The sequence below is a fragment of the Rutidosis leptorrhynchoides genome, chromosome 5 (genome assembly GCF_046630445.1).
Source record: "Rutidosis leptorrhynchoides isolate AG116_Rl617_1_P2 chromosome 5, CSIRO_AGI_Rlap_v1, whole genome shotgun sequence".
In the NCBI taxonomy this organism is placed as follows: Eukaryota; Viridiplantae; Streptophyta; class Magnoliopsida; order Asterales; family Asteraceae; genus Rutidosis; species Rutidosis leptorrhynchoides.
Genome location: NC_092337.1, coordinates 54,999,666 through 55,071,754, shown reverse-complemented (window position 1 = coordinate 55,071,754; position 72,089 = coordinate 54,999,666).

The window sequence follows — 72,089 nt, the reverse complement described above, 5'->3', positions numbered from 1 at the left end:
TCGTCGGAATCCGATTCATCGGAGAATTGGTAATTCTCCCAATATTTTGCTTCCTTGGCGGAAACACCATTGACCATAATTAACTTTGGTCGGTTGGTTGAGGATTTTCTTTTACTTAACCGTTTTATTATTTCCCCCACCGGTTCTATTTCTTCATCCGGTTCCGATTCTTCTTCCGGTTCCGATTCTTCTTCCGGTTCCGACACTTCTTCCGGTTCCGACTCTTCTTCCGGTTCCTCTTCGGGAACTTGTGAATCAGTCCACGAATCATTCCAATTTACATTTGACTCTTCATTATTATTAGGTGAGTCAATGGGACTTGTTCTAGAGGTAGACATCTATCACATAATATCAAACACGTTAAGAGATTAATATATCTCATAATATTCACATGTTAAAAATATATAGTTTCCAAAAAATTTGTTAAGCAATCACTTTTCAAGTAAACACGGTCGAAGTCCAGACTCACTAATGCATCCTAACAAACTAGATAAGACACACTAATGCAAAATTCTGGTTCTCTAAGACCAACGCTCGGATACCAACTGAAATGTCCCGTTCTTATTGATTAAAAACGTTCCATATTAATTGATTTCGTTGCGAGGTTTTGACCTCTATATGAGACGTTTTTCAAATACTGCATTCATTTTTAAAATAAACCATAACCTTTATTTCATAAATAAAGGTTTAAAAAGCTTTACGTAGATTATCAAATAATGATAATCTAAAATATCCTGTTTACACACGACCATTACATAATGGTTTACAATACAAATATGTTACATCGAAATCAGTTTCTTGAATGCAGTTTTTACACAATATCATACAAACATGGACTCCAAATCTTGTCCTTATTTTAGTATGCAACAGCGGAAGCTCTTAATATTCACCTGAGAATAAACATGCTTTAAACGTCAACAAAAATGTTGGTGAGTTATAGGTTTAACCTATATATATCAAATCGTAACAATAGACCACAAGATTTCATATTTCAATACACATCCCATACATAGAGATAAAAATCATTCATATGGTGAACACCTGGTAACCGACATTAACAAGATGCATATATAAGAATATCCCCATCATTCCGGGACACCCTTCGGATATGATATAAATTTCGAAGTACTAAAGCATCCGGTACTTTGGATGGGGCTTGTTGGGCCCGATAGATCTATCTTTAGGATTCGCGTCAATTAGGGTGTCTGTTCCCTAATTCTTAGATTACCAGACTTAATAAAAAGGGGCATATTCGATTTCGATAATTCAACCATAGAATGTAGTTTCACGTACTTGTGTCTATTTTGTAAATCATTTATAAAACCTGCATGTATTCTCATCCCAAAAATATTAGATTTTAAAAGTGGGACTATAACTCACTTTCACAGATTTTTACTTCGTCGGGAAGTAAGACTTGACCACTGGTTGATTCACGAACCTATAACAATATATACATATATATCAAAGTATGTTCAAAATATATTTACAACACTTTTTAATATATTTTGATGTTTTAAGTTTATTAAGTCAGCTGTCCTCGTTAGTAACCTACAACTAGTTGTCCACAGTTAGATGTACAGAAATAAATCGATAAATATTATCTTGAATCAATCCACGACCCAGTGTATACGTATCTCAGTATTGATCACAACTCAAACTATATATATTTTGGAATCAACCTCAACCCTGTATAGCTAACTCCAACATTCACATATAGAGTGTCTATGGTTGTTCCGAAATATATATAGATGTGTCGACATGATAGGTCGAAACATTGTATACGTGTATATGGTATCTCAAGATTACATAATATACAATACAAGTTGATTAAGTTATGGTTGGAATAGATTTGTTACCAATTTTCACGTAGCTAAAATGAGAAAAATTATCCAATCTTGTTTTACCCATAACTTCTTCATTTTAAATCCGTTTTGAGTGAATCAAATTGCTATGGTTTCATATTGAACTCTATTTTATGAATCTAAACAGAAAAAGTATAGGTTTATAGTCAGAACAATAAGTTACAAGTCGTTTTTGTAAAGGTAGTCATTTCAGTCGAAAGAACGACGTCTAGATGACCATTTTAGAAAACATACTTCCACTTTGAGTTTAACCATAATTTTTGGATATAGTTTCATGTTCATAATAAAAATCGTTTTCTCAGAATAACAACTTTTAAATCAAAGTTTATCATAGTTTTTAATTAACTAACCCAAAACAGCCCGCGGTGTTACTACGACGGCGTAAATCCGGTTTTACGGTGTTTTTCGTGTTTCCAGGTTTTAAATCATTAAGTTAGCATATCATATAGATATAGAACATGTGTTTAGTTGATTTTAAAAGTCAAGTTAGAAGGATTAACTTTTGTTTGCGAACAAGTTTAGAATTAACTAAACTATGTTCTAGTGATTACAAGTTTAAACCTTCGAATAAGATAGCTTTATATGTATGAATCGAATGATGTTATGAACATCATTACTACCTTAAGTTCCTTGGATAAACCTACTGGAAAAGAGAAAAATGGATCTAGCTTCAACGGATCCTTGGATGGCTCGAAGTTCTTGAAGCAGAATCATGACACGAAAACAAGTTCAAGTAAGATCATCACTTGAAATAAGATTGTTATAGTTATAGAAATTGAACCAAAGTTTGAATATGATTATTACCTTGTATTAGAATGATAACCTACTGTAAGAAACAAATATTTCTTGAGGTTGGATGATCACCTTACAAGATTGGAAGTGAGCTAGCAAACTTGAAAGTATTCTTGATTTTATGTAACTAGAACTTGTAGAATATATGAAGAACACTTAGAACTTGAAGATAGAACTTGAGAGAGATCAATTAGATGAAGAAAATTGTAGAATTAAAGTGTTTGTAGGTGTTTTTGGTCGTTGGTGTATGGATTAGATATAAAGGATATGTAATTTTGTTTTCATGTAAAATAAGTCATGAATGATTACTCATATTTTTGTAATTTTATGAGATATTTCATGCTAGTTGCCAAATGATGGTTCCCACATGTGTTAGGTGACTCAAATGGGCTGCTAAGAGCTGATCATTGGAGTGTATATACCAATAGTACATACATCTAAAAGCTGTGTATTGTACGAGTACGAATACGGGTGCATACGAGTAGAATTGTTGATGAAACTGAACGAGGATGTAATTGTAAGCATTTTTGTTAAGTAGAAGTATTTTGATAAGTGTATTGAAGTCTTTCAAAAGTGTATAAATACATATTAAAACACTACATGTATATACATTTTAACTGAGTCGTTAAGTCATCGTTAGTCGTTACATGTAAGTGTTGTTTTGAAACCTTTAGGTTAACGATCTTGTTAAATGTTGTTAACCCAATGTTTATAATATCAAATGAGATTCTAAATTATTATATTATCATGATATTATCATGTATGAATATCTCTTAATATGATATATATACATTAAATGTCTTTACAACTATAATCGTTACATATATGTCTCGTTTAAAAATCATTAAGTTAGTAGTCTTGTTTTTACATATGTAGTTCATTGTTAATATACTTTATGATATGTTTTCTTATCATAGTATCATGTTAACTATATATATATATCCATATATATGTCATCATATAGTTTTTACAAGTTTTAACGTTCGTGAATCACCGATCAACTTGGGTGGTCAATTGTCTATATGAAACATATTTCAATTAATCAAGTCTTAAAAAGTTTGATTGCTTAACATGTTGGAAACATTTAATCATATAAATATCAATCTCAATTAATATATATAAACATGGAAAAGTTCGGGTCACTACAGTACCTACCCGTTAAATAAATTTCGTCCCGAAATTTTAAGCTGTTGAAGGTGTTGACGAATCTTCTGGAAATAGATGCGGGTATTTCTTCTTCATCTGATCTTCACGCTCCCAGGTGAACTCGGGTCCTCTACGAGCATTCCATCGAACCTTAACAATTGGTATCTTGTTTTGCTTAAGTCTTTTAACCTCACGATCCATTATTTCGACGGGTTCTTCGATGAATTGAAGTTTTTCGTTGATTTGGATTTCATCTAACGGAATAGTGAGATCTTCTTTAGCAAAACATTTCTTTAAATTCGAGACGTGGAAAGTGTTATGTACAGCCGCGAGTTGTTGAGGTAACTCTAGTCGGTAAGCTACTGGTCCGACACGATCAATAATCTTGAATGGTCCAATATACCTTGGATTTAATTTCCCTCGTTTACCAAATCGAACAACGCCTTTCCAAGGTGCAACTTTAAGCATGACCATCTCTCCAATTTCAAATTCTATATCTTTTCTTTTAATGTCAGCGTAGCTCTTTTGTCGACTTTGGGCGGTTTTCAACCGTTGTTGAATTTGGATGATCTTCTCGGTAGTTTCTTGTATAATCTCCGGACCCGTAATCTGTCTATCCCCCACTTCACTCCAACAAATCGGAGACCTGCACTTTCTACCATAAAGTGCTTCAAACGGCACCATCTCAATGCTTGAATGGTAGCTGTTGTTGTAGGAAAATTCTGCTAACGGTAGATGTCGATCCCAACTGTTTCCGAAATCAATAACACATGCTCGTAGCATGTCTTCAAGCGTTTGTATCGTCCTTTCACTCTGCCCATCAGTTTGTGGATGATAGGCAGTACTCATGTCTAGACGAGTTCCTAATGCTTGCTGTAATGTCTGCCAGAATCTTGAAATAAATCTGCCATCCCTATCAGAGATAATAGAGATTGGTATTCCATGTCTGGAGACGACTTCCTTCAAATACAGTCGTGCTAACTTCTCCATCTTGTTATCTTCTCTTATTGGCAGGAAGTGTGCTGATTTGGTGAGACGATCAACTATTACCCAAATAGTATCAAAACCACTTGCAGTCCTTGGCAATTTAGTGATGAAATCCATGGTAATGTTTTCCCATTTCCATTCCGGGATTTCAGGTTGTTGAAGTAGACCTGATGGTTTCTGATGCTCAGCTTTGACCTTAGAACACGTCAAACATTCTCCTACGTATTTAGCAACATCGGCTTTCATACCCGGCCACCAAAAATGTTTCTTGAGATCCTTGTACATCTTCCCCGTTCCAGGATGTATTGAGTATCTGGTTTTATGAGCTTCTCTAAGTACCATTTCTCTCATATCTCCAAATTTTGGTACCCAAATCCTTTCAGCCCTATACCTGGTTCTGTCTTCCCGAATATTAAGATGCTTCTCCGATCCTTTGGGTATTTCATCCTTTAAATTTTCCTCTTTTAAAACTCCTTGTTGCGCCTCCTTTATTTGAGTAGTAAGGTTATTATAAATCATTATATTCATAGATTTTACTCGAATGGGTTCTCTGTCCTTCCTGCTCAAGGCATCGGCTACCACATTTGCCTTCCCCGGGTGGTAACGAATCTCAAAGTCGTAATCATTCAATAATTCAATCCACCTACGCTACCTCATATTCAGTTGTTTCTGATTAAATATGTGTTGAAGACTTTTGTGGTCGGTATATATAATACTTTTGACCCCATATAAGTAGTGCCTCCAAGTCTTTAATGCAAAAACAATCGCGCCTAATTCCAAATCATGCGTCGTATAATTTTGTTCGTGAATCTTCAATTGTCTAGAAGCATAAGCAATCACCTTCGTTCGTTGCATTAATACACAACCGAGACCTTGCTTTGATGCATCACAATAAATCACAAAATCATCATTCCCTTCAAGCAATGACAATATAGGTGCCGTAGTTAGCTTTTTCTTCAATAACTGAAACGCTTTCTCTTGTTCATCATTCCATTCAAATTTCTTCCCTTTATGCATTAATGCAGTCAAGGGTTTTGCTATTCTGGAAAAGTCTTGGATGAACCTTCTGTAGTAACCAGCTAGTCCTAAAAATTGGCGTATGTGTTTCGGAGTTTTCGGGGTTTCCCACTTTTCAACAGTTTCTATCTTTGCCGGATCCACCTTAATACCTTCTTTGTTCACTATGTGACCGAGGAATTGAACTTCTTCCAACCAAAATGCACACTTTGAAAACTTAGCGTACAATTCTTCCTTCCTCAATACTTCTAACACCTTTCTCAAATGTTCACCGTGTTCTTGGTCATTCTTTGAGTAAATAAGTATGTCATCAATGAAAACAATGACAAACTTGTCAAGGTATGGTCCACACACTCGGTTCATAAGGTCCATGAACACAGCTGGTGCATTAGTTAAACCAAACGGCATGACCATAAACTCGTAATGACCGTAACGTGTTCTGAAAGCAGTCTTTGGAATATCATCTTCTTTCACCCGCATTTGATGATACCCGGAACGTAAGTCAATCTTTGAATAAACAGACGAGCCTTGTAGTTGATCAAATAAGTCGTTGATTCTCGGTAGTGGGTAGCGGTTCTTGATGGTAAGTTTGTTCAACTCTCGGTAGTCGATACACAACCTGAATGTACCATCTTTCTTCTTGACAAACAAAACAGGAGCTCCCCACGGTGATGTGCTTGGTCGAATGAAACCACGTTCTAATAGTTCTTGCAGATGGCTTTGCAGTTCTTTCATCTCGCTGGGTGCGAGTCTATAAGGAGCACGAGCTATTGGTGCAGCTCCTGGTACAAGATCTATTTGAAATTCAACAGATCGATGTGGAGGTAGTCCCGGTAATTCTTTCGGAAATACATCGGGAAATTCTTTTGCAATGGGAACATCATTGATGCTCTTTTCTTCAGTTTGTACTTTCTCGACGTGTGCTAGAACAGCATAGCAACCTTTTCTTATTAGTTTTTGTGCCTTCAAATTACTAATAAGATGTAGCTTCGTGTTGCCCTTTTCTCCGTACACCATTAAGGGTTTTCCTTTTTCTCGTATAATGCGAATTGAATTTTTGTAACAAACGATCTCTGCTTTCACTTCTTTCAACCATATAGAGGTCAAATACCTCGCGATGTAATCAACTATTGTGAATCGTTTATAATGTATATGAACGGGTCCTTTCAACTTATTCCCGAATCCCATGCATCTCATTACTTCCATCAAGAAGTCCCAATTTAAGCAATCGAATGCTTTTTCAAAATCAACCTTAAACATTATTCCTTTAGATTTTGAAGATTTGAGAAAGTCGAGTGTTTCATTTGCAATTAACGCACCATCAAGAATAAATCTCCCCTTTAAGAAAGCCGATTGTTCAGTACCCACAAGATTAGGAATGACCCTTCGAAGTCTATTAGAAAGACTTTTTGCTATTATTTTATAAAAGCTACTAATAAGACTAATGGGTCTATAATCACTAAGGTCCATGGGGTCTTTCTTCTCAGGGACTAAGGTTATAAAAGATGCATTACAACCCTTAGAAATTTCTCCTTTTTTCCAAAACCATGATATGGCATTCACCAGGTCAACTTTGATTACATCCCAATAATTCTTAAAGAAAAACATGTTAAAGCCATCCGGACCGGACGCTTTTAAACTACCACAACTTTTAATAGCTTCAAGAATTTTGGGAATAATATTATTTATAGTATGTATGAGTTATAAAAAAATAATTATATTATTTATGATATGCTTACCATATTTATGGTATGCTTAAAGGGAATTATATTATTTATCATTTTCCTAATAATAATTATAATATAATCAATAATTAATAATTTTAATTTATAATATAATATAATAATATAATATAATATATAATATTAATAATAATAATAATAAAATCATAAATAATATGCATACACATACACATAATTTTGATGTTGTTAGTTTAATTCGTTACGGAGTACTCGTACGTATTTGTTAATTATAATTATATTAAGGACCGAACAATGTAGCAAATAATCGTTTTACTAATAATAATTAGCGATTCCATGACGATATAATAATAAAATTAAAAATCGTGAAAAAACAAAATAAAAATCGCCATGTAATTAAACTAGAGTCAGTCAAACCCCTATTCCACTCTCTCTTATATATACCACAAATCTTCATTCCTAAATTTACAATTAATAAAATCACTCCTTCCTTCAATTCCAACATGAAAACCATAACCTTACGTCACTCTTCCGGCGACGACTCCACCGGCGCCAAAACCAAACGTATCGCCACCGGCGTTATACAATCAATCACAACTTTATGGTTTCTTTGCGCCAAACAAGCTGTTATAACTACAAGAAAACTAAAAGATAGCTCCAAAATCTCACCTGATTCACCCATGATTCGAAAACCCAAAAAATTGATTACTAACATAAGCAATAAAGCGATCAAGATGGGTCACCGGAAAAAGAAGGTCGGGAATTTGAAAGACGACGGCGGTGGTGAATTTGGAGATGACGGATTATGGAAAAGGGAGATTTTGATGGGAGATAAATGTCAGCCGTTGGATTTTTCAGGTGTGATTTATTACGATAGAGATGGAAAGCGTACGGATGAGTTTCCGATGAGGTCGCCACGAGCTAGCCCTCTTCCTGGTTACGTGTCGAAGTTTGATTGGGTCCCACCTCTTGGACGGTGATTTTCTAAAGTATTTTTTATCTAAGACAATCGTTGCGATTGTTTTTTAACACGCATAAACGTATCATACACTGGTGATTATTGAATTGTACTCCACTTTATTTATGCGTGTTAAAAAAAGCTCTACAAATTATTGAATTGTTGTTTTTGATGATCAGGAGTTACTGTTTTTAATGATTAGGAGAATTAATGTTCTGGTATCAATGGTTTTGGATGTTCTTATATGGAATTTAAGTTGTATTTGTCAATTAATTAATTGTCATTTTTTTTTGTTAGGAGATTGTGTGTAGTAAAAATAGGTTTGTTAGACTTTTTGGTAATAAAATATTTGTTTGATATTTTGCAATTTAAATCATAGTTTATGTGAGCTTCCATTAATTAAGCAAGATTGTGTTTCGGTTCGTATTCGGTTTGATATGCGCAACGTTTATTTGAACCTCGATGTAACTCGACTAAACACGAGTTGAGTTATAAAATTGATTGATTGGTACTTCTATATAAAAAAGATATATATATATATACCGTACTAACATAGTCCTATTTGCTAGGAAGAATTGAACAAAAGATCTGGTTTCTAAAAATAAAACAAAAAAGTAATTTGTAATAAGAATAAAAATTGAAGTCAAATAAAACTATGAGAAGATTATGTGTGGCCATAATAAATATTCCAAGTAGGACATGACTTGTTCAATCCGAACGCAAAAGCAAAAAATAATGTAATTGTTTACAAATAAACGGGAGTGACATTTAAGTACGCTTTTCGGGTTAGTCAAAAAACTTGTATATGATTGTAAAAATATTGTTATTCTTGTAAATGATAAATATATAAATATATGTCACATATTTAATTAGTGTAGATGTATATTTGAATGCAAACACATCCATTATACGAAATTTTATTGCATATTTCAAATGAAAACACAACCTTGATATAAACACATTCATTATATAAAATTTGGTTACATATTATATTGAGACGTATAATTATTTTTATCATATCTTAAGAATATTCTTACTAGTGTTACTCATGTTAAATGTTTACAACTAGTTGTCGAACCCTCGCTTCGCGCCGGAGGTTCGGTTTTCAATGTATTTTATTGCGTTTGGTTTTGTAAAATTATTTCGTGGCTAACGATGATGTCGTTGAAGCGCAACTCGAGTCGAATTAAAAGATATAACCCATCAAAGATTTAAATGTTATTTTAAATTAACAATATACGTGCATCTCCACGTTTCGCTATGGAATTGTTGACTTTTAAAAATTTAACGCAATTAAGTCGTTATTTTGTGGAGAAAAATATAAAGGAAACCAAAAAAGATAAAACAAAAAAAATTTGTTATCACAAGTAGAAAAAAATATAAAAGAAACTTAAAAAAATAAAAATAAAAAATGTTACAGTACCATTGCTACAGTGATTCCGTTGCTACAGTGTTAACGGGTTACAGTGGTTCCGTTGCTACAGTAAAATAGGTAAAAAGATGAAACTGCCCCTGATACTATTCTTAATTTTTGTCTAATAGTTAATATGATAATGATAATGTCACAATATGCAATTAACATAAATTAAGTTTTTAGTACGTGCGTGGTGATGACAAGTAGTAGATGGATACCAGGCCACTGCTCATCTAATCTCTGACTTAGATAAACTCGACACTGTTTTTAACAAAAGCATTATACAATCGATTATTGTTGGTGACGGTTCAACCATACATGTATTAACATCTTGTAACGCCACATTACCCAACCCTTATCGACCGTTACACCTACATATAATCTTGTTACACCCAAAACACTGTGAAAAACCTAATCTATGTCAAAAAATTTAACAAATATAACAAATCCACTATTGAATTTGAAGAATTTGATTCTCAGTAAAGGATGCTCGGACCATACATACTGATGTAATAGTGATAGTGACCTTTACCCCGTCACCACAAATAACATATCCAACATTGCTTTACTTATATCGAGTCAACCTCTTTGGCACAATCGCTTGGGACAACCAGGCGATCATATCTTACGTACTTTAGTTTCTCGCGGTTTCCTTAATTGTAACAAACCTCCGGTTAAAACTTCATGTCGTGTGTGTCAGTTAGGAAAACACGTTAAATTACCGTTTCTCGTTCTACTTCTGTTGTTTCTAAACCATTTAAAATAATACATTTTGATCTATGGACATCTCCCATTGTTGCTGTAGGTGGTTTTAGATATTACATGTTATTGTTAGACCACTTTACACAGTTTTTTGGGGATATACCCTCTTCGCAAGAAATCTGACGCCTTCTCCAAATTTTTAAATTTTCACGCATATGTTAAAAATCAATTCAATACCACAACCAAAGCCTTTCAATGTGACAATGAGGGTGAATACAATAACACCTCCTTCCTTGATCTCTTTGCTACTCATGGCATTGAGTTTCGTTTCTCATGTCCGCATACCTCCCAACATAATGGTATGGCGGAACGAATGATCCAGACTATTAATTATAGTATTCGCTATCTTTTCTTGCATGCTCGACTCCTACCTGAATACTGGGTCGAGGCACTTCGCATGGCCACACACCTTTTTAACATTCTTTCTTCCAATCCTATCTCAAATGATATAACATTTACTAAACTTTTCAACAAGAACCCAAAATTTCTCATCTCTGGGTCTTCTGCTGCTTGTGTTACCCACATCTTCCACTCATAAACTTGCCAAATGTTTCAACCCATGCATCTTTCTTGGCTACCAATCTAATCATCGTTGATATCTTTGTATTGATCTTGAAACCAAAACGATCTTCATCTCCCGTCCTGTCACCTTCGATGAAACTATATTTGTATTTGGTTCTGTATAATTAAACTTCTCTCGCTCTTACTGATTTTTCGATATTCCCGGTAAGATTCAACCTCACCCACACCACCACCACACCGATAACCCTAGCTTCCCACCTATGACTACTTCAGTTCTTGCTTCTGCCAACCCTAATCGTTCTTCTACTTCTACTGACGCTTCAGTCACTACTGTTGTTTCGACCTCTGTTCACCCTTCCTCTTCTGTTCTACCACCCCCACTCCAGCAACCTACAATCAACACCTAATGCTCACCCGTGCCAAAATCGAAATCCATAAACCTAAATCTCTTTTAAACTTAAAATGTTAACACCCGACCTAATATTCCAAAATATCACATCCAAGCCCTTTCTAACCCTAACTGGAAACAAGCAACGCTTGATGAATATAATGCTTTAATTAAAAATGGTACTTCGGTTCTGATTTTGAGACCTTCAGGTGTTAATATTGTGAGATCTATGTGGTTTTATAAACGTAAGCTACATTATGATGGCACTTTAGACAGGTACAAAACTCGTTTGGGATTAATGACAAAAGCCAATGACCTGGTACCGATTGTGGTGAGACTTTTAGTCAAGTGGTAGCACCAGAAACTATTCGGGTTTTGCTTAGTTTATCTGTTTCTCGACATTGGCCGATTCATCAGCTAGATGTCAAGGACACATTTTTACACTGTAATCTTACAGATACCATATACATGTACCAGCCTCCAAGGTTTCATGATCCAACGAAATTGGGTTATGTATGTCATCTTAGCAAGTCATTTCTCAAACAAGCTCCTCGTGCTTGGTTTCATATATTTGCAAAGTATGCTCTTCGGGTTGGTTTTCAACATAGCCGTTGTGATTCATCTATGTTTATTTACCGACATGGGACTCATACTGCTTATTTATTGCTATATGTGGATGATATTGTCCTTACTGCTTCTTCCACCTCTCTTTTACAGAAGATTATAACCTCTCTTGGCAAGGAATTTGCCATAACTGATCCTGGACCGATTAATTATTTTTTGAGAATGTCTGCTACTACTACACAGGACATGTTTCTGTCTTAACGGAAATATGTACTTGATATTTTGGATAGGGCTGATATGTCTAATTGTAAGCCATGCAACACTCCTGTTGATACACAGTCTAAACTTGAACCTAAACGGCCTCCAATCACGATTCACGAATCCCATTTATATTGCAGCTTGGCTGGTGCACTTCAATATTTGACATTTACGTGACATGACATTATGTATGCTGTTCAGCAGTTGTATTTGTTCATGCATGACCCAAGAGAACCTCACTTTGGTGCTCTTGAACGCATGTTGCGTTATATTCGTGGGACAATTGATAATGAGCTTCAGATATTTTCGTCCTCCGCTACAAAATTCATTGCCTACTCCGATGCAGATTGGGGAGGTTAACCTGATACTCGCCGCTCTACATCTTGGTATTGCGTATTCCTTGGTGATAATATTCTATCATGGTCTTCAAAAAGACAAGCAACCATATCTCGTTCGAGTACTGACGCTGAATATCGAGCGGTTACTAATGCTGTTGCTGAGACATATTGGATACGCAACTTACTTCGTGAGCTTCACTCACCGCTCGCTCTCTCATGCTACATTGGTTTATTGTGATAACGTGAGTGCGGTTTACCTCTATACCAACCCAGTACAACATCAACACACAAAACATATTGAGATCGACATACATTTCGCGTGTGATAAGGTTGCTACAAGCGATGTTCACCTTCTTAACGTCCTACTACTTCTCAGTATGCTGGTATTTTTATTATGGGAGTTCATGCACAATTATTTACAGATTTAAAAACTAGCTTGAACGTTCGTTCTCTAAATCCCGTTCCAAATGCGGGGACGTATTAGATTGTATGTATATATGTATTTGAATTAGCCAATCTGTATAACGGCTCGGCCCGTTAGGTTTTAGCATTAGGGTTTTAGTATTGTATTCTATAAATAGTGTATCATTTGTGAAATAAATTATTGAGAAATATTTGTCTTTATATTATTTATAAATTTATAGCTAGAACATTTAGTTCTCTAGTCTAGTTAACAATGTTTATGTTTATTTATGTTTAATTATTCTGATAAAGTGATAACATAAAACTATAAGTGACGGTTCGTGCTTTTAATCTTTCACCAAGAGTTGTCTTGTAAACCTTAAAACATGGTACTTAATAGATACGAAATACGATATTACTCAATTCTAGTACTAAGATACTTAATTTCAAGTAACATGTGTTACATTATGTCATTATGTGGACTTCCAACTAAGTAATTTAGAATCCATGCTCCAACTTTAATTTGCGTACTTCTTAATTTAACGTCCAGACTGATCGAATTAGTTAACAATGTTTATTTATATTCTATTAGTCTGAAAAAGTGATAACATAAAACTATAGGTGATGGTTTGTGCTTTTAATCTTTCACCAAGAGTTGTATTGTAAACCTTAAAACATGGTACTTAATAATAGCTACTATATTACTCAATTCTAGTAGACTAGTACTATGATACTTAAATTCAAGTAACATGTGTTACATTATGTGGACGTCCAAAGGGCATTTGGCCCGGCGGTATGGTGGTGACCTTCCAACCAAGAGGTTGAGGGCTCAAGTCTTACTTAGGACATATTCGTAGTTGTAAAATATTCGTGTTAATAGTGTGTGAGTTTGACTTTCAAAAAAAAAAAAAAAAAAAAAAAAAAACCATGCCCCAACTATAATTGGGTACTTCTTAATTTAACGTCTAGACTGATCGAATTAGATACAATAGAATGTGTCATTTTGAGGGTAGTTGTAAGTCTATCTACCTATAAATAAAAAAAAAGTTATTTATTTTATCGTTCTTCACCAATAAAATAGATAATATAAATGAGCTAATAGTTCACTGGTATTCGTTAACGCATTATGTGGAAAAATTTAAAATTATAGATACAAGATTGAGCCGTACTCGCAACAAAAATTTACATATATTGTCGGAGTGAGATTCGATCCTCTCCTTGCCACAAATGGGGTATTCAGTGGAGATATTTCACGGACATCCAACTCATGAACTCATAAAGAGTGAGAACTTTCCATATAAAACACATGGTTTAGGTGTTTGTGTCGATCTCCTTTTAAATATAAAATAGATAAATGTAATTTACAAAGGTTGATTGGTCAGAAGAACTGTGAAGAAGTGCCAAGACGGTGAAAAGGAAAACCAATCAACCATAGCCAAACCTACCACGAGAAGGATTGTGGAGAAGTGCCACAGTCGCCAGATCCACCCTCAACCACCAGTGAGAGAAGAAAACAACTTTCGGCGAGAATAGAGGAGGGGAGAGGAGGGAGAAAACACAGGGGAGAGTGAGAACCGGACCTCCGACGAGATATTGATCGGTGACGGGGCCAAATGTTGCTAGGGTTCCTACAGTAGGGTATGAAGTTTAAGAGTGAAATGAGAGGAAATAATTCTACACGGAGGTTTTTGTCCTTTCATAATATGTACACATATTTTTACTTAAAACTTAATAAACTCTTCTTTAAGATATATAATGGTAAATGTGGAATCCTTTATCATTTATAGATGTGTATGTCAAACTATTTCCATGTCAATCACATAGTTAAGATTGTGGTTAACAAAATTATTATTATTAAATCATACTGTGTTAAAGTACAAGACCAACAAAAAATAAATAGAATCGACGAAAAATATATGGTCAATATTCTAATTTGACTTGGAAGTTGCGGAACTAATTGCCATACGTATCAATGTTTAACCGAAAGATCATAGAGAATACAACACTAATGTTTGTATTTAAGAAGGTAAATTAACACGTTAAGAGGTGAATTAACACGAAAGATCGTTAGTTGTATTGTATTGGACGTAAATCTTGTGTGTTTTACAACTAATTAAAGTTCAGAAGAAAATTCGTAAATATGTACATAACTCTTATGGGGCTAGCTTACATAATATATAAAAAAACGTATCACATAAAAAAAGATGTTTAAATACACACGTAATAAAATAGTTAAGTGTCAAATATATGGCCCGAAAAATCACAAACATATTTTGCAAGGTTGTATGTGATGACCCGGAAAATTTTGACTTATTCTGAACTAAATTCTCAATATGGTTTAATATTTCTGACACGATAAGCAAAGTCTATGAAGTTAAATCTCAAAATTTTGAACTATTCAATTACCCTTCGATTGTTCTCAATGATTCGTGAACAATTATATGTAAATAGATACATATACTATAACTTGAAAACGTAACAAAGTGTTGAGTATATGATACTGTGAATTAAAATTTATTGGTTTGATTACCTGATCGATATATTTAACTACGGAGATAAAAGATTATGCAAAACGATTGAATTAAAAGATATTTATTGAATCCCTTAAGGATTATAATATTATTACGAGTCTCTGTTGTGGGGTCCACGTTGATTTAAGAAATCGTTCATTTTTAACGATATTCGAAATAAATATTAAAGTGTTTGTTTAAATAACGTAATTTGAACACATACAATAATAAGGAATATTAACTGTTGGAATTAGATATGAATAAACTTGCGATATGTATTTTAAAACGTGTTTATTAATATTGAAAATATATATTTAACAATACGATAAAATATAATATTAACTTGGTCATAAAACGAATTGTTATTATATATATATTAACAAATAACGAGAAGATGATTTATAGAAGTAAATGACCAAAACACTCAAAAGTATAAGTTATATCTCGAGTGGTATAGTTTATGGACAATTTAAGACTATATTTTGACAAAGGTACGAGTCGCGAAACGTAATGTACAAGTTTTCTCAGCGTACGAAAGGACGTTCGAAAAACCGGAACCGGGACATAAGTCGAGTGATGATGTACGACTTATCGGAACAAAAAGTACAAGTCAACTATGCATGTGAATTTAATATAATATATATTAATTATATAAATTAAATATATTATATATATAATTAAATAATATGTCGACAAGCAAGAAAACAAACGAAAGTGAGCTGTCCAGACAGGCCATGCGATCGCATGGCATTTGCACTGAAAGCCCATGCGATTGCATGGGCATCAGATTCAGCAAACATGTATAAAAGCTCGATCGTTTCTGATTTTTGATGCATTCCATCCATCTCTCTCTCACACTCTTATATTTATTATTATTATTATTATTATTATTATTATTATTATTATTATTATTATTATTATTAATCTTATTATTATTATTATTATTATCAGTAGTATAATAATTATTAGTATTATACATAAAATACTACGACGCGGTTATGTCTAAACGATTTTAAAAATGGTTTACGAGCAAGCTAGAACTAAGGAAATTATGGGTTATTGCCAAGGAGGTTATGGGTAATGTTCGGGGGTATATATATGAATCAAACCTAGTGTTTATCATCTCCGTTGCGTCTACGTACTTTTCTACAATATTGAATCTCAATATTGATACGTAAGCACTTATATTTTATCTTTTATATATTAATTGTGTATCCATGTCTAGTGCTCGAGTATATATATTTATACATGCTTGTATGCTAAATTTTATCGCTAAACAGTTTATAATGAATCATGAATTAAATACATATATTACTGGTAAAAGGTATATGATATACATGTTTTTGGAAAGCTAGCGAAAAATCAATAACTTTTCATTTAGATATCGAATAGTTTCGAAGAACGAATCAAAAGATATGGTCAACTAAATTATAATTGACGATAATTAGAATTGCTTTTGAATCTGCAATTAATATTTAAACAACTTGTTTGTAAGGTTGATAAACTGGATTTTTGAATATTACCAGCCGAGTAAATGAATCCTTATATAAAACACGTCTCGTTTGGTTAAGCAACTGTCAAAATTGACTTTTTGAAACGACTTTGGATAACTTTTGTATGTCGATCTCGAGCATTAGGATTGTGATACACTATGACCTGACCTAGCTTGATAGACATTTATTGACCAGCATATGTTCTCTAGGTTGAAATCTACGATTATTTGATTTCCGAGTTTCGGTCACATTACGATGAACAACTTTATGTGCTGCTAAGGTGAGTTTCATATGATCCCTTTTACCCTTTACATTTTTGGGCTGAGAATACATGCAAATGCTTTAATAACTGTTTTACAATAATTATAAAGTGTGAGTTTCATTGATCCCTTTTTAATTGCTTTTGCAATCTATATTTTTGGGCTGAGAATACATGCACTTTATTTTAAACGCAATGGATACAAGTACATACTAAATTCTACAGTGAGTTTGAACCGAAAATCACTTAGCTTTGGTAACTGTTAACTGCCAGTTATAAGAACTGGTGGGCGCGAGTAGTAGTATATGGATCCATAGGGCTTGATATCCCCGTCCGAGCTAGAACACTAGCCTTTTAACGGACGTATGCTATTTGAGAAGCGTACACGTTGGTTTACGTGTATTATTAAGATGATTATACAAAGGGTATAAATTATATATACGTTAAGTTTAGTTACCAGGGTGCTCAATTTCATAGAATATTTTGATAAACGTTTCTGGATGAAACAACTGAAGTCTTGTGATCCACTTTTATATACAGATTATGCGAAACACTAAAACTATGAACTCACCAACCTTTGTGTTGACACTTGTTAGCATGTTTATTCTCAGGTTCCCTAGAAGTCTTCCGCTGTTTGCTTATATGTGATACAAGCTATGTGCATGGAGTCTTGCATGATTTATTCAAGAAAACGTTGCATTCACAAAACCATCATCATGTATCCATTTTGACTGCATTTTCAACGGAAGTATTATTGTAAACTATTATTTACGGTGATTGTCTATATGTAGAAATCATCAGATGTCGAAAACCTTAGAATTAAATATTCATTTATGGTATGCCTTTTCAAAAGAATGCAACGTTTACAAAACGTATCATATAGAGGTCAAATACCTCGCAATAGAATCAATGAATGACGTGTTCGTCCATATGGATTTGGAGCGATCGTCACATTGTATCTCGATCAACCTAAATACACGCTAATTCTATCCGAGCTCAAATAATATCGAAACATGCACAAAAACAAACATACATAGCACAAATAAGAAACAAACTATAACAAACACATACAAAACAAATAATTAAAAGAAATAAAAAAGGTTGACGGGTCAAGTTAATGTTCGAGTAAACCGAAGGGGTGTCAATATATGTAGTAATTAAACGTCTGAAAGACACCAAGAAGTCTCAAAATATCAATCTCTGTTAGAGTCAGAGTCAAGGTCTCAAGGTCAAAAATATCATGTTGAATATTTTTTAAAGTGTAAGCTAATATTGAAGAGATCTTTATTTTATTTTATTTTATTTTTTCAGAACGACGATATCGACATCAAATGCTTTCATTTGTCACTCAAACACGTGTTAGAGAAAACTCAATTCGCATTAATGTTGGCAGTAGCATCAAAGGTTGTAAACTCTCTGTTTGAAGTGAGAATCGAACATGGGTTGTCAGTACCCCAAATTGAATTTCACTCCGTACCACTCAAGCCAAGCTTCGGTGATTTTATTTTATTTTATTTTGGATATGTTAAAATATGTTAACGTCCATAATCAATACGGTCATACGGAGTATCGGAATATGTGCAATTATGTTGGCTAATTACATCATCAAAAAGAAAAAAATTGTTGATTAATGAAACACCTACCGGACATCATATTTGATAACCGTAAAACTACCTAAAAGAAACTTTCGGTAGACGGTAAACGCAACACGGTCAATGGATGTTAACGTCACATACCTATTTAGCTAGAAGACAAGATCCATCAAATAATTGAGAACCGATTTAACGTTCATGCTATTCGACCGAGTTTACACGTAAGTCTAGTACAATGCAGTTTCACACGTAAGCTCTTCCCATGACATTGCACACACGTCATTGATGTGCCACAAGCTCGACGCATCAATCCTAAGAGGCTTTGGCCCAACTCCCAATTTTTGTCAGCCAAGAATTGAGTGACACGTCATCACATTAAGACCTATGAGAATACAAACCCTAGTATTAATTTGCTTATAAATATGCTACATCCATTCCCAAGAATGACACAGTCACATCACAATCATTTAGATATCACAATCATTTAGATCTATTGTATCGGCCACCAACCAACGCCGTTGGATTCGACGTAGAGCAAAATCAACGACAGTCTGAGGCGTATCGCGGCGACGGGGTATGCAACGTCCGTTGCTTGCTTTTTTATCAATTTAATATTAATTTAAAAATATTTTTTATCCCTTTTTAATAATTACTCAATTATATTTTGACTCATCACCACAATACTCTTAACTCACACCAAAAACCAACACCACTAATACTCCACACCAAAAACCAACCCCACTAATACTCCACACCAAAAACCAACACATCTTAGTCAGCAAAAAAAAAAAATGCAAAAAACAACCAACACGAGTCACCACTACAAGTGGTCTTATGGGAAATATTACTTTCTCTCTAAGTACTCTCACACTACTCGACTCAACATTCACCCGAGTTCTTAACCGAGTCGAACCAGCATAAATTGAATGTGAAACTCTCTTTCGAGATCCTTATCTCAAATATGGTTATTCACGGAATCGTATTGGAGAGCAAACAGTCAATTTCCAAAACATTCCCCTTTATGCACTTAAGTTCTACTGGGCATCGCTTCCCAAGCCCCTTGATCATTGACCCAAGTCGAGTTATCATAATAATTAGAACACAACATAGGATAAGGGGATGGAAAAAACGTAAAGAGTGGTGGTTGTAACGATTACTAGGCAAAGCGTTGTGTTATGATGGAAGAATTGAAGGTTAAAACTTAAAAGCGGAGAAGGAGATGATGGCGATCGTGGTAATGGGGAGGGAATTATTACCTTCTTCCTAATTTAGTCAAGATATTAAAAATTGTGCTTTAATTATTTTATATCACTAAGTAGATTTAATTTAGTTGTTTTGACCAGTAAAAATAGCGTGTAGAAAATTATTAAGTTACAAAATTTGGGACAATCTTTCGTGTTCGTAACTAGTTGTAATCGATGACTTTTAGTTTTAATATTGGTTATGTTTCATTGTATGTTTGGTGAGCCTCGGTATAGATAGTTCGTTAGGGTACCGCTTTCTAGGTACTAGTCACACCAAGCTTCTCTTTTGTACCTTTGTTGATGATGTTATAAAATGTTCTCGTTATTTTCGGAAAAAAAAAAACAAAATTTGGGAATTAATTATAAAATTGGTTTTCACAGTAATGACTGTTTGTCTGGCAAGCAACATTCCAATTGCGATTGCTGTCAAAGTTTACTACTGTAAAAATGATAGGCTATTATTATTTATTTATAATGTAATATTGTTGGCTTTTTTAATAACCAGTGGAGTAATTATTATACAGTAATATTTTTATCTCCATTTTCTGTTTTAGGTAACCTATGTTTATTTTTTACATTTAAAGAAATGTTTTATCAAATGCTAATTAAAAATAGATATATCGTTACTTTAAAAGTAGAACTCCGTTAAAATATTAACAATATAACATTTTTTAAGTAAATTATATGCAAACTCAATCATTGACACTTAAGGATAATTAACATATGCAAGCCTAATAATTGACACATAAGTGTGCATTTAATCTTTTACGATCATATTACGAACATAACAAAAATTAAGTAATTACCCATTCGTAAGAATCATCATTCACAAGGTCTTCCATATCCTCCGGTAAGTACCAATAATAAGGGCTTGCATATGATTTATATTAAAAAAAAATAGAATATCGTTAGTTTTTAACGGAGTTCTAACTTAAAATTAACGATACTTTCTTTTTTTTTATTAACATTTGATATAATAGTTCTTTAAATGTCAAAAAAAAAAAAACATAAATTACATAAAAAAAATTGAGTTAAAAAGTTACCTTATAATGAAATTTACCATATACTATATGTGTATTCATCTACCCACTTGATTGACCGATATGGTTTTTCTTTTTTTTTAAAAAGCCAGCAAAAACTTTATTAAAACTAGAAGAAAAAAACGATACAAGAGATCCTATAACCTATTACAATTATCAACGCGAGGAAAATACATAGATCACTGAAGATACCAACTCGAATAGATAACTAGATACAAATAAAAATATGCAGGTATAAAGAAAAGAAGGACACGGGAAAGTATGGATGCAGGAAAAAGCCCTTTTCTCATGAGTCCTACTCTGTCCGGAGACAACTTGGAAATAACAAGCCGGGAGAGGATACACCTACAGTGCTGTAACTACAGCGACAAAGCAGGTATATACTACTTCCACTTAGCCCCAACACGTGGAGAAAACATGAGAGTCCGGCATAAAAAATATGCACTTAACCGATTCCTTCTTTTGTATGGTAAGCATCAAACCATCTCGGATTAGTGATCCATTTTTGCCAATCTAAAGAACCATTTTTCCATCGGCAATTGATCCACTCAAAGCTTTTTGTTTGGATGTCTGAAACGATTTTTGAAGTGCTGAGGTTAGTCTTGCTAAAAACTCGATTATTTCGATGTTTCCAGATGCAGTAGCATGTAATCCAAACAACTGCTTGCCAAAGTGAGGCGCGAGATTCGAGTATAGCTGGGGATTTTGGTGATTTTGCAATATCCACAAGGTTAGTAATGAAAATAGAATCAAGTTTCCACCATTGTCGAATACGATTCCAAATGTCGATGGAGTTTTCACATGTGATGAGTGTGTGACTAAGTGTTTCGATTCCATCGTCACAAACGGGGCATCTAGTAGAATGAAGATCGATACCTTTTTTGTCGAGTTCTGTTCTAACCGGGAGTTTGTTTTGTTTAGCTCGCCTCATAAAAATACCGATTTTCTGAGGTATGAACGGATTTAGGTTGGTGGGTTCGTGATTTGTGGACGAATTTGCAGCAAGATTGTTTAGCATACCCATACATGAGTCTGAAGAAAAAATACCATAATGAGCGTGCTTCCAGGTCCATGTTGTGTGCGGGGTAGGTGCAAAGTCGTAGTTGTTGATTTGGTTAGTTAAAGCATTCAATTCATCTACTATCCTCCATTTTGGTTGAGTGACCCAAGCCCAGTTGCGAATTATGGGCTGATCTGGAGATCTGATAATACGCATTGCAACAGTGGCCTCGATGTTTGATTCGAGCCTATAAAGTCTTGGGTATGTCACTCGCAATGGAGCCTCCCCGATCCACTTATCCTGCCAAAATTTAGTGTCCGAGCCAATTCCTACATTCTTAACAAGCGCATTAGACAAATTAAACCCTAACTTGGTTAGGGGTTGCTCAATTTTTATGATATTGTACCAAGTGCGACTCAATAATTTTTTTAGATTGTTTTCGGGAATTGAGGTACAACAGCCCAACCCGCCTCCTTGACCATATATACTTTTTATAATTCTTACCCAAAAAGTGTTTTCATTAGTAAGAAATCTCTACCACCATTTTGATAAAAGAGAGAGATTTTTTAATTTTAAGGAGCAAACGTTTAAACCTCCAAATTCATAAGGTAAAAGAATTTGATCCCATTTCACGCAAGCCATTTTCCTTTCATCAAAAGATCCACCCTAAAAAAATTCTCGGCGCATACCTTCAAGTTCTTTAATAACACTCACCGGGGCTTTTTGTGAATATAAAAAAATTAGAACAATGATAAATGCCAATGTTCCACTTATTAATGAATATAAAAATTGTATTATGTAATAATAATGATAATAAATGCCAGGGTTCCATTTTTTTGTTTTAGAATTTTTATCCTTACTTTTTGACATTTTAACTTTCAAACTAAAATGAACTAAAAATGATTTTATCATTCATAAAGAAAAAAATCTTGCGATATCTTTAATAGTACTTTTTAAATTTACATCTTATCTTATAGCTATTAGTAGTAAAAGTATTAATTTTTTTTTTTTGAACGACAAATTTTGGATCAGTGCATCATTTACATCTTATCTTATAGCTATTAATAGTAAAGGTATTTTACATAACAAAACTTTTTACAACTTTTAAAGAGATGTTGTTAACGTGCATTAGTGCATGATTAAATGGTACATGGCGGTTATTATTAACTTTTATTTGACGGTTAACCTTTATTAAAGCATTTTAAGCACCTTAACAAAAGTATTTAGAACTGTTAATAGTAAATTCATAAAATTTCTTTGCTTACTATTGATTAAGAAAAGTATTCAAAATATGTGTGTTTGATCGGTTCATACATTAAAAAAAATAAATAAATAAATAAAAAAAAATTCATGTGGATTTTATCTTCGCAGTGAAGCGCAAACCCTGTTAAACTTGTTAGATAATTATAAGTTAATGCCTATACAAGCAGTTACTTCTATTTATTTTTTTAATTTTAGTTATTAAGTCCAAAATAAACGAGACCTTAATCTGTATAGCTAATAAAATAATTTTATTTTTGCTTTTAAAGCTTAGTTACAATTAATTAATATTTATTTAATATAATATACAATATACAATAGCATGATGGTATTTATCATCAACCATTTTGCGTTTTACAATTTAATTTTCTGACCTTTATTTATTTTTGCGAATGAAGTACCAGAATAGAATAGCATTAGCATGTAGCATGTAGCATGATGGATTTAAATTAAACAACTTATTAATAAGCAAAATTCAAAAGATTTGAAAGTCAAATATCAACAGAACAAGTGACCCCTCATGCAAAAAAGACCTTAAAGCTGCATGAAGCAGTCATCGTTATTTATAGTCAACGCCTGATTTTTTTATTTATGTAAATGACGACTATAATTTCTTAAAATGTACAGTAATATTTCACTTGTGCCGGCTTGATGACTTCAAAGTAAGTTGAATAAAAATGCGTCACATCGTTTGCTATGTTATCTCCACGTTACCATAACATATTTTTTTCATGAATTTTTTTTTTTTTTTTTTTTTTTTTTTTTTTTTTTGTTATTAAGAGAGATTAGGTACTAATATTTACTCTAGTCTGCATACCTGATTATCATGTGGTCATTTCAAATCATTATTATTCTAGGGGGAATTGACCAAAACTAGTGGAGGAGCCCTCGCTCCGAGTCGGGACTCCGTTTCGAATATAATTTGTTGTTTTTGGTTCGTAAAAATTATTTCGTGTTTAATGGTTATGTCGGTTAAACCTATCCCCAGTAGTACGAAATTTAAAGGCGGTTAAAAATTTAGGTGGATTTGTTGGGGAGTTTTATGGAAAATAAAGAAGTTACGATTTGACCCTTGAACTTTAACTTTAGACTCTATGGAGTTTACACTTTTTACCCTAGGAATTTACATTTGGCGCCCTAAAGTTTATAATGGTTCTCAATGTTTATTGTGGTGTCATTATGGATACAACCTTTTTGCACGACGTATAAACGATTAAAGCATAAGGAAGAACTATTCATAAAGTCTTTGTCTTTTAGAGATGTAGAGAATAATATATATATATATATATATATATATATATATATATATATATATATATATATATATATATATATATATATATATATAGAGAGAGAGAGAGAGAGAGAGTGAGTTACGTAATTAATTTATAATAAGAAAAAAAGTTAAACAATAATAAAATGAAAAATTATGTGGTTGATTTAATAATAATAATAATAATAATAATAATAATAATAAAGTGAAAAATTATGTGGTTGATAATATAAAATGTGAAAACTATGTGGTAAGTTTATAAAAGCTATAAAATTAAGTGTTATAAAGGACGGGATTGAATTGTGAAAATATTAAAAATTTGAGGGGTGTTTGTGAAACTATTGAGAACTACTATTCATTTGCTCTATATCATTTAGATATATAGAGTAATAATAATAATAATAATAATAATAATAATAATAATAATAATAATAATAATAATAATAATAATAATAAAGTGAAAAATTATGTGGTTGATAATATAAAATGTGAAAACTATGTGGTAAGTTTATAAAAGCTATAAAATTAAGTGTTATAAAGGACGGGATTGAATTGTGAAAATATTAAAAATTTGAGTGGTGTTTGTGAAACTATTGAGGACTACTATTCATTTAATAAAGTAAAAAATTATGTGGTTGATAATATAAAATGTGAAAACTATGTGGTAAGTTTATAAAAGCTATAAAATTAAGTGTTATAAAGGACGGGATTAAATTGTGAAAATATTAAAAATTTGAGGGGTGTTTGTGAAACTATTGAGGACTACTATTCATTTGCTCTATATCATTTAGATATATAGAGTAATAATACATTTTTTTAAAAAAGTTTTTAAAGAAAATGCACTTTTTTTAAAAAAAATTGCCAATATGCACCATTGGGTAGACCAAAGTGTTGGTCGACCACCATATATCTTGGTCGACCACCTCATTTTTCAAGGTGGTCGACCAAGCTTCATTGAGTCTCCGGTCGACTACCATGTAAACATGGTCGACTACCTCCCATTTTTTCATGGTCGACGATGTTTTCTGATTGATAATAATGATGAAAACAATAAGAACAAATGTAAAAGTGTTGATCGTTTTGATTTCTATATGAATGATAAACTAGAATTGATACATTTTACATTGTGGAGCCTGCCTATTTATGCTAAAAGAATACAACGGCTCTATAGCCTATTTTAGGCAAGGAGCCTAAGAATCAATGTTAAAACAGAAAGAAACGTTGGCTTTGATCTTGCCCTATAATCGTGGAAGCTATTTCGGGAAATGATGATATTTTTCTGATCCCAATCTTTTTATTTTCTAACACTCCCCCGCAAGTTAAATCGTGGGATTACCGACATTTAACTTGGAGAGGACTTCTTTGAAAAGTCTTCCATTGACGGACTTTGTTAGAATATCGGCAAGCTGGTCTTCGGATTTCACAAATGGAAGAGAGATTATTTCTGCCTCTAGTTTTTCTTTGATAAAGTGTCTGTTTATCTCAATGTGTTTGGTTCGGTCTTGTTGTACCGGATTTTCTGAGATAGCAATTGCTGCTTCATTATCGCACATGATCTGGATAGGAGCATCTGGAGGAAAGCCAATCTCTGTTAGAAGTTTCTTGATCCATAGAGCTTCAGTGACGCCTCTAGCAATTCCTCTAAATTCAGCTTCGGCACTTGATAGGGCAACAACTTTTTGTTTCTTGCTTCTCCATGTAACTAGATTTCCTCCAACAAGAGCAAAGTATCCGGAGGTAGATTTTCTATCGCCTTTTTCTCCCCCGTACCCCGCATCTGTAAATATCTGTGTTTCTAGATGATTGTTTTTCTTGAATAATACTCCATCACCTACGGTTCCCTTTAAGTATTTGATGATTCTCAAGACTGCATCCATATGGTGTTGTTGGGGTTGATGCATAAACTGACTGACAATTCCAACGGCGTGTGCTATGTCCGGTCGGGTATGAGCAAGATAGATAAGCTTTCCCACCATCCTTTGATATTGACCTCGATCAGCTAACTTTGCATTTTCTTCCATGAATAATCTCTGATTTGGGATCATTGGAGTATCTGCTGGCTTGCAATCGACCATGCCTGTTTCAGAAAGAAGATCGAGAATATACTTCTTTTGACAAATAAAGATGCCCTGTTGGGATCGTAGGACTTCAATCCCAAGAAAATACTTAAGTCCCCCTAGGTCTTTCATTTCAAAATCATTAAATAAGTTTGTTTTTAAATTTGAAATTTCTTTTTGATCATTTCCCGTTATAATCATGTCGTCAACGTAAATAATGAGGCATGTGATAAAACCTTTTCTTCGTTTTAAGAAAAGAGTGTGATCGGAGTTACTTTGTTTAAAACCATACTTTTTCATTGCTATGGTAAAACGCCCAAACCAAGCCCGAGGGGATTGTTTCAAACCATAAAAAGATTTTTTAAGGCGACAAACTTCCCTTTCTTTGAAGTTTGATGTGAAACCGGGAGGTCCTTCCATGTACACCTCTTCTTTGAGTTCACCATGTAGAAAGGCATTTTTAACATCAAATTGGTGAAGTGGCCAATCTTTGTTTGCAGCTACGGAGAAAAGAATCCTTATGGTGTCAATTTTTGCTACGGGTGAGAAGGTCTCCGAGTAATCAACGCCATAAGTTTGAGTGTATCCTTTTGCTACGAGTCTAGCTTTGTATCTTTCGATAGTTCCATCGGCTTTGTGTTTGATAGTGAAGACCCATCGACACCCAACCGGTTTTTTTGATTCCGGAAGAGTGCATTTTTCCCATGTATTATTTACCATGAGTGCCTCCATTTCTTCTTCCATTGCCTTTTTCCAATTAGCTGACTTTAGAGCTTGTTCTATTGTGGTTGGAATTTCTTCAGAGTATATTGCGGAAACAAATTTCTTTGCACTTTCGGATAGGTTCCCTCTTGCAATATTAGCCATTGGGTACCTTGATCTTGAGGTTGTTCTTTCGGGAGAATATCTTTTTGGTGGAATCCCCCGATTAACTCTTGGTGGAAGAACATATGGTTCTTGTGGTGGTTCGATTTCTTGATCACGTTGATCAGGTTGACTTTGTTGAACAGTTTGTTCTTCAACTTGACTTGTTCCATCCTGTTCTGAGGTATTAACTTCATTTTCATGATTAGTATTATTAGTTTCAAAAGTTTCATTACTAACCTCAGTACGGTTGGGAAGATCACTGTCGGTTGTACTGTCGGATGGGTTACTTTGTGGTGTGGTACTAGAAGTTATCTCTTCGGATGATGGAAAATCTAGCCAACTCACAGTGTCACTAGATTCTGACTCCCCCTGACTTGTGTGTTGGATATAGTAGTATTCGTCTTCCAAGAAATCACAGTTCATTGAGGTGAACATGTGTTTTCTTTTGGGACTATAACACCTATACCCTTTTTGGTTTACCCCATAACCGACAAAGACGCATTTTTCAGCACACGGGTCGAGTTTAGTTCTTTCCCCTTTGGGGATATGAACAAAAACAGTACACCCGAAAATCCGAGGTTTTAAGGTAAGGTTTGATGGGGGTTTATAAAACTTAGCTAAGGTTTCAAGCGGATTCTTAAGGTCTAGGGCTCTAGTGGGGAGTCTATTAACAAGGTAAGTGGCCGTTGCAAGGGCTTCGGGCCAAAAGGATTTAGGAACATTAGATTCTATCATTAAGGCCCGAGTTATTTCCAAAAGGATTCGATTTTTTCTTTCGGACACACCATTTTGTTGTGGGGTGTGAGGACATGTGGTTTGGTGAACAACACCTTTGCTTTCACAAAAACGTTTCATTTGAGTGTTGACAAATTCACCGCCATTATCGGATCTTAGAATTTGTATCTTACTTTTAAATTGTGTTTCAACCATGGCAAAAAAAATTGTGAATTTATCAAATACTTCGGATTTGTTGGTCAAAAAATATGTCCACGTCATACGTGTGCAGTCATCAATAAATAATAAAAAATATCGAATGTTATGTCCCCCATTTACCCTCGCGGGTCCCCACACATCGGAATGAACTAAAGCAAAAGGAGATTCGGTTTTAGTATTACTAGTCTTAAAAGTACTTTGATGACTTTTAGCTAAAATGCAAGTTTCACAATCAATAGTTTTATTCGAAACAAGACTCGGAAATAAAAATTTTAAATAACTAGCAGACGGATGGCCAAGTCGTCGATGCCACAACCACGCTTGTCTATTGGAAGTCCCGTAAGTTAGCATGATTGTACCATCTCTAGTAACTTCGTCCACATAATATAACCCATTTCTTTTAGTACCACGACCAACAATCTTCCCGGTTCTGATGTCCTGCAAGATGCAGAACGTTGGATGTAATATAACGGTACAATTAAGTTCCTTGGTAACATGACTAACAGATAATAATTTGTGTGAGAGAGCGGGAACGTAAAGACAATTTTTTAAATTTATTGTTGGAGATATTTGGATCGTTCCCCCTCCTTTGACTTAAACAGTCCCACCGTTAGCCGTTTTAATTTTAGTTTTATTTGGCTTTGACTCTGAATAAATATCATTTTTGTCAAACGTCATGGTGTCGGTGGCACCACAATCTATAATCCACTCGTCATTTTTATTTGAGAAAACATCGTTAGTTAAAAAGGACTGTCCTTGCAAATTTTCCTCAATTTTAGGTGTATGGGACTGATCATAAAGTTTTATATTTCTGGAAGGTCTACTAGGTAACTTTTTACCAACTGAAGGGTTGATATGATCTCTTAAGTCACCTGAGGGATTAATATGGGAACTAGCAATATCTGGCGGGTCTATGTGAAATAAATTAAATCTATTTGGGGTTAAAATACCCAACCCACCCGTTTGTTCCCAATTTACGGGTTGCAACCCTAAACCTAAGTTACCTCCACCACCCGATGAAGGTGGTTCAGCCGCCATCAACCCAAATCCGCCTTGTGCGACGGCAGTGGCGCCGGAGTTGCTGGTCTCTTGACTACCTTTGGTTGCCGCCGTCGTTGCCGTTGCAACCGCTGCCTTTCCTTTCCGGTGGCCGTCGTTCCACCACTCGGGGTACCCGACGATTCGGAAACACTGTTCTTTGGTGTGACGTTTCATGCCACACTCGGTGCACCTGAGGTGTTCCTTTGATTGATCTTGACGACGATGATTCTTCGTGATGAGCCCTTGACCTTCGGTTTCTTTTGATTTGGATGATGACGGTGCTAATATTCCGGATCCGATACCAGAGTTGTTTGTACCATCGGTTTTAGTGCCGAATATGGTTTGATGAGCACTCTCCTTTCGAATGGCTGCGTAAGCCGCTTCGACGGTGGGTAACGGTTCCAACCGTAATAGCTCCCGTTTGATATTGTCATGTTTCCGGTCAAGTGCATTGAGAAATTGAAACAACTTTTGTTCTGACCGGATGTTATTGTACTTCACGATGTCATTTGGGTGTTCCATAGGGTTTGGATCCCTCATTTCAATTTCACCCCAAATGCCTTGCATTTGTAACCACAGTTCTTCAATTGATCTGTTTTCTTGTCTGATATTATTAGCCTTGACGTGTAGGTCAAAGGTCTGTAATTTGTCTTTACCGGCACTGTAAGTGGTGATAAGGGCTTCCCATAGAGATTTCGTGGTGGGAAATTGAGTCAAATTGCTAGCAATTTGAGGTTCGATGTTCTGAATCAACCAGGAAAATACGATTAGATCTTCCTGATTCCATTTTTGTCGGTTTAATTCTGGAGGATCTTTAGTAAGGTGATTGAGGAGGGTCTCGGACTTGCCTCCGATGGCAACCTTGATCATTCTTGACCAAAGTGAAAAATTTGTGTTGTTAAGGCTAACACTGATCTTCAAAGAATCAGGTAACCTTTGTGTTTCATTGTTGGTTTGTAGCAGTTTAGCCAATTGGCTGGTTAACTCGGTGATAAGTTGGTTATTTTGATTTTGAACATCGTCTGTTCCAGACATGATGTTTTTCAGATAAATTGGTAAATGATTTGAGCTTGTATGTGTTTGTTATGATCCAAGATCAACAACACCGCTCTGATACCATGTTTTCTGATTGATAATAATGATGAAAACAATAAGAACAAATGTAAAAGTGTTGATCGTTTTGATTTCTATATGAATGATAAACTAGAATTGATACATTTTACATTGTGGAGCCTGCCTATTTATGCTAAAAGAATACAACGGCTCTATAGCCTATTTTAGGCAAGGAGCCTAAGAATCAATGTTAAAACAGAAAGAAACGTTGGCTTTGATCTTGCCCTATAATCGTGGAAGCTATTTCGGGAAATGATGATATTTTTCTGATCCCAATCTTTTTATTTTCTAACAGACGACCCCAACAAAAAACAACGCGGGCGATCCTAAATATGGTCGACTACCCATATTTATGTCACTTCATTTTATTTTATCATGACTTGATTTTATTTTATCATGACTTGATATTGGTTATGAAGATAGGTGTGTACACACGCTGTAAGCAAATGAAGTTGCACTGCACTGTTGAATAAATATGAATAACTCGTGACCCAATTGATCGCTTAAGAGAAGAATTAGATCATAGAAATATGGCTAATTTCAACTGACTTTATTGCTAAGTCTAGTCTTATTGACCAAGGTATACAAGCATGAAGCATATCAACTTTTCAATTTTATATGTGGGTTTCTCATCATGGGAGTTTGTTTGATGGTGAATTTTTTGGTTAAGCAAGCATGAAGCATATCAAGACATTTTAAGGGTAGTCGACCATATTTAGGGTCGCCCGCGTTGTTTTTTTGTTGGGGTAGTCGACCATGAAAAAATAGAAGATAGTCGACCATGTTTACATGGTAGTCGACTGAAGACTCAATGAAGCTTGGTCGACCACCTTGAAAAATGAGGTGGTCGACCAAGATATATGGTGGTCGACCAACACTTTGGTTTACCCAATAGTGTATATTGACAATTTTTTTTTAAAAAAGTGTATTTTCTTTTAAAACTTAAAAAAAAATGTATTCTAGCCAATTTCCCTTATTCTAATCATGTCAAGATTTATTGTTAGAAACGTATAAACGAGAGATGAGGGGTCCACTCTCTACGTTGGAGAAGTTATCGCATTGTTGTTTTGAACATGTTTAAACTCTCGGAAGTTTTAAAAATATAAGTACTTTTAAAATTTACTCCGTACAATTTTACCCAAACTGCTTACCTACATGTTTTGTTTTACATTCATAAGTTAAATGAAATCGAACAATTAGTGAAAATGGACAATTAATTTTAGACGATAATAAAATATCAAACAATTAGACTTTATTCCCAAGTTTTATATTGAAAAAAAATGAAATGAAGGGAAGAAAAAATAAAAAGAATTAGTATTCCTGAGTTTCATATTGGAGACGAGGGAAAGTAAGTGGATGTGTTATTGAAGTATAATTTATCTTCTATTACTTCCTTCCAAATTTAAAGAATTATCATTCTTTCCCTTCGATTCATTTCATTTCATTTCATCTCATTTCCTTCCATTTAATACTTGAGAACAAAGCCTTAATAAAATCATATAAACTTCTTAAATGGAAGCGAATAATTTAATATGAGATAGAAATTGACAATTATTTTAGACAATTGAATATACCAAACAATTATAATCATATACTATAACTTCTTAAATAATAAAGGGATATTGAAAAAAAAAAAAACACTTTAACATTCGAACTTTCAACAAACATTCAAATTTATTACAGCCTAACATAATTTACAGAATGGCATAAAGTCCGTTCCTTATTTTAGCTTTAAAAAGTGAACAAATATATAAAAATGAGACGGACTAAGATTGTACCCCCGACTGAACAGTAGAAAAAAACGCTTCAGAAAGCGTGAAATGACAATAATGTACTTCCACCTAGGGGTGTGCACCATTTGGTTTGAAACCATTTAAACCGAATATCGAATCGAAACCAAATCGAAAAAAAACCAAACCGAATTTGAAAAATGGTTTTCGGATCGAGAAAAATCGAAACCGAATTTTAATTCGGCTTTTCGGTTTTGAAATTTTTTAATTTGATTAACCAAAAATCGAATATAAAACCGAATTCAATTTATACAATATTAAATAGATATTTTAAGTTATTTATATTATTGTATACATGTACGAGAAACGATTTTGAATAGATATTTTAACTCTTCAAGTCGGTTTACATGGATTGAAATCATATTTTAATCTTTAATTTCATAAATTTCCTTTTAATTCCACATTTTTGAAACTGTAATCATTTCAAGTCGATTTGCTATTCAGATCATATAACGACCCCGAAATTTTCGACTTATTTTTAACTTAATTCTCTAAATGATTTCATAATTCCGACAAGATAAGTAAAGCATGTTATCCTGATTCTCAAAATTTTTGAACCGTTTTATTTCATTCATTTAACCTCGACCAGTTTCGATGATTCACGAACAATTAATTGTAAATAGGTATGTGTGTATATATATATAAATGGTAAGTGGAAATATAATTTGAAATATTATATGTTATTGCTATTAAAATTTAATTATGTAAAATAAAATAAAAATCGGATATTATAATAATTATTATTTAAAACATTTCTATATATAAATAAAGTATATTAAAAATAAATATTAAATGATTGTAATACTCGTTGGACGTTTCGATTATTAGTTAGAGAAGTTTAATTCGAATTTATGTGATTTTAAAATAAATGATGATCCGAAAATAAGTTATATAAATTATAGGCTTATTAAAAATGTATTTAGGAGCTAGTTATTAAATTTTAAAAACTTTTTATATTTAACCCAGGATCGAGCGCGGACAGTTGATTTAATTTTATTTAAAATTTTTAAAACAATTAATAACCATTTTTTATATAAAATAATGACTAAAATAAATAAAGACATTTATTGTAAAAATTTGGAATTTTTTCGAGTAGTTTTATTCGTCACTGATTAACAGCAGGGTACGATATAATATACGTGTTAAAACTGTCTGTAACTAAATAACAAGAATTTAGGCTACTAAGATTTATATGCACGTTCTTCTCTAAATATAAAAATAATTATATTATTATTACTTTATATTATTGTTATCAATTAGTGTTGTGATGATTGAAATTCTTGTCCAGTGCATCTCACTATCTCTGTCTATCAAATATCTCATTCTCTATTCTATATACATATTAAATGATACATAAACTCTAACCCACCATCATACACTATAATTCTATTTTATGTCATAATCCAATTTCACTAACTTTACTTTATATCTTCAAACATGTACAAATTTTTTTTTTTACTTTTCTTTGTCTATTATATTCACTATATATATATATATATATATATATATATATATATATATATATATATATATATATATATATATATATATATATATATATATATATATATATATATATATATATATATATATATATATATATATATATATATATATATATATATATACTCACTTACATATGAAAACATTAACCAAACATGTAACGACCCTATATTTTCCAACGTTAATTATTAATAATAATAATTATTATTAATACTTGTGATTAAACGAATGTATGTTATTACATTTACATGTTGCCATGATTGCCCGTACTTGACTTTAATTGCCCGAAACGTCTTTGTGACACACGAAACTTTCACGAATAATATTTTTAGAATATTATTTACATTCATGATTGATTTTATTAATCATTTTAATTAACTAAGATTACTAGTTAATTACTTGGGCCTTTATTAGTGTTAATGGACTTTTACTTGGATTAATTTGTTAATTAATACATACTTGGGCTTTATGATTGAACATGGGCTTATAAGCCCACCCTACACCCTTAAGTGGACTAGTTAGCCCATCACCACATGTAAGTATCACTTTTATATGGAACTAGCTAGTGTTGTGCTTAAAGAATATAGTTACTACATAATCCCCATGCATGCACCTCATTTAACCAACTTTTCAAGCTTTATCATGCAAGTATCTAGTGGTTTATTTCCTTCCCCCCTCTTGCTTGTGAACCGTCGACTTTTAATAGAAACAAGGGGGATTCAATTTTTTTTTTGTTAACTTATCTTCTAGCTTCTCTCATTACACTTCACTTTTAACAAACACACTTACTTTCTCTCAAACCCTTTCTCTCTTTTCTCTCTAAGTTGTAAGTAACTTGAACTTTCTTTCTTTCTTCTTTTCTTGTTAAAACCGAAACCAAGAACACCCCTTTAATCATCACCATTTACTTGTTGTTACTTGTTCTTTGTTAATGTCTACTTACTTACTTGTTTCATGTTGTTGTTGAGTACTTACTTTGTTGTTGTTATTCTTTACTAGTTACTAAGAACCAAACTTTCTAGTTTGATTCTTCATTTTATCTTGTAATTACAAGAACACACAAGAACTAAACTTACTAGTTTATGTTCTACATATGTTGTTTCAAAAGATTGTAAGTTCATGTGTTGGAAATCATTACTTGTAAGTCATGAAGTAAACTTAAAGTTTACTTTCTAAAGATCAAACTTTGGTTTGAATCTTTAAAGTATGAATAACCCATGAACTTATTACTTGTTTACTTAGTTTATTTCTTTGTATTATGCACTTTAATTTCATGTTTGTTGGTTGTTATTGGTCAAGTGTTACTAGTTAACTTTGATCTCATTAATCTTGAACTAAAAGTTAACTTTGAAAGTTCAAGAACATGTAAGTAAGCTTTCTTTAACTATAACTTTGTACACTTATGTTAGATCTAGACTTTTGGGTCTAGGATCTTCAAGATCTAACTAAGAACTATGTTCTACAACTTAAGAGCTTGATTTCATAAGTTCACTTTCAAGTTTGTAACTTATTATTAGTTTTAAAGTTCATGTATGTGTTAGATCTAAGACTTTGATGTAACTTTGGTTCATCCAACTTCATACAACTCTTAAGTGAGTTGTGCTACATGTCTTAGACTTATACTTGTGTCATAATAGTCAAAACTTGGTTAATATTACTTTTATAGTTCATGTATGTGTCGGATCTAAGACTTTGATGTAACTTTAGTTCATCAAAATACTTGCAACACTTAAGTGAGTTGTGCTTCATGTCTTAGACTTACACTTGGGTTATGATGGTCAAACCTTGGTGAAAATGATGCAAACACATCAACGAGTTGTACACTTGAAGCTATATGCATCAAGGATGAGAACCATGATAAGCATCGAGCACCAAGAACCACCGGAACCTACTGACCCTACGGTTTTACTGTTTATGTGTCTGACCCGTACGACCTGGGCTACTGTAATTATGATTTTCAGATATCATGTTTGAGTAGATAACTTTTCATATAGGACTTGTCTTAATCCGAGTTACGGTTTAGGATTTATGGCCCTCCGATCGTCACTATGTCCATTTAACGTTGTGCTGAAAATTCTGACCTACTCGCACTTAGACCGTCGCCACGGTCAAAAGAAGACGAGTTTGCTTGTGTAATTTTTACCACACTTAAAGGACTCATATACAGAGCCATGGCCACTGGTCTCACCTTATTTCAGTAGGTATAGAGGCCGTGGTGACTGACCGAACTCAGTCTTTGTTTTAAACTCTTTTCATGAACGAAACTTACCTTAAACCTTTTGTTTGATGATGAATGATGATGACCTTTAAGACCTTATTTACATAATTTTAAACCTTTTCGGACGATTTACTGACTTAGTACTATTTGACTTTGGTTGAGGACTTCCCGGACCTACACACTTGCTTATTTCTCGAGTCATACTTTACCGCTACTTTATCATTGTGAGTTATAGCATTCCCTTTTTACTTTAACTTATTTTGGGAACTGAGAATACATGCGGATTTTATGTTTTACATACTAGGCACGAGTACTTAAACTTATATATGTGTGGGTCATACAACGGCATAAACATTCCCTTTAGCTCGGTAACGTTTAATCATTGGTTTTTGAACCGGTGAACGCGAATCTTAGATATGGATCCATAGGGTTTGACATCCCCACTCGGGCTAGTAGCGCTAGCATTTAACGAGTGTTTAATACTTCGTAAACATACGCACTTGCCAAGTGTACTTTCAGGGGGTATAAACGTTAAGTTAGTTACCAAGTGCCCACGGTTAACATATACTTTATCTTACTATTTTGAAACGCTCTTTGTAGCACTGAAATCTCGTGGCCTACCTTACATACTGTTATACTTAAACTATAGCTCATCAACCTTTGTGTTGACGTTTTTAAGCATGTTTTTCTCAGGTGCTTAAGGTTAGCTGCTTCCGCTGTGTACTAGTCTTGTCGTAGACACCCGCTGCTCTAGTGTTATCACCGCATGAACTGTTTATCTTGCATTTAAACTTTAATACATTTGAAACTATGTTTTGTAATGACCTAAGGGTCACATACATTTAATCATGCTTGCTATTCGTAGAAGCATACTGTTGGTGTAAAACATTTGATGTCGGTTATGACGTCATCTTTCTATCGTGAATGCAACTTCTTTTATTACAGCATATAGTACTTAACCTTGTAATGATCCTGTTGTTGATGATTCGTACACGATGGTTTAGTACGGGGCATCACAAAACATAAAGTCACGGACCTTTATGACTAATTCGTGGTATTGTCTTTATTAATTTGCACACGTTGCAAATGCATGTATGCATTTAAGTTTCAATCAAACTGAAGAAATGCATTATTATTATATTTGTCCTCTGCTTACATCATCAAACACATCCCAATTTCCTTTATCTATAATCCTACAACTTGAATGGTTTTTATGGCTTTTGTTTATAGCATGTGTGTTAAAACATGTATTATTATAATATAAATTATATATATATATATATATATATATATATATATATATATATATATATATATATATATATACAAACTATGGGCTGCTCATTTAACATCACATTTTCCTACTCATACTATTATTTCCACTTCTTGTTTCCTGATTATGCTCGATTAACCAAACCAACTATTCTCTACATATATATATATATATATATATATCCCATCTTGCTTTCTGTATTTGTCAAACCCCACACCTCAATAATTATCACCATCATATGATTATAAATCCATAAATATTCATTCAGTTTCAAAAATGAACACATCTAGAAATAACGTGGCCTTTTCCTTCCCATATATTCTCTTGTTCATAATTATTATTAATACTACACATTGTTCATCATCGATTATTAATAACACGAACAATAATAATAAGTTGGTCGTGTGTTCCAGCTGACCAATTCTGTGTTCAATTCCAAATTCAACACTAGTACTCATTTGCTTACATCCACCACCACTCGTTTCACCGCCCGTCTCCTCAACTATCATCCTCAATTCTCCGTTGTATCTGCATACTTTTCCTACAATATTGAACCACAATATTGATAAGTGAATTTATAGATCCCTTTTTAATTGCTTTTGCAATCTATATTTTTGAACTTAGAATACATGTACTTTATTTAAACGCAATGGATACAAGTATATACTTAATTCTACACTGAGTTTGAACCGAAAATCCCTTAGCTTTGGTAACTAGTAGCTGCCAATTATAAGAACCGGTAGGCACGAATAGTTATATATGGATCCATAGGACTTGACATCCCCGTCTGTTCCAGGTATAGAAACCCTAGCCCGAACTATAAAATAGACGAATACTATTTGATTTTAGTAAACGTTGGTATGCGTGTATTATACATTTTGGTTGCATGTATGTTAAAACAGGGGTACTTATAATATATACGTTAAGTTTAGTTACCAGGGTGCTCAATTTCGTAGAATATTTTGATAAACGTTTTGGATGAAACAACTGAAATCTTGTGATCCACCTTTATATACAGATTATGCCAAATATTAAAACTATGAACTCACCAACCTTTGTGTTGACACTTTTAAGCATGTTTATTCTCAGGTTCCTTGAAGTCTTCTGCTGTTTGCTTATACGTTATACAAGCTATGTGCATGGAGTCATACATGCTTTATTCGAGAGAACTTTGCATTCACAAAATCATCACCATGTATCTTATTTTGATTGCGTTGTCAATGGATGTATTATTGTAAACTATTATTTACGGTGATTGTCTATATGTAGAAATCATCAGATGTCAAAAACCTTGGAATTAGATATTCATTTATGGTATGCCTTTTCAAAAGAATGTAATGTTTACAAAACGTATCATGTAGAGGTCAAAACCTCGCTATGAAATCAATGAATAACGTACCGCGTTAATAGCGATTTTGACGGGTCGTTACAGTTGGTATCAGAGCTTGAGGTCATAGGGAACCAGAATTTGTGTTAGTGTGTTTAACTGGTAATTGTTAGGATGCATTAGTGAGTCTGGACTATGACTATATCTGTTTTTACCGATTTTTGCTTATCATTTCTTGTCGAAAATTACATACTTATCATTCTTATGTCTAGATACGTTTTTCTGCATTTATTGCATAGATAGTGTACAGACGAATTCATATCTTAGCTGTAAACTTTGCCTGACATCTTTCGAAGATTCCTCCGTAATTTATGGGATTTTGGTATTATATATACACATGTAAATTATGTGTTGAAGAATACCAATCTAAGTCTTATAATCTATTTCATATCAAAAATCATTTCCGTGATTATAAAAGATGGATCCCGCGTCTAGTTCGAGTTCCGCAGATTCTGACATCTATTCTGATATGAATTTCTAGCTGAGCTCCGAAAGAAGTGTAACCGGAATGGATCAACCAATTAGCCATCATCTATTCTGGATGAATTGGGGATGGGTTCATAATCTACTTAATCATTGGAGACAGGAAGAAGGTGATCCTTTCCATCCACCACATTTCCCTCTGGGTAAAGAACCTGAAGCACTTACCGGCGAACCAATCCGTAACACCATTTTCTCCCTCATTTTTAGAATAGCTCGCAACGATTACGTAACATCTACTATTCTAAATCTTATTCATCCGCTCGTTCGAACCGCCAATCATCCCGGTGTAATAAAAGAAGTCAACGATCTTCGCGCTCGAGTAGAGGCGTTGGAGAATATGGTGCAAAGATTACAAGCACCAGCAACAACACCAGTACCACCAACAGCATCCACATCACAAGCCTCAATACCATAAGCACCAGCAGCATCACCGGCATCAACAGTACCACCATCATCAACATCAACAGTATCATTACCACCACCAACAACCACATCCACATCACACGCCTCAACATCACAATCTGTACCTCGGGCATCAACATCATACGCACCATAGGTACCAAGGAGTACCAACAACAACAAATGTTGAAGTATTAATTCATCACTTCATTGAAGAAATATTCTGCAGAGAATATGTAGTTTTTAAAAGTTTTAGAGATTACTTATTCTAGTTCTAACCGTAAACCAGATGAGTAGATGGATAGAAATAATAGATGGGAGAGTAGAAACCCTGACAAGAATGATGCGTGATTTACAAGCTAGACTTGTTATACAAGCGCCACCAACAGTACCATCAACATCACCAACAGTATCACCAACACCAGCAACACCTGTAGCACCACAAGCTCCACCAGCTCCACCAGCTCCATAACACCGACGATATCGACACCACAATCACCAATGGGTATATTGAAATAACGAGTTATGAAGTATTAACTCATTATTTCCAAAGAATTTATATATTATATATATGAATTTTGGAAACCATAATATATCTTTTCGTACTAAACTATTATGTATGAATTGAAAAAGAGTAAATACTACTCGGTTAATTCATATTACTAATATGTAATGATGTACATTCTTCGTTAACGACTTAACCATCGTTAACTACAATCTCTGTTTTAACTCAATGAATTTCATTTCATAATAAACCAAGTGTATTATTCAATTACATGTTTGATTCTACACTTTCATTTTCGATGTACTCGAAACTTTTTAGAAAACATCATTTGTACTTTGTGAAGTTCACAAGAATTCCACGAGCACCAACATTCTTCACTGGGGAATATCAATAACAATAAATAATGAAGTATTGATTACACTAGTAAAATATTCTGCGAAGATTATGTAATCTCTAATGTTTTAGAGATTATTCATTTCTAGTTCCAGCCTAAAATTAAATGAGTTTAATATTATATTAACTCATTAAATCTGTATTACATCTGAAGAAAATATACATACATATATTTTCACAAAGACTGTAATAAAAATTCTTTTGTACAAGATATTACTTGTGAATTTTTTTTTTAACGGGTAGGTAATACCCGAGAAACATTTAAGTTCACAATTAATATGTTTTTTTTTTGGGTAAAGGGGATCACCCGGCGAAAATTTATTAATAACGAAGCACTACAAAGCAAAACGACTATAGGAGAAGCCCTATAGCCCCTCGAAAGAGCCAAAAGTTACAAAAAACCAAACACAAACCACGACAAAAAGCCAACATACAAGAAAGGAAAGAAACCAATTAATGAATCTTCCAATCTTCTTTCATACGAAGCACCGTAGATGATCTTTTCCATTTTAGAGTCATTAATTTAAGACGCACTATGGAATATATAGCATGATACACTTGGTCAATAGACCGCGAACCCTTCTTAAAAAGTCTTCGATTGCGCTCTTGCCAAATCAGATATATAGAGGATGCAAACAACAACTTGACGACAACAAATCGAGACAAGTTTCTCTTGGCAAATGGACTAATCAAGGCAACCATATCTCTCCATCCATCACAAATAAACGGAATATCCATGTGCAATTTAACACGTGACCAAACAGCTTGCGAAAAATTACAGTCGAAGAAAAGATGATCATGGGAGTCAGGAACTAGCTTACAAAGCGGGCAAAGAAGAGGCTTTAAAGGATCAATCTCCCAGCTTTTTTCAGTTTATCCTGAGTTTTTAATTTTTCACCGACCAGTAACCAAAGAAGTAACGAGTGGCGAGGGATGCATTGCGAGTACCACACCACATGGTACCAGGGAACCATAGCACGATGAGGCCGAATGGAGTGCCATGAAGAATGAACCGAAAAATCAGTTATTTGACCATCATGAGACTTCCATAAAACACAATCTGGAAAATCACAAAAAGTTGGTATGGAAATAGAATTTAATATGTTACACTGTACATTCTTCAATTATTCAATAATCTTTAACTATACCCACTACTTTCACAACGATATACATTCTTTCATAGAAATCTAAGCAACCATTCTCATTCAAATCCAATTACATATTCTGATTTTAACAGATCAGAATCCAAGTCGAGATATAATAGATATCATCATTCTTAGATTCCTACACCTTTCAAAACTATACTTTGACTTCAAAACTGTATTAGAACATCACTTTTATTCATAAAACCCAGAAAAATATTCGTATATTCAAATTTCTACTAATGATTACAATCTGCGTTCAAACCCTTCATGATTCTTGAAAACACTTCAATTAAGAAACAACCGAGAGGATGATCCAACCACACGTTATCTATGAAAAGAAAGACTTATGCATATAGTCATACACCTGAAAAACTCTCGGAACCTAAGTAAAAGCTTAACAAGTAGCTGTGCTAGATCCTTTGGCGTTGTTATTACCGAGAATTACCTTGCAATTCCTTTTCAAAGTATCCAGTTTTATCACACTTTTAACCAGTCAACTTCGACTTTTCAGATTAGCCTTATAACCTCGATATATAAATTTTTTTTACCGCAGAACCTTTTATGTTCCATCATATTAACAGTAAACATATCAGCAACTCCGTTACCCTTAAACTTAAGCCTCTCCGAAAAATCACTATATTTATTCATTGGAACCCTATCATGTACTCATCTGCATCTTGTAATAGTAGTTGCCATACCAAATACCGAGAAGCTTCAATCATTATTCTCGAATTTCACAGCGTTTCTACGTCACCAGTTATATATATACATATAACGTCTATCTCCTGGACTTACGTACTTTAATACTGAATTTTAGAATAAGCACCCCAATTTACGAATCAGGTCTCAGAATCTTGAAAAAAGCTGATGAAGCAGCAATAACTGTAAACGACCTTAACAGTCGAAAGTTTGATGATAAAGAATAGTGGGCTGAAGAAGCTCAGAAAATGAGAAAATTTGGTACTGAGAAACGGATAGAGCAAACCATGAAGGAGGCTGTGGAAAAATCACAAAGACTAAATCTACCTTCAAAGAATCCAAATGATTTAGTGTTTGCTGAAGTCTTTAGCGAACACCTTGCTCCTTATTCTAAACCTTTGCAGATAAATTTTCTGCATCATCTTTTAATTCTAGATATTTTAAAATTATAAAATATCTTCGTATCTTTCGGTATAAATATCCTCGAGATTTTATGAAGATATCTTCATAGCTATCATTGCCCGAGATTATTTATCTCTTTGCGCTATCTGTGTTACATCAAAAAGGAAACTGTTTTAGTTTCTTGTTGGTCCCTTAATAACGACAGGAGTATTGTAGAGGGGGGGGGGGGGTGAATACAATTACTTTTCAATTTACTAAACAGTTAAACTCGATTATGTATTCAAGCATGCAAATTAGATAGAGTCACAGGTAATTTTCAACGGTTATTCTTTATTGATTGAATCACAAAGAATTACAACTATCCTTGGCGGAATGATAGTTGGTTGATACAAATTACCTAGATTATAGCTAAGAGGTAAACTAAAAGCTATTACACGTTTAGGACTCTAAATAATGAAACCCACACCACTAGTTGATACAACAGTGAATACAGCAATATATTGTAGTCCTATTGTCTGTATAATTAATCTATTGTCCACTAGTACATTAGATGCCTTGTACTTGTGGGGACAATTGTGTCAGAAGGCGTGCTCTCCTTCTTTCCTCTTAGGTAGCTATTTGCAGGAACACACTAATTCGGTTTGGCACTACCATTTGATTTAAACAAATGGAATGTTGTGTTCCCTAGGTATGAATAAAGTATAACACATGTCTGCACATGCGTTCCACTTCTGCATTCCCACGTGGTCTTGTAAGGTCACTTGTCAGCCGCCGACTCCTGTCCTTTTCTGTTCAACTTTGTCTTCGACTTCTGTTGAATAGTGCGTTGATGTAGACCACTCTGGGAAACTACCATGCTTGTAATGGAGCATGGCTGTCTTGTGTTGTATGCTGCTATCCAGATCTACTGGTTCTTCATATGCTGAGTCACTTGATATTCTTAATTAGCTGAGTACTCAACCTGTGCTGATTCGAAGAATACATTCTACCTTGTGCTGGTAGATCAGCCAGCATACTACACACTCGACACAGCTATATTAGCTAACTGTACATAAACAACATAAACAAACTTGTGCTGGCTGCACATAACATTTTAGTGTAAATAAATTACAGTTTTGTCATAATTAAATCCTTAATTATTTTGGGGACTCAACAATCTCCCCCTATTTGATGATGACAAAACCTATGACATATAGAGAAAACACTAAAGCCAGCAACAAGGGAACAAATAAAAATATGCAGTGAGATTGTCCCTTTTTAAGTTTGTTTTGGGATCTTTTGCTGAGTTATCTATATCTTATAATTCGATATGATTTTGAAGATAAACTCATTTCACTTTCATTACAACAGGGTATATACATTAAATACAGTGATAATAGAATGAAAAGTGAGTTAGACAAAAGATTCAATTTAAGCATATAGGAGACTATCTATCTTTATCTTTGTCCCGTTCTTCTTCAGATAGCTCCTCTTGTTTGATTCTCCAGGATTCATAGAACATAATAGGTATCTCAGCTGGGTCAAAAACAGGGATAGAAGGAGGTAGAATGATGGGGCCTCTTCCGGTTGGTCCTTCACCAGTAGATTGATGTCTTTTAAATTTTTGAGAAAGAACCTGTTCTACATCTACTGCTGGTGCATTCCCAAACTTCGTGGCTTTGTTGAAGAGCTGTTGGAGTTCAGATTTAATTGTCTTTTTGATGGCACTATCACCTTTGCCAATAAAATACTCCATTATCTCCATCCATTCACTAAATCCAAGGGATCTTAACTCATCATAGTTAATCCTTTCTTGAACATTATTCTCCCTCATAACATTGAAGGCTCTTTTTGACCCTCTGTTCACTTTGATGATCCGGCTGGGATTTGATCTTCTATTCATTACATCACCATATCTGCTCCTGTAATAATGATCAGGGACTTCAATAGTACTGACAGGTTTTATAGGAGCAGTAGCAGGTGCTTTCTCAGCATCTTCCTTCTCATCAAGTGCCTTATCATGTTCTTTGACAATGGCTTGAATTAGTTTGAGGGACTCAGCCTCTTCATTTTCATCGGCAGCCAACTTGTCTTCTATTTCCTGAAGCCTTAATCTCTCAGTAAGTTCAGCATTAGCAGCCTCTCTTCTTTGCTGTTCTGCCACTAAGGCTAGCAGATAATCAGTGTGGCTAATTTTTAGAGATCTGACTGCTTCAATCATTTTTCTTCCATCTTCAGTTCTTAGAGCAACCTAATACTCTTTCAGATCCATACCCAGTTGATGAGCTTCATGAAATTGAGCTTTCTCCTTATCAGTGGAGAGCCTTCGACCACTGTTATTCAAATATACACCAATATCAACGCCAAAGGTCAAGGCAGCGATGTAGAGTGGCTGATCAAGAGGATGATGCAGCAATCTGACTTGGCGTATTCTTTCATTAAGCTCTGCTTGTCTTTGCTCAAGCAATTCTGGAATAGTGATCTCCAGCCTGTAAGCTTCTCTTTCATCTGGATTCATTCTGAAAAGATTCGGCTCACTATGGTCAACTGAATCATCTTCCCAGGTTCTGTGTTTACCATGACGTTTAGGGGAAGATGGAGGATACATGTTTGATTCATCTATGCCAGATGAACTTACTGAGAATTGATTGACACGGTTATCCTTTGTTCTATTAAAATAAGTGAGAGTCCGAGGAGAGATAGGAGATTGAACAAATAAGTGATCTTCTCTACCCCAGACAGTAAAGTCAGCAGGATCAACTGTATCATCATCTGGTTTTGCACCCAGCTCAACCACCTTGGCTGGGTCTTCAACGCTTGTGTCACCCAGCAGCACACTTCCGACTGGGACTTCTTTCTCAGCACTCCTTGCTGAGTCTTCAGTACCAGCTGATTGATTAGTATCAGCTGGCACAACTATCATAGTATCCTCATCAGCTGCCTCAAATAGGGGTCCTTTCCTGAGGGGCTGGTTATCCCTTGGAGTGGATTTCACCCTTTGTTTGTCAATAGGCTTGGGTTCAGCTGATGGTTCTTGTGTTGCTACTGGTTCTTGTGTAGACAGATAGGGAACAATAGCAAGATGCTCCCCCTGAGTATCATCAACGTCAAGATTGAGTGTTTCTGCTGGTTGTTGCTGTGTAGCTGGCTGAGCAGTGGATGTTGGTCGAGGAGATGAGCTGGTTTCTAACACAGCATCTAACCATTTCATAAAAATATCAACTCTAACTCCTCCCCCTGATCCAGTAGATGCAAGATAATCTTTCATTTCTTCTGGAGTCATTCGTTTAATTCTGTCTGCACGCTCAGCATACAACTTTGCCCTCTTTTTGTCGTATTTGATCATGAACTTGGCATTTATTTTTCGTGCTTCCTTTTTGTAGAGATCAATGCCAGTCAGGTCATCATCAATGTCCTTCTTTTGTTGGGTCAGCCATCTCCTATGATCCTTGCTGTCTCTTCTGATATCTCTCAAGTTTTCTTTTCATTTTCCTTTCAATAGACTGAGAGACAAGAAGAGCTTTAGCAACAGCCATATCAGAAACATCACTGGGCTTACTGCCAGAACCAATATCATCCATTGATGTGACAGACTCACTGGGTTGAGATCCACCAGCTGCCTGTACACCAGTTTCAGTATGAGCGTTGCTGGGCTTAGTGCCAAAGTCTTGACCATCACCATCACCATCCCCATCCCTCCTTGGTTGTTTAAGAGCCTTCTCATGCTCATGCTCCCCCTCTGATTGTTTTCTCTTTTTAGATTTACTTTTAGATTTCTTCTTCTCCCCCTTTTTGTCATCAGCAGGGGCAGGAGAAAGAACAGGGGAGACTTGTGCATCAAGGTCACTATCTGAGTTGGGAACAGAGAAAGCAAAATTGTTCCAATCAGCAACTTCAGGAGTGAGATGGGCACCAGGATCCACACCAAATTGTCTAAGGAGAAGGTTGGAGGATCTAACTTCATTCCTTGCAACACCCATGGCCATCTGTTCAACCATAGCCCTAACATCACCCTGTAGGGCAGCTAGGCATTGCATATTCTCCACCATTTGAACATAGGCAGAGACAGGAATCATGTTAGCCATTTGTTATTCCTGCGATTCCAATCTCTCATGCAGAACAGCATTTTCTTCATTAAGAAATAGGACTCTGCGATTGGCAGCCTCCAAATCAGCTTTAAGGCTAGCAATGTCCTCCATGTACTCATTGTGAGAAAGGATTCGCTTCTGTAATTCCTCCTCTCCCTCCATTTGCTTGACAATGGCTGATACTGCCAGATCAGCAAAAGTACGTATTTGTCCTAGCTGGGCCACAATATTCGAAGAGGTGACTTACCCAGCGTTCCTGATTGCTTGAGTTACACTATCATCAATAGCAGTGCGAATGGTGTTTTGAAGATCTGGTGTAACTTCACTGAGTGTCCTAAGCACGGCGAAGGTGGAAATATCAGCCACCTCATCAGCATTAAATTTAAGATAGCTGGTTGAGGGCTGGTCAGAAGCAGCTGACACAGGAGTACGTTCGCGGGGTGGTGGAGGTGGAAGGTCAGGATCTGACTCGTCACCATGATCACCAACATTTTTACCTTCACCCGAAGGTTTAGAACCACTAGTATCCTTGTCAGCATGAAGATCAGTATCATCTGTGAGATCCACTGGTTTTTCTTTGGAACCAGTCACATTATCATGAATGACTGGTTCATCCTTACCAGTACCTTTATCAGCATCACCATCAGAAGAAGAAGATGATGAGGAAGAAGCTGATGAATCAGAAGATACTGGCGAATCAGGAATATTCTGCATAACATATTTACCAGTAGAGGGATCCCTGATGAACTTGAGAGGCCTCCATATACCAGGCCATGGAGAAGCAGCTGGAGCCATGCCAAAATAGTGATAAAATGGCTGCTCGTTTATCTGTTCTAAAGTACCCAGCCTCTCATAAACTTCTTCTCTAGCTGGTCGATCAAGTTGAGACAATAGTTCAGTCAGCTCTTCGCGAGGCAATTTGCTGGCTGATACTATGGTAGTTTGAGGATCAAAAGTTAGCTGATCCACCAGCAGAGCAACTCTGGGAGTGATAGATGCTCCCCGATAGATGAAGTTAGGGACAACTTCATCAGGATCTGGCACCTGGCACACATAGGGTTTCTTCTCAGCAGAAACAGTAGCCTGAGAAGAGTCAGTGGTGGCAATAGCAGAGGTACCAGCATCCATAACGGGTTCCGTAGAACCAGTAGCAGCAGTAGGTAACTTTGGAGCAGTAGGCTTATCCTTTGGCATCCCCCCTTGTTTAAGAGGCAGGTTATATGATTTGTCAGCAATCTACTGGTAAGCTTCACCCAGCTCATAACGGGTTCCGTAGAACCAGTAGAACCAGTAGCTCCACCCTGAGCAGCTAGATACTCAAGCATTGCTGGTGTCAACGCAGCATATAGAGCAGTAGGCTTATCCTTTGGCATCCCCCCTTGTTTAAGAGGCAGGTTATATGATTTGTCAGCAATCTGCTGGTAAGCTTCACCCAGCTCATTTTCAAAAACAAGGCTCAAAAACCTTGGAAAGAGGATTAGATGTGTACGTTTGGGTGCAAGCACCATTTCCCTTAACCTTAAGTAGATTTCACCGGCATAATCTTTGTTGCGGTTGAACAGCAGCCCGTGACCCATCTTTAACTCATAATCTGAGCATTGATCAAAAATGCCAGATTTGTGACTGATACACTGAGTCAGCAACCCAAAGAAATAATACCATAGGGGTAGCATGTGTTTCCTAAGTGGTGTATGAGATACTGGTTGAGAATAGCCAATGATTTCCAGTACCTCCCTTCGAAACTCATCACTTGTAGGTGAATCTACAAATGGACCATTGGGTAATTGAAGAGCTCGTCGAATGGCGTCAACAGTAATGGAACAGGGTAAGCTGTTAGTCACCATGCCATGAATACATGGAACGTTCTGTTCGGTGGTGGACATGGTGGCAGTATACCAGAATCTGGCCAAACAGGCTGGATATAATCGTGAAGGTACACCGGTAATGGCTCTTGCCAGAGGGGATTGACGGATATAAGTAATCAGCTCTTCATAGCCAGAATTGGCATTCGATTTGGGAACAGAAAGGGCATGAGCAGCATTGCCTCTTGAAAGGCGAATCGTAGAGTGTTCAGGTGCGTTTGCAGCCCTAATAAGATTGGGGTGCAGGTTGAATAATGGCCCTTGTTCAATTTGTTCCTCGATAGCCAGCGATGGTTGCTGTTCCGGTTGTGGTTCCACCGATGCTTGTGGTTACTCCGATTGTTGTTCCGGCTGCTGGGTCTCAGCAGGTGGTGATTGATGTTGTTGTTGTTGTTGTTCTGCCATTGATGATTGTAGAAAGTGAAGATATGAAGATTTGGTGTTTTTTAGAGAGAGAAGTGTGAATTTGAAAACAGAATAACCAAAGGTTATTATTATGGAAGATAAAACACACTTTTAACCGTTGTGATTGGGTGAAAAAGGCAGGAGAGAGAAAGTGACAACTGCTATTAGCAGGCACGTGGGTAGATGTGACAGACTGGCACACTCGAGGGGACACAGACTGATGATTTGACGTATATACGGCTTGAATACTCATACCTCCCATTCAACATTAAATGCAGCAGGTTTTAATTTTAAAAAAAAATTGAAAACCACAAAATAAGTGTTGTATTAAATACAAGATACTTTGTTACATCTAATATGTCATGAATTTAATTTAAATCATTGGAAGTAAATGAGTTTCAGTTTTAAGGAATCATTTAATTTTGTGAGCTATTTATTATTTCAATTAAAAACATTTTGAGTAATCAAAATATAAAAGACCTTGTTGTGCTGAGTGTTTTACATGTAGGCAGTAAGATAACAAAAATTGCTTACTGATTTGCCCTACATGTTGTAGAGCTAGCACACCAACAAAGATTGTCTTTTATTTAAAGTTCAAGCATACCCGGCTCAGAGATGAGATAGTTAAAACGTTTCTCATCTAAGGGCTTTGTGAAAAGATCTGCTAACTGCTGGTCTGTTGAAATAAAATGTAGCTCCACGTCTCCTTTTTGAACATGATCCCTTATGAAGTGATATTGAACGTCAATGTGCTTTGTTCTTGAATGCATCACAGGATTGTTGGTGATAGCTATTGCACTTGTGTTGTCACAGTAGATTGGAGTCTTTGTGATATGAACACCATAGTCTTTTAGCTGACTTTGCATCCATAGTACTTGAGCAGTACAACTACCAGCAGAAACGTATTCTACCTCAGCAGTAGATGTGGACACAGTATTTTGCTTTTTGCTCGTCCAGCTGACTAGCCTACCGCCCAGTAACTGGCAACCACCAGTAGTACTTTTCCTGTCTATTTTACACCCTGCAAAATCAGCATCTGAATACCCAATTAGCTCAAAATCCTGGTCTTTGGGATACCAAAGACCACGTTTAGCAGTAGCCTTCAGATACCTAAATATCCTTTTGACTGCTAGCAAGTGTGACTCTTTAGGATCAGCTTGATATCTGGCACACAGACATGTGGAAAACATAATATCTGGTCTGCTGGCTGTGAGATAAAGTAGGGATCCAATCATACCTCTATACTCAGTGATATTGACTGGTTCACCATTGGGATCAGCATCTATTTTAATAGATGCTGCCATTGGAGTCCCTATATCTTTTAAACAGGTCAGACCAAATTTCTTTAGCATATCTTTGATATATTTATCCTGACATATAAAAATTCCATCATCAAGTTGTTTAATTTGCAATCCCAAAAAGTATTGCAAGTCTCTTTGTAAGCTCATTTCGTATGTCTTTGACATAAGTTTTGAAAAATCTTGACAATGTTTCTCATTTTTAGATCCATAAATAATATCATCCACATATATCTGTACCAGCAAGAGATCACCATCTATCTCTTTTGAGAACAGAGTGGTGTCAATTGTTCCAACTTTAAAGCCTATACCAGTGAGATACACATGAAGTGTCTCATACCATGCTCTTGGAGTCTGTTTGAGGCCATAAAGAGCTTTGTCTAACTTGTAGACATGGTCTGGATACTTACTGCTTACAAAACCAGGAGGCTGTTTGACATAAACTTCTTCTTGCAGCTTCCCATTTAGAAATACAGATTTAACATCCATCTGGAATACCCTAAAATTCATCTTAGCAGCATACGCCAAGAACAGTCTGATAGCTTCCATCCTAGCCACTGGAGCATAAGTCTCTCCATAATCCAATCCTTCTTCCTGTTTGAAACCTTGAGCTACCAATCTAGCTTTGTTTCTGATCACAATCCCATCTTCATCCATCTTATTCTTGAAAACCCACTTGGTACCAATGATTTTCTTAGTTTCATCATCAGGTTTAGGTACCAATGTCCAAACCTTATTCCTATCAAACTGGGAGATCTCTTCTTACATAGCTCCTGCCCAGCTTAGATCTTTAATTGCTTCATCAGGACATGTAGGTTCAATGGTAGACACAAAGTTAACATGCATACAAAAATTGCTGGTTGCATGTCTTCTAGTTTTAACACCACTAGCCAGATTATCGATAACTTGCTCGATGGGAAGATCTTTTGTCCATCTAGTGTTATGAACAGGTGAGCATGTCGTGGAACAGACATCATCTTGATCATCAGCTGGTTCGGAAGTATGAACAGCAGTTGGAGACAGCTGTTCATTATTGGTATAACCAGTATCAGCTTGTGATCCTTCAGAACCAGTAGACCTATGCTCAAGTTGTAAGACTTCAGTAGAGCCAGTAGGTCCACCTGGTTTAGACATAGATGGAACAGAGTGTTCCATCTCATCATCAGAGAACCCATCAGCATGAATAGGCGAGGGTTGTGCTGCTGGTTCTTCATCATCTAGAGCTGGCTGAGTAGGCTCTTCAAACAATAGCTCTTCATCTTCACGATCAGAAGATGAAGAAGGAGCAGTTTCATCAAATGTAACATTAATGGATTCTTCAAAACAACCCCTTCTCTTATTGAAAACCCTATATGCCTTTGACATGTTGGAATATCCTAAGAATATACCTTCATCAGCCTTGGCATCAAATTTGCCCAACTGATCCCTATTATTGAGAATGTAACAGGGACTGCCAAATACATGAAGAAATGAAATTGAGGGTCTTCTACCTTTGAGAACTTCATAAGCAGTTTTCTGATGTCTTTTCACTATAAGAGATCTATTCTGGGTAAAGCAAGTAGTATTCACAGCTTCTGCCCAATATGAATTTTTCAACCTAGACTCAGCTAACATAGATCTTGCTGCTTCAATGAGAGTTCCGTTTCTTCTTTCTGCAACACCATTTTGCTGAGGTGTTCTCACAGCAGAAAAGTTTTGTGAAATACCTTTGTCAGCACAAAATTCTTCTAAAGTTGCATTTCTGAATTCTGTACCATGATCACTTCTTAGCTGTTTCACCAGCTGCCCATTCAAAAGCTCCATTCGTTTGATAAAATTGATAATTTCATCAGCAGCTTCACTCTTTTGCTTCAAAAAGAATACCCAGGTGTATCTGGAATATTCATCAACAATAACCAGTGTATACTTCTTCCCACTACAGCTGGCCACATTAACAGGACCAAAAAGATCCATATGAATTAAATGAAATGGTTTCTCAATAGATGAGATTTGATTTGATTTGAATAAGGCATGGTGATGTTTCCCTTTTTCACAACCAGGACACAGTCTGTCCTTTACATAAGACATGGTGGGTAGCCCAGACACCAAACTTCTACTGGATAATTTGAGAATATCTTTGAAGTTGAGATGTGAGAGTCTCTTATGCCATAACCATTTCAGGTTGTCTGCAGCCTTCGAATAGAAACAAGTATCAGTTGTTGTGACAGCTGTGTTCATGTAAATCTGATACATGTTTTCATGACGTTTTGCAGTCAGCAGTGGCTTCCCTGTCTTATCAAAAATAGTGCCAATTTTCTTTCTGAATTGGACTATCTTGTTCTTGCCTGTCAGTTGGCTTATGCTGAGTAAATTATGTTTAAGCCCAACTACATATGCAACATTTGAGAATGTGACATTCCCGTTAGTTAAAGTACCAAAACCCTTTGTGTAACCCAACGAATTATCTCCATACGAAACAACTGGACCATCTTTTTCTTGATAGTCTATTAGCAGGGACTTACATCCGGTCATATGTCTCGAACATCCACTATCGAGATACCAGATTTGCTTGTTTTGAATGCACTGCACAGTAGCTAAGAGATTAGTTCTTTTTGGGAACCCATCCAAGGATGGGTTCTGGAAGGGTCATCTTTGATGATCTCTTCCTGTCTGCTGGTTTGCTTGAAGAAGCATCATCAGACGGGGTTGGGGTAAAAGGACACCTGTTGGCTAAGTGAAACTTGCTGCCACATTTGTAGCATTTTCTCAAATTTGGTATCGGTGATGGGTCATACACATTGTAAAGGGGATCGTGGCGATGTTTGGTAACTGCTTCAATAAGCTGGTCAAGCTTGACTATCATAATCTCAGTGATAGACAGCTCTTTATTCGAGTCCACTTTTGCTTTTCCGTTAAGGGCAGCTTTCTTCTTGGAACCAATACCATAGTCATGACGTATTGCTTTGCCTTTATCATTTGACGAGCCAGTGTGGGAAGTTACTGGCTTGTCAACTGAAGCTGATGAACTAGAAGATGTTTTTCCTGCTGCCTTGGACTTGGGAGTATTATGTTTGACTGGCTTGTCTGCAGCTACTGGTTGACCAGTAAGTTTGTCATCAGCTGGCTTAGCACAATTGGAACTCAAACACGAAGGGGAATCAGTAGATTTAACTTTTCTAAGATTATTTTCAGTTATTTCCCTTTTTATACGTCTTTCTTTTGGAGTCATGTAGTAGATGCTTGAGGGGTCAGTAGTCTCATCAATTGAGGTACTGGCTTCTCTTGCTCTAACCTCATCCTCCAAAATCTCTTTCATGGCAGGTGGTGGGGACACAGTAGCAGGTCTAACAAATTTATTCGTCAAGACCTTTTTACCTTTAACTATCTTGGCAAAAGTATTTGGCAAGACAGCTTCAGGATCTGTTTCAAGAATTGGGTCCATGAAAGTAACCTCTGCAATAGCAGCAGCATAGTCACCAGCAAAGAAAGCTTCAACTTGGGCAGGCACCTGCTCGTTAACACACTTTGCTGTGCGTTGAGCTGATGTACACCATGAAGCGACAACCTTTTTAAGATTATCCAGCTGGTTCTTGACTTCTGCTGCCTCAACGTGAAGAGACTTTGAAGCAAAATTTTGTTTTTCGAGTTTTGAAATATCATCTTTCAAGATTTTAATTTCATCATTTTTGCATTTAAGTTTCTCATTTAAAGATTTGTTGTCTGACATCAAAACTTCTTCACGTTTGCTGCCTCTACATAAGTCAACTCTTAGGTAGTCAAACATTTCGGCCTTTTCATCATCAGTATAAGTTCGAAAATTATCAACCTTATACATCAATTCAGTTTTCCATTGAGGAGAATCTCTTTTCTGATCAGCTTCCCTCATATCAGCCAAAAACTTGCTACCACTATCATCCTCATCAGACTCCTTGACCTCCTTGGCCATTAAACACAGCTTCTTTTCTTGAGCATAACCAGCACCATCATCATCAGTATCACTATCAGAGGAAGACGATGAGCTGGTTTCATCTCAATCATGATGCTCAGCAACTAGAACCTTTTCTGGCTTTTTACCCTTCTTATCAGTCTTAGCACTTTCCTTCATCTGAGCTTTCATAGCTTTGTACTTGTTGTTGTACTTATCAGCTTTAGAGAAAGAGTTAGCATGTGAAGTTGGAGGTTTCCTGGACATGCACTCAGCTGCAAAGTGTCCAACCTTCCCACAATTATAACACTCAGATTTAGGACCTTTGACTGATTTGCTGCTAAACCTAGCACTTGGTTTCTTACTCCATTTGTATGACTTGCTGGTTCTATTACGATTGAACCTTTTGAACTGCCTAGCCAGCAAGGCCATACCTTCAGCAAACCCTTCTACATCACTTTCATCATCACTGCTTTCTTCAGACCCAGTACCACTATCCACATCACTCTCAGCTGTCTTTTCTTCTGCCAGCAGCTTTTGAACCAGTAAAGCCTTTTGAGCTTTCTTTTTAGCATTAGCAATAAGAGTAGTATCATCAGTTTTAGACGATTTTGAAGTGGTGGGGGCAGACCTAAAGTTTTCTTTCAAGTTAAGTTCAAATTTAGCTTCTGCCTTCTCATGGTTCCATAAGGAGCTATAGAGAGAAGACAAGTTAAAGTTTTTTAAGGTCTGAGTGGTTCTTAATGGGTCAGTTACAGGTTTCCATTTAGCAGGCAGTAAGTCAATGAATTTGTTTACTTGTTCAAATTCTGTATACGTGACATTCAAGGTATTCAGGTCAGCAATTAGGGAGTTAAACCTAATGAAGGTTTGCTTAAGGGTTTCATTCTTGTAGGCAAAGAACATTTCATATTCTCTTTTCAAAGCTATCATTCTGTTCTGTCTTACCTCACCCATACCCTCATAGGTAACATCTAAATAGTCTAACATAAGCTTAGCATTTTCTTTTCCCTTAATCAGTTTGAACAATGTGTTAGGTAAAGTTATAGCTAACAAAGTTCTGATCTTAGGGTCAAGTCCAACACGACGTTTATCCTCAGCATCCCATCTAGAAGGAGTGAGAATAACCTCTCTGCCAGGAAAAGCAGGAGTGTCAGCAGTCGCTGGTACACTGCCAATAGTCTCAGTAGGAACGAATGGACCATTTGTGGAAATAGACTCAAGGTGAAGCATGAATCTTGCTTTCCAAGTTTCATACTCTTCTTCATCAAATTTGGGTGGTCTATTGGATGAGCCATTTTCAAGGTAAGATGAATTGGAATAATCAGCCATGGGAGAATTCAGATCCAAGATATTAATTATCAAGACTGAAGCTCTGATACCAGTTGTTGGTCCCTTAATAACGACAGGAGTATTGTAGAGGGGGGTGAATACAATTACTTTTCAATTAACTAAACAGTTAAACTCGATTATGTATTCAAGCATGCAAATTAGATAGAGTCACAGGTAATTTTCAACGGTTATTCTTTATTGATTGAATCACAAAGAATTACAACTATCCTTGGCGGAATGATAGTTGGTTGATACAGATTACCTAGATTATAGCTAAGAGGTAAACTAAAAGCTATTACACGTTTAGGACTCTAAATAATGAAACCCACACCACTAGTTGATACAACAGTAAATACAGCAATATATAGTAGTCCTATTGTCCGTGTAATTAATCTATTGTCCACTAGTACATTGGATGCCTTGTACTTGTGGGGACAATTATGTCAGAAGGCGTGCTCTCCTTCTTTCCTCTTAGGTAGCTATTTGCAGGAACACACCAATTCGGTTTGGCACTACCATTTGATTTAAACAAATGGAATGTTGTGTTCCCTAGGTATGAATAAAGTATAACACATGTCTGCACATACGTTCCACTTCTGCATTCTCACGTGGTCTTGTAAGGTCAATTGTCAGCCGCCGACTCCTGTCCTTTTCTGTTCAACTTTGTCTTCGACTTCTGTTAAATAGTGCGTTGATGTAGACCACTCTGGGAAACTACCATGCTTGTAATGGAGCATGGCTGTCTTGTGTTGTATGCTGCTATCCAGATCTACTGGTTCTTCATATGCTGAGTCACTTGATATTCTTAATTAGCTGAGTACTCATCCTGTGCTGATTCGAAGAATACATTCTACCTTGTGCTGGTAGATCAGCCAGTATACTACACACTCGACACAGCTATATTAGCTGACTGTACATAAACAACATAAACAAACTTGTGCTAGCTGCACATAACATTTTAGTGTAAATAAATTACAGTTTTGTCATAATTAAATCCTTAATTATTTTGGGGACTCAACATTTCTAAACTTCTGAAACCTTCGAGTTTATATTATGAATGTTTTGGAGAACTGTTGGGAATTGAACCATGTGTTAGTACAATATAATGACGCCTGGCCAACGTAGTTATATTACAGTAAGTCATGCTGAGTTTCTAATGGAGCGTGATAAAGGTTCACAGATCATACCCTTATCATGTGCTATGTTACATAACTCTTTCATTCTATTTAACCTCTAAATATATCAAGAAAATATTTTTCTTGATGATTCGGTCTTTTTCGTGATTTTCTGGTAATTTAACAAATCAGATCGTGCTATTACCATTTCTTTCTTAGAACATTAGTCATCTTCATTGGTAATTCAGAGATTTAGTCTACAAATTCGAGACGTCTTGATCACTTTACTTAAAGTCGAGAACAAAAACAAAAACATGAAGCCCTGAAATATAAGGGAATATATAAACATGACGACAACATAGAAATTACAAACCGTATATATCAATACATATTGCAACGTAAAGACACGGGAGAATTAAAAACATTATTACCCCAAGGTAATAGTAGAAGAAAATAAATTCCTCCGGTGGCAGATGAAACAGAAGAATGAAGGATACGATAGCCAAGAAAATATCAAGAATCAGAACTGGATTAAGCATTTCACAATCTTTTGGAAGTTTGAATTGAGGAAGAAAAGAAAGGAGTGGTGAAAATAATGGAACGTAAGATGTAAATTTAAAGTGAAATATCAGACAGAGCAATCGAGGGAGATTACCACATTTAATCAAAGAGGATTCCAATTTCCTTAATTACCGAAGAATAAGATCTTATATAGATTACGAAAATTTTCTTTAAATTCCTTGAATTCCGGAAATCAACCATGACTACGTCAAAAGTTTTGACGAATCTTTAGTTTCTTCATTTCACTCTTTTACGATAGCTTCTCTCATAAGCTTCGAGTAATCGAATTGTTTATTCATATTACTCAATGTTGATAAAATTCTATTTTTCAACTCGTATTCGTCATAAAAACATTCTTGTTGTCGACCATGACGATCTCTTTCAAATTACGGGACGAAATTTCTTTAACGGGTAGGTACTATAACGACCCCAAAATTTTCGACTTATTTCTAACTTAATTCTCTAAAAAAATTCATAATTCTGACAAGATATGTAAAGCCTGTTATCCTGATTCTCAAAAATTTTGAACCGTTTTATTTCATTCATTTAACCTCGACCAGTTTCGATGATTCACGAACAATTAATTGTAAATAGGTATGTGTGTATATATATATAAATGGTAAGTGGAAATATAATATGAAATATTATATGTTATTGCTATTAAAATTTAATTATGTAAAATAAAATAAAAATTGGATATTATAATAATTATTATTTAAAACATTTCTATATATAAATAAAGTATATTAAAAATAAATATTAAATGATTGTAATACTCGTTGGACGTTTCGATTATTAGTTAGAGAAGTTTAATTCGAACTTATGTGATTTTAAAATAAACGATGATCAAAAAATGAGTTATATAAATTATAGGCTTATTAAAAATGTATTTAGGAGCTAGTTATTAAATTTTAAAAACTTTTTATATTTAATCCGGGATCGAGCGCGGACAGTTGATTCAATTTTATTTAAAATTTTTAAAACAATTAATAACCGTTTTTTTATAAAATAATGACTAAAATAAATAAAGACATTTATTGTAAAAATTTGAAATTTTTCCGAGTACTTTTATTCGTCACTGATTAACAACCGATATGATATAATATACGTGTTAAAACTGTCGGTAACTAAATAATAAGAATTTAGGCTGCTAAGATTTATATACACGTTCTTCTCTGAATATAAAAATAATTATATTATTATTACTTTATATTATTGTTATCAATTAGTGTTGTGATGATTGAAATTCTTGTCCAGTGCATCTCACTATCTCTGTCTATCAAATATCTCATTCTCTATTCTATATACATATTACATGATACATAAACTCTAACCCACCATCATACACTATAATTCTATTTTATGTCATAATCCAATTTCACTAACTTTACTTTATATCTTCAAACGTGTACACTTTTTTTTTTTACTTTTCTTTGTCTATTATATTCACTATATATATATATATATATATATATATATATATATATATATATATATATATATATATATATATATACTCACTTACATATGAAAACATTAACCAAACATAAAGTCACAGACCTTTTATGACTAATTTATGGTGTTGTCTTTATTAATTTGCACACGTTGCAAATGCATGTATGCATTTAAGTTTCAATCAAACTGAAGAAATGCATTATTATTATATTTGTCCTCTGCTTATGTCATCAAACACATCCCAATTTCCTTTATCTATAATCCTACAACTTGTATAACTTGAATGGTTTTTATGGCTTTTGTTTATAGCATGTGTGTTAAAACATGTATTATTATAATATAAATTATATATATATATATATATATATATATATATATATATATATATATATATATATACAAACTATGGGCTGCTCATTTAACATCACCTTTTCCTACTCATACTATTATTTCCACTTCTTGTTTCCTGATTATGCTTGATTAACCAAACCAACTATTCTCTACATATATATATATATATATCCCATCTTGCTTTCTGTATTTGTAAAACCCCACACCCCAATAATTATCACCATCATATGATTATAAATCCATAAATATTCATTCAGTTTCAAAAATGAACACATCTAGAAATAACATGGCCTTTTCCTTCCGATATATTCTCTTGTTCATAATTATTATTAATACTACACCTTGTTCATCATCGATTATTACTAACACAAATAATAATAATAAGTTGGTCGTGTGTTCCGGCTGACCAATTTTGTGTTCAATTCCAAATTCAACACTAGTACTCATTTGCTTACATCCACCACCACTCGTTTCACCGCCCGTCTCTTCAACTATCATCCTCAATTCTCCGTTGCATCTGCATACTTTTTCTACAATCTTGAACCACAATATTGATAAGTGAGTTTATAGATCCCTTTTTAATTGCTTTTGCAATCTATATTTTTGGACTGAGAATACATGTACTTTATTTAAACGCAATGGATACAAGTATATACTTAATTCTACACTGAGTTTGAACCGAAAATCCCTTAGCTTTGGTAAATAGTAGCTGCCGGTTATAAGAACCGGTGGGCGCGAATAGTTGTATATGGATCCATAGGGCTTGACATCCCCGTCTGTTCTAGGTATAGAAACCCTAGCCTGAACTATAAAATAGACGAATACCATTTGATTTTAGTACATGTTGGTATGCGTGTATTATACATGTTGGTTGCATGTATGTTAAAACAGGGGTACTTATAATATATACGTTAAGTTTAGTTACCAGTGTGATGCCCCGTACAAAACCATCGTGTACGAATCATCAACAACAGGATCATTACAAGGTTAAGTACTATATGCGTTTTCAAAAGAGTTTGCATTCATTAATAAAGTAATGTCTAAACCAACATCGAATGTTTTACAATCCAAAAGCATGCTTCACTAAGTAGAAGCAAATAATAAGTGTACATGACCACAACGGTCGTTACAAGTCATAGTTCAAAAGTACTAATGTTTGAATGCAAAATAAAGTAGTTCATGCGATAACAACTCTAAGCAGCGGGTGTCTACAGCACGACTAGTACACAGCGGAAGCTAACCTCAAGCACCTGAGAAAAACATGCTTTAAAATGTCAACACAAAGGTTGGTGAGCTATAGTTTAAGTATAACAGTATGTAAGGTAGGCCACGAGATTTCAGTGCTACAAAGAGCGTTTCAAAACAGTATGATAAAGTATATGTTAACCGTGGGCACTTGGTAACTAACTTAACGTTTATACCCCATGAAAGTACACTTGGCAAGTGCGTATGTTTACGAAGTATTAAACACTCGTTAAATGCTAGCGCTACTAGCCCGAGTGGGGATGTCAAACCCTATGGATCCATATCTAAGATTCGCGTTCACCGGTTCAAAAACCAATGACTAAACGTTACCGAGATAAAGGGAATGTTTCTGCCGTTATATAACCCACACATATATAAAGTTTAAGTACTCGTGCCTAGTACGTAAAACATAAAATCCGCATGTATTCTCAGTTCCCAAAATAAGTTAAAGTAAAAAGGGAATGCTATAACTCACAATGATAATGTAGTCGCAAAGTCGGTTCGGAAAAGGTGTGCAAGTAATCGGTCCGAAGGTCCTCAACCTAAGGCAAATAGTACTAAGTCAGTAAATCATCTTAATAGGTTTAAAAGTATGTAAATAAGGTCTTAAGGGTCATCATCATTCATCATTTAACAAAAGGTGTAAAGTAGGTTTCGTTCATGAAAGTAGTTTAAAACAAAAGCTGATTTGATCAGTCACCACGGCCTCTACCCATACTGAATTAAGGTGAGACTAGTGGCCATGGCTCCGTCTATGAGTCCTTTAAGTGTGGTAAAATTTACAGAAGAAAACTCGTCTTCGTTTAACTGTGGTGACAGTTTAAGTACGAGTAGGTCTGAAATTTCTGCACAACGTTAAAAGGACCTAGTGACGATCGGAGGGCCATAAATCCTAAACCGTAACTCGGATGAAGACGAGTCTTAAATGAAAAGTTATCTACTCGAAAAGATATATTTGAAAATTATAACCACAACAGCCCAGGTCTATTGGTCTGTTACATAATCACCAAAACAGTAGGTAGAAGACAGTAAACAGAAAATAATGGGTTCCGGTGCTCGATGCTTATCATGGTTCTCATCCTTGATGCATATAGCTTCAAGTGTACAACTCGTTGATGTGTTTGTATCATCTTGACCAATATTTGACCATCATAACCCAAGTGCAAGTCTAAGACATGAAGCACAACTCACTTAAGTGTTGCAAGTGTTTTGATGAACCAAAGTTACATCAAAGTCTTAGATCTAACACATTCATGAACTTTAAAGCTAATAACAAGTTACAAACTTGAAAGTAAACTTATGAAATCAAGATCTTGAGTTGTAGAACATAGTTCTTAGTTTGATCTTGAAGATCCAAGACTCAAAAGTCTAGATCTACCATAAGTGTACCAAGTTATAATTAAAAGTTTCATTTACATGTTCTTGAACTAGTAAAGTTAACTTTTAGTTCAAGAGAAATGAGATCAAGTCTAACTTGTAGCACTTGACCAACAACAACCAAAATCACAAAATTAAAGTGCAAGTAAATGAAGTAACCAACTAATTTAAACAAGTTAACTAGTTCATTGTTGTTCATACTTTAAAGATTCAAACCAAGGTTTGATCTCTAAGAAAGTAAACTTTAAAGTTTACTAACATGAATTACAAGTATGAATTTAACAACTATGAACTTACAACTTTTGAAACAATAAATGTAGAATCATAAACTAGTAAGTTTATGTTCTTGTGTTCTTGAAAAATACAAGATATTATGAAGAATCAAACTAAAGAGTTTGATTCTTGTAACATGTATGTAAGTAACAAACAACAACATTAACAACTAGTAAGTAATTAAACAACAAAGAATAAGTACATAACAATCAAATGATGATGATATGTGCATATGTAATTCGGTTTTTACAAGAAGAAAAGAAAAGAAAAAGTATCATGTAACTTACAATATTTGAGAGCAAAAGAGAGAAAGAAATGAGAGAAAAGTTGAGAGGATTTTGCAAGTAAAGTGTGTGTGTGAAGAATGAGGTTTACAAATGAACAAGTGATGTAAAAGAAAAGATTTTGAATCCCATTCCCCACATGGTATCCCACGGCCTGCAGTAAAAAAAGAAGGGGGAAGGATTTGTTTGTTGGTTACTTCGATGAAAAGTCTTAAAAGTTGGATACTTGGTGTTAGTTCATGGGGATTATGTGCCAACTAGATTTCAAGTCTTCTTAAACTAACTAGTTATAACTAAATGGATACTTACATGAATGAGTGGGCTAAATAAGTCCATTAAAGTGTAGGGTGGGCTTCTAAAGTCCACTAATACTAATAAAGGCCCAAGTTCAAATAAAAGCCCAAGTATGTATGTAATTAACAAGTTAATCCAATTAAAAGCCCAAGTAACTAACTAATAACTTTAGTTAATTAAAATGATTAATAAACTTAATCATGAATGCAAATAATATCTAAAAATATTATTCGTGAAAGTTCCGGGTGTCACAAAGACGTTTCGGGCAATTAAAGTCAAGTTCGGGCAATCATGGCAACATGTAAATGTAATAACGTACATTCGTTTTATCACACGTATTAATAATAATAATTATTAATAAATAAACGTTGAAAAATCCAGGGTCGTTACATTACCCACCTGTTAAAGAAAATTTCGTCCCGAAATTTAAGCTGAGGTAGATGGAGGAGTCGGGAAAAGGTGAGGATATTTCAGCATCATCTGATCCTCTCGCTCCCAAGTAAACTCAGGTCCTCGCTTGGCATTCCATCGTACTCAGACGATCGGAATCTTGTTGCGTTTCAAAGTTTTGATCTCACGATCCATAATTTCAACAGGTTCTTCCATAAAGTGGAGTTTGTCATCAATTGTAAGTTCTTCCAATGGTATGATAAGTTCAGGTGCAGCAAGACACTTCTTCAAGTTTCACATGGAAGGTAGGATGAACTAAGCTCAATTGTGCTGGTAGATCTAAACGGTAAGCAACGGGTCCAACACGTTCCAAGATTTCAAAAGGACCAATGTATCGTGGGTTTAACTTTCCATGTTTTCCAAAATGGATCACACCTTTCCAAGGTGCAACCTTCAACATTACACAATCACCAGCATTGAATTCAAAGTCCTTATGTTTGAGATCGGCATAACTCTTCTGACGATCGCGGGCAGTCTTAAGTCTAGCTTGAATCTGAGCAATCTTCTCCGTGGTTTCGTGGACTACCTCGGGTCCAGTGATTTGCTTTTCGCCTACTTCGGCCCAACAAATAGGAGATCGGCACTTACGGCCATACAATGCTTCAAAAGGCGCGGCATTAATGCTAGAGTGATAACTGTTGTTGTACGAGAATTCGGCGAGTGGTAAATGCCTTTCCCAGGCCTTTGCAAAATCAATGACACATGCACGCAACATGTCCTCCAAGGTCTGAATCGTTCGTTCACTTTGCCCGTCAGTCTGAGGATGATAAGCAGTACTCATGTCAAGACGAGTTCCCATGGCTTCTTGCAAAGAACGCCAAAATCTAGAGGCAAAACGGGGATCGCGATCTGAGATGATCGATAAAGGTATACCGTGACGAGATACAACCTCCTTGATGTATAATTGGGCAAGTCTTTCCATTGTATCTGTTTCCTTCATCGCTAGAAAGTGTGCAGATTTGGTAAGGCGGTCAACAATAACCCAAATAGTATCATATCCGCCCACGTCTTCGGCAGCTTGGTGATGAAATCCATTGTGATCCTTTCCCACTTCCATTGTGGGATCTCCGGCTATTGAAGTAACCCAGAAGGTCTCTGATGCTCGGCTTTAACCTTCGAGCAAGTCAAACACTTACCAACATAAGTCGCAACGTCCTTCTTAAGATTCAGCCACCAATACTGTTCTTTAAGGTCGTGGTACATTTTGCCAGCTCTAGGATGAATCAAATATCTCGATTTGTGTGCTTCATCAAGTATGAGGTTCCGTAGATCTCCATAAAAAGGTACCCAAATTCCTCCGGCATAACATCGGAGTCCAGACTCCCTAACCTCGAATCGAGAGACAAGTATGTTCAAATGTTCATGAGATATATTCTCCTCCTTGAGAGCCGCATCTTGGGCTACTCTGATCTGACTATTGAGGTTCGAATGGATGGTGATGTTCAGAGCCCTAACACGAAGAGGTGTCGTGCTCTCCTTTCGGCTTAAAGCGTCAGCTACAACATTGGCCTTGCCAGGGTGATAACGAAGTTCACAATCGTAATCGTTGAGCGTCTCGATCCATCGACACTGTCTCATATTCAGTTGCTTCTGATCGAAGATGTGCTGGAGACTCTTGTGATCGGTGAAGATAGTGCTCTTAGTTCCATACAAATAGTGTCTCCACAATTTGAGTGCAAAGACAACGGCTCCAAGTTCAAGATCATGCGTAGTGTAGTTCCGCTCATGAATCTTCAGTTGGCGGGAGGCATAGGCAATAACCTTTGATCGTTGCATCAGTACACAACCAAAACCGCTCTTCGATGCATCACAATAAACAACGAAATCATCACTGCCTTCAGGAAGCGATAGAATAGGTGCGGAGGTTAACTTCTTCTTCAAAGTTTGGAATGCTGATTTGTGTGCGGGTTCCCAAATGAACTTCTTGCCCTTGTGAGTCAGCGCGGTCAAAGGACGCGCAATCAGAGAAAATCCTTCGATAAACCTTCGGTAATAACCGGCGAGACCTAGGAATTAGCGAATATGCGTCGGAGTAGTGGGGGTCTCCCACTTGCTGATAGCTTCAATCTTGGCGGGGTCAACTTTGATACCCTGGTCGCTCACAACATGACCCAGAAATTGTACTTCTTTCAACCAAAATTCGCACTTGGAGAATTTGGCGTAAAGTTGCTCTTGTCTTAAGAGTTCAAGCACTAATTGGAGGTGTTGCTCATGTTCTTCTTCGCTCTTAGAGTAGATGAGGATATCATCTATGAAGACGATAACAAACTTATCCAAGTACGGCTTGCAGACACGATTCATGAGGTCTATGAACACGGCAGGTGCATTTGTCAAACCGAATGGCATTACGAGAAACTCATAATGACCATAACGGGTCCTGAATGCAGTTTTCATCACGTCACTTTCCTTCACCCTCAACTGGTGGTACCCAGATCGCAAATCGATCTTTGAGTAAACGCTCGATCCTTGAAGTTGGTCAAAAAGATCGTCAATTCGTGGAAGAGGATACCGATTCTTGATCGTCAATTTGTTGAGTTGATAATGCTAAAAACGAACATATATTTCATAGCATTATTCCTCAAGAAAGACAAGCTTTTAGTTGCAATTGTCATATTTATAAGTGATATTCATTTAAATAATAAAAGGTGAAGTCAAAAGACAGATTCGACGAATTGAAGACGCAAACGACCAAAAAGCTCAAAAGTACAAAATACAATCAAAGAGGTTCCAATTATTGATAAGAAACGTCTCGAAATTACAAGAGTACAAGATTCAAAACGCAAAGTACAAGATATAAAATAGTACGCAAGGACGTTCGAAAATCCGGAACCGGGACCATTGTCAACTCTCAACGCTCGACGCAACGGACTAAAAATTACAAGTTAACTATGTATATAAATATAATATAATATATAATTAATTATATTAATTATATATATATTATATTTATAAAATAAATCGTCGGCAAACAAAGAGCCAAAGCTGGGTGAGCTGTAAAAACAAACTCCGCGACTCGCGGAGTTTGAAGAAGGAAAGGGCCGCGAGTCGCGGAGCTTCCCTGGACTCAAATCCCTATAAAAGCAAACGCAGTTTGATCGTAAAAAATATCATCAATAAATCAATCTCTCTCTATATCTATACGTAATATTTATATTTATAATTTATATTTTAATTTTAATTTTAATTTTAATTCTAATAATAAGGGTATGTTAGCAAATGTTGTAAGGGTGTAAGTCGAAATTCTGTCCGTGTAACGCTACGCTATTTTTAATCATTGTAAGTTATGTTCAACCCTTTTACATTAATGTCTAGTAGCTAAGTTATTATTATGCTTATTTAAAACGAAGTAATCATGATGTTGGGCTAATTACTAAAAATTGGGTAATTGGGCTTTGTACCATAATTGGGGTTTGGACAAAAGAACGACACTTGTGGAAATTAGACTATGGGCTATTAATGGGCTTTATATTTGTTTAACTAAATGATAATTTGTTAATTTTAATATAAAGATTTACAATTGAACGTCCCTATAAATAACCATATACACTCGATCGGACACGATGGGCGGGGTATTTATATGTACGAATAATCGTTCATTTAACCGGATAAGGGAATGGATTAATAGCCACTAGAATTATTAAAACAGGGGTGAAATTATGTACAAGGACACTTGGCATAATTGTTAACAAAGTATTAAAACCTTGGGTTACACGCAGTTGATATCCTGGTGTAATTATTAAATAAAGTATTAAAATCTTGTTACAGTTTAAGTCTCCAATTAGTTGGAATATTTAACTTCGGGTATAAGGATAATTTGACGAGGACACTCGCACTTTATATTTATGACTGATGGACTGTTATGGACAAAAACCAGACGGACATATTAAATAATCCAGGACAAAGGACAATTAACCCATGGGCATAAAACTAAAATCAACACGTCAAACATCATGATTACGGAAGTTTAAATAAGCATAATTCTTTTATTTCATATTTATTTTCCTTTATTTTATATTTAATTGCACTTCTAATTATCGCACTTTTATTGTTATTGTATTTAATTGCACTTTTAATTATCGTACTTTTTAATTATCGCAAGTTTATTTTATCGCACTTTTATTTATCGCAATTTCATTATCGTTATTTACTTTACGCTTTAAATTAAGTCTTTTATTTATTTAATATTTTACATTTTGTTTTAACTGCAAATAAAGTTTTAAAATCGACAAACCGGTCATTAAACGGTAAAAACCCCCATTTATAATAATAATATTACTTATATATATATTTGTATTTTTATAAAATAAAACTAATATAGTGTTAAGCTTTGATTAAAAGATTCCCTGTGGAACGAACCGGACTTACTAAAAACTACACTACTGTATGATTAGGTACACTGCCTATAAGTGTTGTAGCAAGGTTTAAGTATATCCATTCTATAAATAAATAAATATCTTGTGTAAAACTGTATCGTATTTAATAGTATTTCCTAGTAAAATTTAATAGTATTTTATACCCCTTAGCTTTGACATCAAGTATTTTTAGCGCCGCTGCCGGGGACAATCTAGCTTAAAAGCCGGAAGCGCAAGGCTAATAAATATAAAAAATATATATATTTTTATTTTTAGTATACTTTTATAAAAATACGCTTTCATAAAAATACGTTTTAAATATTCGAAAACATAGAAAAGAAAACAAAAATATAAATATTTTTAAGAGTTTGTTAAATATTTAAGTTTTATAAAGTTTCTTTATTTTTATTTTATAAAAATATAAGTTTTATTTAAATATTTTGTTTTTATTTAAAACATAAAATTAAAACCGAAAAAAAAATATATATATATATATATATATATATATATATATATATATATATATATATATATATATATATATATATATATATATATAAATCTAGTTTTTAGATTTTTATTTATAAAATTATAACATATTTTTATTTCTATTCTAGTTTTTAGATATAAGTTTTTATTATATAAATACTTTTATTAAAACAAAAAATATAAAACAATTAAAAAAAACAAAAAAAAACACAAAAACGCAAAAACGCGTCGAATTTAAATCAGCCTGTCATCTGAAATTTTGAATCCCGCGACTCGTTGTGTTTATTGCCACCTGGTACCGCAACTCGCGGAGTTGTCCCTGACGCACCTGACAGAACCCTAATCTGCATTTAATACGGGGTAATTATTATTTTTATTAACTTTAAACCTAATTAGGTTATTTATATTATATTAATTAGTTTAGTTATTTTATTATTTGTATTATTTAGTTAAATTAGTTTAAATAAAATATAAAATTGATAATTTTATAAAATAAATAATATAAAAATAATATTTTTATAAAAATTGTAATTTTTGCAACTTTTAGTATATTTTTATAATTTGTTCCTTTTTAATTTTTTTAGCGTAATTTTTGTATTTTTCGCTCATTTTTAGTTTTAAATATAGTTTTTGCCATAGTTATTTTTATTTCTAGATTTTTAGGCTTTGCCGTAAAATCCCTTAAGTGCTTTTTCTTTAGACTAAGATTTAGGTGCTTTAGAATTTTGCGACGTCTTTTTAAGTTTTAGTGCATTTTTAAGTTATTTTCATTTGGGATATAGTTTTACTTGTAAGCTTTAATATTTTTAGACGCCTTTTACCTATGTATCAATTATCATTCTAATTAGTAATCTCAATTTGCGATTATAATTTTAAGTTAGTGATAGTAATAAGGTTGGGTTAGTCGAGTGTTTTTAAGTTTTATAATCATTCTCTGTTTCTTTCATTTATTCGACGCCTTTTTCAATTTTTTTTTTCTTTTTCGACCTTTTTCGACGCGCTCTTTTTCTTTCTTATTTCTAGCCATTCTAGTTTTTAGGACATAGATTTTTATTCTACTTCTTATCTAAATTTCTTAAAATTACGAAAATTTATTTTAAGTGGTTAAATTGATAGACATCAAAATTTTCTGGTTCGTAGTAATAGTTGGATTTGTACGTGGACCGGGTTATTGGAGCCAAACAGTCCTCAATTATATTGAGACCAAACGAATCCTGCCCCTTTGCTGCATCTTTTGGCTATTCGAAACGTGGGCAAAATCAGAAAAGTCTATTAATTGGATAACTTATATAATTTTTCTTTCCTTTTAAAAACTAATAGGATATTCAGTGAATGCACCGAGCAAGACGTTCACCATCTTTTGTACGTTCACCACCTGTAACTAGATAAAGACATCTAGCAAATATTACCGCCGTTAATTTTTCTTTAGAATCGTCATCCAGTCGACCAAGTACTCAAGTTCAAATTTCCGATAATCCGTTTTTTGAATCCGACCTCACAATTGAGAATCCGGAGAATATTCAGGGACAATTCATATATCCTGAACCATTAATTTTTCCTCCGGAACCACCAATCATTCAAACAGAGATTGTTGAGTAACGAACCATTAAATCAGAATCCTCTAGTGATTCAGATTCAACAAATTCAATTATGGAGAATCTGGAACCTTTAAGTATGGAAGACCGAATGAGAGCTAAACGCACTGGACAAGGTCACGCAATTACTCATCTAGACATTAATGCGCCAGATTATGAAATCAGAGGACAAATTCTACATATGGTGACTAATCAATGCCAATTTAGTGGTGCGCCGAAGGAAGATCCAAATGAACATCTTCGTACCTTTAATAGGATCTGCACACTATTTAAAATCCGAGAAGTGGAGGATGAACAGATATATCTCATGTTATTTCCCTGGACTTTAAAGGGAGAAGCCAAAGATTGGTTGGAATCGTTACCTGAAGGGGCGATTGATACATGGGATGTTTTAGTTGAAAAATTTCTTAAACAATTCTTTCCGGCATCTAAAGCCGTACGACTTCAAGGAGAAATTGTTACGTTCACACAGAAACCGAATGAAACTCTATATGAGGCGTGGACAAGATTGGGAAAGTTATTAAGAGGATGTCCTCAACATGGTTTAGACACCTGTCAAATAGTACTAATATTCTACCAAGGATGCGACATCACTACAAGGAAAGACATCGATATAGCAGCTGGTGGTTCTATTATGCAGAAAACCGAAACTGATGCTTACAAAATTATTGATAACACTATTTCCCACTCACATGAGTGGCACCAAGAAAAAGATATCGTTAGATCATCTAAAGCAGCTAGAGCCGATTCTAGCCATGACTTAGATTCCATTTCCGCAAAGATAGATGATGTCGAGAGACGAATGGAAAAGATGACTAAAGATATCCACTCAATACGAATTAGTTGTGAGTAGTGTGGAGGACCACATTTGACAAAAGATTGTCTCAGTATTGAATTAACAATGGAACAAAGAGAGAATATTTCATATCTAAAACAAAGGCCTGGAAATAATTATCAGAATAATTATCAACCGCCAAGACCGATTTACATTCAAAACCAGAATTATAACCGAAATATTCCATACAACAACCAACAAGGTCCTAGCAATCAACAAGTATCCAATAATACTTACAATCAGCAAAGACCTAATTTTCAAAACAAACCACCACAAACCGATGATAAAAAGCCGAATTTAGAAGATATGATGACGAAGCTAGTTAAAACTCAAACGCAGTTTTTCACATCTCAAAAATAAACTAATGAACAAAATGCTCAAGCATTTAGAAATCAACAAGCTTCTATTCAAAATTTGGAACAAGAAGTAAGTAACATAGCAAGGTTAATAGGTGAAAGAAAACCGAGAAGTTTACCTAGTGATACAAATGCTAACCCCCGGAATGAAACAGCTAAAGCCATTAGCACAAGAAGTGGTACAACACTTAAACCACCTGAAATACCTGAAAATTCTGATGAAGCTATTCCTACTCCACAAGAACCACAACATGAACAAGATAAGGAAAAAGAACCGGTAGTTGAAAAGGTTAATGAAGATAACACAGTTAAGGCTAAACCTTATGTTAAACCATACCAACCACCACTTCCTTACCCGAGTAAAATGAAAAAAGAGAAACTTGAAGCCGAGCAATCCAAATTCTTGGATATGTTTAAACAGATAAATGTAAATCTACCTTTCATTGATGTGATTTCAGGAATTCCTAGATATGCTAAATTTCTGAAAGATCTAATCACAAATAGAAAGAGAATGGAAGAACTCTCGGCCGTTACTATGAATGCTAATTGTTCAGCAGTGCTGTTGAATAAGATACCAGAAAAATTATCTGATCCAGGAAGTTTCACAATTCCATGTTTTCTGGGAAGTCTTAGTTCAATAGAAGCATTGGCAGACTTAGGTGCTAGTATAAATTTAATGTCGTATTCACTATACGCTAAACTAGACCTTGGAGAATTGAAACCAACAAGAATAAGCATACAACTAGCCGATCGATCAATAAAATATCCTAGAGGGATAATGGAGAACATGCTAGTTAAAGTTGGTACTTTAGTATTTCCAGTAGATTTTGTTGTTCTGGACATGGAAGAAGATTCTCAAGTTCCTCTCATATTAGGAAGACCATTCTTAAACACGGCTAAAGAAATGATAGACGTGTTTGGTAAGAAACTGACCCTAAGTATAGAGGACGAGAGTGTTACATTTTCAGTTGATAGAGCAATGCAACAACCGCAATCTGCAGATGATACATGTTATTATATTCAAACTATAGATTCACATGCAGAATTATTAGAAGAATTTCCAGAATTACAAGGAACAGGAGAATGTTCTTTAGGAGAAGGAACTGAACTAATTGATGAAACTGAAATATTAGCTACACTTATGGCTAATGGATATGAACCAACAACAGAAGAAATTCAAATGCTAAAAGAAGAAGACAG